General features: G+C 36.7%; 5 protein-coding genes, 1 long non-coding RNA gene and 1 pseudogene across 11 annotated transcripts; 5 read left to right on the forward strand and 2 right to left on the reverse strand.

Moving 5' to 3' along the window:
• Window positions 1–2,376: 2,376 nt before the first annotated feature.
• Window positions 2,377–13,681, reverse strand: LOC106168346 (uncharacterized). Its single transcript, XM_013547375.2, has 4 exons — window positions 13,521–13,681; window positions 8,888–9,001; window positions 8,224–8,437; window positions 2,377–4,532 (listed from the first exon to the last, which is right to left on the reverse strand). Exons 3-4 carry the CDS (start codon window positions 8,396–8,398, stop codon window positions 3,403–3,405), a joined length of 1,305 nt encoding a protein of 434 aa, XP_013402829.2. The 5' UTR covers window positions 8,399–8,437; window positions 8,888–9,001; window positions 13,521–13,681; the 3' UTR covers window positions 2,377–3,402.
• A 158-nt stretch (window positions 13,682–13,839) lies between these two features.
• LOC106168358 (uncharacterized) lies at window positions 13,840–22,576 on the reverse strand. The gene is made up of 11 exons (XM_013547391.3): window positions 22,255–22,576; window positions 21,927–21,996; window positions 19,113–19,215; window positions 18,779–18,854; window positions 18,516–18,563; window positions 18,183–18,351; window positions 17,657–17,863; window positions 17,152–17,355; window positions 15,587–15,658; window positions 15,170–15,307; window positions 13,840–14,855 (listed from the first exon to the last, which is right to left on the reverse strand). Exons 1-11 carry the CDS (start codon window positions 22,462–22,464, stop codon window positions 14,851–14,853), a joined length of 1,302 nt encoding a protein of 433 aa, XP_013402845.2. The 5' UTR covers window positions 22,465–22,576; the 3' UTR covers window positions 13,840–14,850.
• A 3,017-nt stretch (window positions 22,577–25,593) lies between these two features.
• On the forward strand, window positions 25,594–41,492 carry LOC106168320 (RYamide receptor). Of its 5 annotated transcripts, XM_087006127.1 has the most exons (5): window positions 29,484–29,806; window positions 30,104–30,209; window positions 37,401–38,311; window positions 40,681–40,771; window positions 41,037–41,492. In XM_087006127.1, exons 3-5 carry the CDS (start codon window positions 37,514–37,516, stop codon window positions 41,117–41,119), a joined length of 972 nt encoding a protein of 323 aa, XP_086862253.1. In that variant the 5' UTR covers window positions 29,484–29,806; window positions 30,104–30,209; window positions 37,401–37,513; the 3' UTR covers window positions 41,120–41,492. The 5 variants fall into 5 exon arrangements, with proteins under 5 accessions (XP_086862252.1, XP_086862253.1, XP_013402794.1 ...); XM_087006126.1 differs by lacking the exon at window positions 29,484–29,806 and adding an exon at window positions 25,594–25,673 and having other exon boundaries at window positions 40,681–41,492; XM_013547340.2 differs by having other exon boundaries at window positions 29,498–29,806; window positions 40,681–41,492.
• Window positions 41,493–47,532: 6,040 nt separating this feature from the next.
• On the forward strand, window positions 47,533–50,342 carry LOC147763376 (uncharacterized). Its single transcript, XR_015333026.1, has 2 exons — window positions 47,533–47,660; window positions 49,755–50,342. It is a non-coding gene; the product is annotated as an uncharacterized LOC147763376 (long non-coding RNA).
• A 734-nt stretch (window positions 50,343–51,076) lies between these two features.
• On the forward strand, window positions 51,077–54,362 carry LOC106168318 (uncharacterized). The gene is made up of 4 exons (XM_013547338.2): window positions 51,077–51,424; window positions 52,340–52,505; window positions 52,798–53,042; window positions 53,254–54,362. The coding sequence occupies exons 1-4, from the start codon at window positions 51,173–51,175 to the stop codon at window positions 53,413–53,415; spliced, it is 825 nt and encodes a 274-aa protein (XP_013402792.1). The 5' UTR covers window positions 51,077–51,172; the 3' UTR covers window positions 53,416–54,362.
• A 1,782-nt stretch (window positions 54,363–56,144) lies between these two features.
• Window positions 56,145–64,534, forward strand: LOC106168341 (uncharacterized). Of its 2 annotated transcripts, XR_001238996.2 has the most exons (6): window positions 56,145–56,341; window positions 58,079–58,398; window positions 60,903–61,068; window positions 62,051–62,295; window positions 62,833–63,380; window positions 63,650–64,534. XR_001238996.2 is itself a non-coding variant. In XM_013547370.2 (5 exons), the coding sequence occupies exons 2-5, from the start codon at window positions 58,114–58,116 to the stop codon at window positions 62,992–62,994; spliced, it is 858 nt and encodes a 285-aa protein (XP_013402824.2). In that variant the 5' UTR covers window positions 56,145–56,341; window positions 58,079–58,113; the 3' UTR covers window positions 62,995–64,534. The 2 variants fall into 2 exon arrangements, 1 of the variants encoding a protein (XP_013402824.2); XM_013547370.2 differs by having other exon boundaries at window positions 62,833–64,534.
• A 5,395-nt stretch (window positions 64,535–69,929) lies between these two features.
• Window positions 69,930–72,089, forward strand: part of LOC106168325 (RYamide receptor pseudogene) — a 3,709-nt pseudogene continuing 1,549 nt past the window's right edge.

Raw genomic sequence — 72,089 nt, forward strand, 5'->3', positions numbered from 1 at the left:
AATGATGGTAAACTTGTAATCATGTATTGTGTAATAAAGTGTCAAAAATGGAAATAAACTCATATCATTGCAGTTTGTCAGATTCAATCATTCACTTTGTTCAGAATCTCAGAATGGAGGAAAATGGACATTTAACACTGTTCTTTTGATATTTTCCCCATCTCATCAATTTTCTTAGTTGATCATAAAAAAATTGCAGTAAACTGTTTATTTTGTTTTATGTTTAAATAGTGTTAAAAATGGAAATAAACCCATTTCAGAACAGTGCTGTCTTGTTCATTTTTCAGCATATATGCAACACTGTAAACACAATATAAGAAAAACAGATAGGCCAATTGTCATTAAACTCACAGGAGTGGTCAGTCTTACTAAAATGTAGGTTGAGTTCGAAAATCAGCATAATCGGGGCATTATTTTAGAAGTTATGCTGTTTTTTCACATTTCCTCAGATTCAACTCTTAGGCATGTTAACAGTCTCATTATTGAACTAATAAGATATGTAAAAGTGTTTGGTTGACATTTCCTGCATCTTTACAACATTATTAGTTGATTTTGTAAAAATGATGGTAAGCTTGTTATCTTGTATTGTGTAATAAAGTTTCAAAAATGGAAATAAACTCATATCATTGCAGTTTGTCAGATTCAATCATTCACTATGTTCAGAATCTCAGAATGGAGGAAATTGGACATTCAGCACTGTTGTATTGATATTTTTCCCATGTCATCAATTTTCTTAGTTGATCGTATAAAAATGGCAGTAACCTGTTAATTTTGTTTTATGTTAAAAAAAATTGTTAAAAAAAAAAAAAAAAAACCATTTCAGAACAGTGCTGTCTTGTTTACATTTTGGCATTTTCAAGTTGTGACTTTGAAGTTCCATGGGCCTGAAGACCTTTGCTAGTCACATTTTCTGAATATCCATGATACTAATATTTTATTATTAAAAATTGATGGTCATTATGCTGTTAAACATTATGTAATATTGCATCAAAATTTGAAAAAAACCTATTTTGGGCACTGCTCCCATAATGACCATTTAAGAAAAACCATGTCACTTACTGGTCTCAAACAATACAGTAAATATGCACAGATGTGTCTGTACATATTGCCATCACCTGCGTCTGTCGTCGCCGTCACTGTCTCTGTCGCCGACGCCATGCACTTTCATTGTAAACACGATAAGTGGAAGGCAGTTTTACTTTTTGGCTATATATTTACAAAGCTGATGAATATTCATAAAACGCAGGTCATGTTCGAAAATCAGCATGATCGGGGCAACTATTGTAGTAGTTATGCTTTTTTTGTTGTTGTGACTTTGAAGTTCCATGGGCCTGAAGACCTTTGCTAGTCACATTTTCTGAATATCCATAATACTAATATTTTATTATTAAAATTGATGGTCATTATGCTGTTAAACATTATGTAATATTGCATCAAAATTTGAAAAAAACGTGCTGCTGCCATGAGGACCATTATGGGAAAACCATGTTACTTATGATTGCCTTGAGTTTCACGACAACAGGCCTATCGGTTTTCCTTGAAATGTGTTTACAGTGTTGCATATATGTTGAAAAGTGAAAAAACAGCATAACTTCTACAATAATGGCCCGATCATGCTGATTTTCGAACTTGACCTGCGTTTTATGAATATTCATCAGCTCTGTAAATATAAAGCCAAAAAGTAAAACTGCCCTCCACTTATCGTGTTTACAAGGAAAGTGCACGGCATCGGCATCGCCATCGCCATCGCCATCGGCGACGACAGACCCAGGTGATGGCAATATGTACAGACACATCTGTGTCTGTACATAAAAATGAAGACAAATTTAATGTCAGAAATTCCTCCTAAGGTACGCTTTGATTTCCTGCTCATTTTTCAGTTATGTCCATTATCTCATAACAGTCTCATTTTTTATCATTTAGTTAGAATAATTAAGTGATACAACATCAACCTGTTTAAAGTTTGTATGTTTTAAATGATATTATCCGTAAAAATTTTTTGAAATGTTTGTCTCTGTGAAGCAAACATAACTTGTTTTACAACGTGACCTGCATCAATATATTTCCGATGTCATTAAGGATTATTACATGCACAAATTAAACTAGAGTTGAAACACAACACTTTTATATCACTTAATTCAGATTTTTTTAAGTTTTTTAAGTTTCTTAATATTTTGCAACATATATCTATTCAAAAATAATTCTGAGTAATTCTTAATAATTTCAAGACAACAAAAGTTCTTTAGCATGCCTTTGACAACAATACACCTTTCTGTGATAATATATGTGTAAGCTTATATAGACCCATCATACATAAGATGGATCCAAGATACATGCTATGGCTGCTTTTTTTCAAAAACATTTAATTGGTCCTCATTCTCTCCTGATCACTTTATTAGTGAAAAGTCATAAGCAATAACTTAAATACTGAGACAATAATCCTTTTAACTTTTTTAAGCATCAAAACCTTCAGTAGAGATGTATAAGGACCATCTTGTGTTAGCCTTTAGGCCTATACTAATTGCAGGATTTATCATGATCTCGTTCAACTATCTTCAGGCACCCTGTGGGTGAAATACTTATGGATCATTGGCACAATAATAAACTAAGTTAGCATTTGTACCTTCACTAACTTAACTCTCACATTTTAATCTTAAAAGGACATAATAAAACGCTTTCACCTGTGTGTGTTATAAGTAAAATGGAATTGACTTGTTAATAATACTAATTAAATTGCAACAAATAGATGAAATTTTAAAAAATTGCTTAGCACCAAAATGAATCCTCCTTAATTAATTCAAAATCAATTAACTTTATCCAAGGTATGTGAACAATATTATAAACTTTCCATTTAACTCCAGTTTCTACAAATTAATTCCTTCTGAAACCTTTTACAGAAGTAAAATGTCACAGGTATGACACACAAGCTACAGACCCTACAGAGTTACAATACCATGCAATGGTACAGACTCTGAGAGTGATATTTTACCAAATCATTGAGGATAATTTTTAAATTATAAAATTCCCCAAGTTAAGTTTGTTGACTGTTCCAGATACATCCCATACAGCACTCAGAGAAGTGCATTTCCCAGTAAGAGATGTTGTTCAAAATTTCGATTCCTCTGTTGATGAAAATGTTTGTACATTCTAATGGAATTCTGAGCAATACTGACAAATGATCCAGTAACCACTAAACTGGTCAGTACAATTTACAGTAGTGTACAATTTTACAAATCAAAAAATAGTTTTCAATGCTTGTGCAGATAATAATATCTATTTGTAATATATATGACATGGGGCAGGTTAAATTCATTTTTAAACAAATTTCAAAGCATTTGAAATCCAATTATTTTAATTTATTTTCTACTTCTAAGGAAGTCTCCATATGTCCATATATTTGACTCAATACTCTGGATAAAACTGCAAAAACTGAATCAGTCGCTGTGGAAGTGGCAGCTGGAGTACTTCATCTTCTGCAAAACACTGCAAGATCACAGTACGGCACAGGCTCTGAAGGTTTAAGGGCTTTGGCAAGTTATAAACCTGGACATAAGTTATTGCATGTTGATCTGGGATGTTCATTGCCATTGCCATTCTGCTTGCGCACCCCGAGAACACAGGCATGAAATTAGAGGGGCACATATGTTGACTGCATGTGTAGCGATGATACTGAACACAATGAAGCGGATCTGTGGTATTGGCATCAAAAACAAATATACTGCACATAATTGGCTGACAATTGCGAAAACGGGTTCTTTTCAATTCTTGGCAATTGCAAATGGTTTCTGTCATCATTGTAACAATGAGTGAGCCATCTGGTGTGTACAAAAGTTCTCTCAGGTTAGGATAAAGTGAAGGCCTTGTGTCATCTGCTTTGTGATTGGTTGCAATAATCTCCCATGGATTATTGCTGGCGAGATGTACAAGGCTCAGGCTGTTGTCTGTCCCTTGCTCAAAGTTGGTCACTGCAATGCGATTCCAGTGAAACCTGGGATCAAAACTGAAGTAAGAGTCTCTGCACTGTAGCTGTACTTCATATATCATGGGGAACCCATTTCCTTTCAGATTGTATAACCGTAAGACATAGCTAGCTGGCCCCCTGACTGAACTTGGTGGTAGAGGGGTTTTTACCAAGCACTTGGTGCCATCTGGACTAATAGACCCTCGAAGGGATTCGTTTACAAATTCCACAGTGTGTTTACCAAAAACACCAAGAAATTTGTTGGTCTTTAAGTCAATTACACCAAATTGAGTTCCCATATTCCTAACTAGATGTAACACCACAATTCGCCCTTGAAAACACAAGACACTTCTAACGTGGAAATTCTGTATAGAGGACAGCTGAGCTGGGATATGATTGTATTCAAAGTGCTCTGCCATCTTGGTAAATTTGCTCCTTTTTCTGAAACTGAAGATGTGTGAGGATTTGTTGATGTTGATGATACCTTGGCGGTTGATGCAAAAAGCATGGCTACAATCTTTGTGGAGAGCACCTTCACATGCCAAGACCTTCTCCTTGAAGCCTGCTGTATCTAAAACCATAAGAGAACTCATGAGAAAAAGTGAAAACAAACATCTGAAAAAAAAATCCTAACGAAACAAAATAAGAGCTCATCTTTCCTTGCACTAAATACAATTTATTAACTAAAATAATTAAACTGCACTTTTCAAAATCTATGGCTGGAATTGCTATCCCATGTTTCAAAAGCTGATATAGGGCATTCTCCAAATGACTCTGAAGTCTGGATGTCCATTTTTCTAAGACATCATTTCTTAGAAAAAAATAAAATAAAAAAATTTGACAAAAAAAAAACTTATGAAACAGCAGGCTTTTAAGTGATCAAGAAATCTAATTCAGAAGTAGCATTAAAGTCATACAGCCCAAAGTGTGTCAGTCAATTGTGAAAGAATCATACTGCAAATCACCCAACTGTTCACAAACCATTTTCATGTTAAAACTGTTAATAACTTATGTTAGCATGTTTAATGTCAATCAGAATCTTAAAATCTTGGCAAAACATTGACATTACCACTACCAGAGCAATTCCTAGCACTAACATTTATCTGCTCTGGCAGTGGTAAATACTTTTACGGTGTGTTGGTTAATTTGTGGGTTATGTAGTTAATATGGGTGTTAGTACCTAAAGCAGATGTGGGGAAAACTTTGGAGGAACTGAAGGTCCAGAGGACCTGCACTACAAGAAATCTGCAGGTTCTCCTAATTTTTTTTTAAATTGTTATGTACTGTAATTCCAAATAAACCTTGCCGATCCACAGGACCTGTATTCTCAAAAATCTTGCCCGTCCTCTGGCTTTTCAGGCAGACATGACTGGTCAGACTGACAATTTCCCAACATATGACTTAAAGATCTTTGGGTATTGTTAGTAAATGCCTAATCCATTTATAAGGCCTGCCAATGGTTCACTTCATTACATCTCTCTTATAAGAAAAGGTGCATATGGTAATTAAAGAAAAAATAGACCCTTAAAACAGTCTCAGCTGGTTGTTTATAAAACATGGAAAAAAAATAAAGCCCACATGAGATTTTTGACATTTCAGCAGTGCAGATGAATAGATACTCCGTGGTATATATTTACTATTTTAACAGATATCTATTGCTAGCTGTCTAGATCAATGTGTACTTACAAGAGGCCCCTGATATAAGATCTTGGGGTCAACTTGTATGCTTCTCTACAACAGAATGCAGAGCAGAAAAAGCCAACAAAATGGTGAGGTAATGCACAAGACATTAGGTAAAATGTACAAAAAACAAGCTGATATGTGTGCTACCTAGCTTGTGAGTTTGCCAAGTAACTTGCACATGCCTTCTAAATGATGTAGTTGAGTGAGATATGGAGAAAATGAAAAAGAAGTGTTAATTAATATATTAGCATATATGCAGTACAAGTACATGAAAGATGTGCGTGTGTGTGCATGAGAGAGAGAGAGAGAGAGTTAAAAAATCAGTACAGTGAATAATGCATTGTCATCTAATCAATTAAGAACCGTGTCCTTTAAGAAGCAAAGAACCATTTCCCAAGATTCATGAAAATGATCTATTTGTGAAATACAAGTAAGTTGCTGTCTTGCAGTGGATTCACTGAAAATCAGATTAATCTATAATCTAATAGGCAAATTGAACTGAGACTCATTTGCAAAAGAGCAGACAATATCATATCACAAAAATTACCTGTAAGACACAATAAGTCTACATGACTGGAGTGCATACTGTATCATTGTTTTTTTCCCATCAATATTCCTCTTGTAAGTTCATTACTTTAATTCCATGGAACTATTGCATTATCATGTGGTAATTTAACACAAGAATCTCCACATTAAATCTCCATATTGAATCTACAAAATTAATTTTCCACTCCCTTATTTGGCATTAAGCTATCAATAAAATGCCCAGTCTACAGCAAGTAATACTAGGTGGACCATGAAATGAAAAAAATATTAACACACTGATGATCTTTCTGCATGGCTTTTTTTCTTTTAGCAAAGAAGGAAGGCGTTTGGTCTCCCCCCCCCCCCCCTTTCTTTTGAGGTTGTTATTTAAGAAAACATTACATGCAATATAAAGATTATCCACAAAAATAATGCTATAGGCTGCCAAAACAACTTGCTTATTTTTTCAATCATCTTTTATCCTCAAAACAAAAGCGAACTTTTTGCTGCATGTTCAGTCTGCCTTGCCTGCAAAATTAATTTTTCCATTCACATGGTACATCAATTTTCTCTTACTGGATGTCATTTGTTGTGACTTAAGATTATTAGATTTTATAGGGCCATACATCCTTTAAGTCATCATTCACATTTCAAGTCCTCAGAGAATGCCTAATATAAGGACATTTTGCATCTTTTAATGACCTCAGCTACGTTGATGGTTGAAGCGTGTGTGTGTGTGTGTGTGTGTGTGTGTGTGTGTGCGTGCTCCTGTCTGGTTGGGGAAAATTAATTGCTGTTATTTTTGTTTTGTCTTACAATTATAATAAGACACATACACACATGCACACTCACATGCACGCATGCACTCACAATTGCACAGCTTCAATTTAAAGACAGGCAAGCCTCAATTGTGTGTTCATGATTAAAAGTAAATTAGATGGAGAGGAAATTGTGTAAGATGCTGAGCAGCCATATCATCATTAACTCCCATCCTACCCATCAAAACCCAATTTGTAAAACCTACTTGCTGCCAACTCATGCTTTCTGTTTCTCTCTACTTGGCAAAACCATGTTCTTTCACAAATTGCTTGTGCATTTCAATTATTAGTATTTGTTGGTTTATTCAGTATTTGTTGGTTCATTTGTTGGCTTGTAGTAAAACATAACATAATTCTTGGGGGAAAATCTTGTTTTTATAGTATTTTGTTTTGTTTTTTCTTTTATATTGGTTGTCGCGGTTGGTATTTTTTATTTTATATTTATTTGCCAGTTTTGCTTAATTCTTAGATTATGGCAGTGCATTCCCCTTATAGGCAGCATAAGTGTTCTTCATTTCTGTTGGTACATTCCATTTGTCAGTCATTATCCATCTTTTTTTTTTTCCTTCCACTTAGAAACCTGTTTTGCCCTAAATATTTTTCCATCACACACTGCATGGATAACTTAATCATTTGACTGGGTAACCTTAATGTTACAGTGGTGAGGAGAATGATATTAAACCTCCCCCGAGATGAATTTCTTTTCGTGAAGTTTGCAGGTCAATCCATGCATTATTGAAAGAAAATCTGCTTGTCCAATCTTTACAGTCCCAGTAGTATTGTAGCAACATGGCTTCAAACATATACAGGTACATGTAGGTTATAACCAATACTTCATTGTTGTAATTTCTCAGAAAAAATGACACCCTTTCTGCAATTTCTACAATTCTTACATGATGTGATTACTAGTATTTAGCTATTAATTTGTCATCACAAGTACAGTACATTATAACATGCATTCGCATAGAATGTTGATGGTACCTCAGGCATGTGGCCATGTTTACTTTAATATATATTATTTGAATTACAATATCCAATCGTAATGAGTGGTCTAGCCTTTAACTGTCACAGATGTCACATACTTTTACTTATTTTCCTTATTTATCATAGTGATTTTTTAAATATTGATTTATTGTGACTCTCCTCTGCCCAGCACATGCATGTACTTCCACTATAATTTGGCATCATGTAATGGCTGCAGTTGTTGGTTGTAAATGGAGAGGGGGGAATACTTGCCTGCATGTCCACCTTTCCATTCTTGCAAAGTGCACTGATGAAGCAAGGTCCACGGTTTTGTGTCTTCGTGCAAACTGAAATATGACTGGGTAGATGAGCTGCGGCACCTCGAAACACTGCCATGTCCTCCAGCAACATCTGACATTGAAGTCAGTCGACTTTCCTCAGCTCCCATTCTGCTTCGACTGATGTCAAGTCATCTTCAAGCAATTTCCTGCAATAGATAAATCCATAGAAAAGGAGACAGGGACACATTACCTGCCTAGATAAATATGATATGAAATGAGCTTTCTGTAAAATTAGCATTCCAATAAAATCTACCCTTCTTGCAATACTGAAGCCTTGGAACTTAATGGACTGGAACACCATACAAGGGTACAATTCTACATCTCTGGGCAATTATTAATTCTAGGAGCTCTGAGAAATGATCAAATAGCACACGTTTCTTGTCTTACTGAAATGTGTATGGCCTTTAAATGTCAGCAGCAAGCTACATTTTATTCTGATAATATATACAATATACCTACCAGTGAGAATTATATTCCACCACGAAATGAAACTGCAGACCCCTATGTTTATATGAGATGCAAACTGATGAATGTTTTGTAAATGATTACGTGTGTGCCAACTGGTATATACCACAATTTATTTACTTCAGACTTACCTATTGTGGTGCCAGTCATTGGAAAATATCAAAATCTTAAATCTCTTCTAGAGAAGACTAACTCCTTCTGCAGATACTTCTCATACCATTAAACTGCCCATCATTTGCAGATATCTTAAAACAATAAATAAAAAGAATATATAAAAGGGTTGTTTTTGCATGATAATAGGAACATGATAAGCAAGTACAAATACCATTATATATGCAAGTTGTATTGTGAGCTATCTGACATATTTTCACACAAAACATATACTATTGAACAAAAACATGCTTGGGATTTTTTCAAACCAGAAAATAAATTAATAGCTTTATAGGCCAATCAACACTGTTCTCAAACTATGTGTATAACTATTTTTATTGCACTGTGAAAGACAGAATGGTCTACAATAGAATTAGCATCAAACAAGGGAAATGGACTGTAAAAAAGCAGGGACCATAGGTATAAATGCACAGAGTTGCCTGTACCTCTTACCTGAATAGATCATAAGGTTATCTCTAAAACTATTCTTAATACAAGATTGCGACCTTAGCCGCAATCCCATTTATGATGCGAAATAATGAGTAGGGAGTCGCCCTGACGCCATTAAACAGCCACTTGTGCCTCCACCGCACTTGTTTCATCATCTTGATTCTTAATGGGCATTATAAAACTTGGTGCCCCAATGCTCTGACAAAGGCAAAAATACCACTAGTAAACCACTGAATCACTAACAAACCATTTTGCAGCACCTTCTGAAGTGATCGCCTCCATGCAGTAAGATGTGACTCATCACTACAATCTTTCACTGATCAATCTCAAAGTTATAAATAGGTCTGTCTCATTAAGAACAGGAAGGCATGCAGATTAAAAATGGAAAATGTAATGGCTGTGTTTTGTTAACCAGCAATGTAATCTAATAAAATTTCAGTTTAATACTATTTTATTTGGAGCAAATAAGTCTTATTCACCTCTGAAATTTGTAGAAAAATATAAATGGTTTAAGAAAATACATTTTCACTAGTATATAACAAAAATTATTATAATATTAATATACATGCACACAAAAAAATTTATATTGATGATTAAAAAGTTGTCATATGCCAGTACTGAGTTGTCACATACAAAAAAATCCACAGACCAACCAGAGGTAAAATTAAAGGGATAATAACTGCTGGTTTTGGACAAACAAAAAACAGACCTACCCAACTACCAGATTCGGCACATATGGATCCTGAATTAACCGGTATATCGGATCACACAACCCGTTTTCAAGGTGTGTGTCAGATCGCATTTCGGAGTATCATACCCCAGAACAAATTTTGTAGGACGACCGCGGGCTTATCCTGTCAGTGTTCTGACTGATACTCCGAAATGCAATCTGACACACACCTTGAAAACGGGTAGTGTGGTCCGATATACCGGTTAATTCAGGATCCTTATGTGCCAAGTCTGGTAGTTGGGTAGGCCTGAAAAAGGATTTCCCTGGGGTGAAGAGCAGTTTTCCTATACTTGCCCAGGCCCTTAGCCAGCAACTTCCAAGGGGATTGGAGGGGGGGGGCTTTTTTTCTGAAAAAGTGGACCTTATACCATGAAACCTTCATGTACCTTTATTAAATTTTATCCCGAGCAGACCTTTTCCCAGCAAGAAGGGCAGTTTGTTCGAACCCCCTTATATACAGGCCAGTTGCTAATGGTTAATGAATCTATTCCTACATTCAAAGGTCTGAGGCAAGTACAGATTCCAGAATTATTGTGATAACTGCTTTCTTGGTGGTAAAATGGAGTTAATTATATTTCTATGAGTTTTTTTACAATGTTTTTATTGTAACATTTGGATCTTATACGAACAGCTGTCATCCCTTTAAGTTGGGATCTCATTATTTTTAACTAAAAATTGGAGACTCTCAAGCATTCAGGCTTCTTCATCTCTCAACCTTCAAATTTTCTCACTTAATTATAATTGGACCCTCACATCTTGCAGTGGGCTTAATTGAAGTTTACCCAGCCAATCATGAAGAATGTAATCTAGATTTTATGGTTCCAAAGAGGGCCATATGATGTGGTTAATAAACATACATTAAGAATTGATTTTACATATTTGCTCTTCTACATGTAGCATACATGTATGTTACAGAATAACAACTGCTGAACATTGTAACAGTGGATATCATTGGTAATGTAAACTGACATTACAGCAAAATATCTGTACTTTATAATGGGTCAACTGAAGTCTGTACTAATTGCAAGATGCCTGACCAATGCTTTCTCATATCATCATTTCTTCAAGGTATTCATGGGTTTCAAAAAAAACAATTACTCTAATTGCTATCCTTTGGTGGAAACTGAGGGAGCTAAAATCAATTACAACAAAAAACAGCAAGTTGTCTAGCAATCTACTAGCCCTAGACCAAGATCACACCACAGGGACACAAAACTTGATGGCAAATTGAAGTAGAAAGAGTTCTTCGGTCATCATGTCTAAGTCACTGAGTGCAATATTTAGAATTTAGAATAAAGCTTACTGTAACTTAAATTGAGTCTGACCGGAAAATACCTGTACTGAAACAATGTCAAAAGCCTAATTTTCTATCAAAAAGATTTGATTACTTTGTTCATCTTATTTGAAGCTCTTCCATGCACTGGGTTCAAAATTCACTTTAATTACTTATTTTCATTATCCATTGACCAATATTCAAGTTTTTCCTTTTTTAGAAATTTCTGATCGAGCTAAGTTCACATTGATGAGTGTTATGTTATACTATCTGTGTAGTTCTAAGGTACATGTATATCATGGCATGTTCACATTATCCAAACCTCTGTGCAGCTCATTTCTCTTGGAGGAGGGTTATTTTTAAACACTGATTGATCTAAAACCAGCAGGAATGCAAAAACAATGTTGTTCCTTGAAAGGATGCCACAGGAGTAGCAGCAGATAAGAAAAATCTACAGTTACATTCCCTGAGCCCTTTAGAAAACTTAGTTTTATTTCAATAACAGTGTGTGTGTGTGTGTGTGTGTGTGTGTGTGTATGAGAGAGAGAGAAAGAGAAAGAAAGAGAGACTATAACCTGTGAGGGTATGGGAGGTGCTATGTTCAGAGGTCAGTTTAGACCCAATTTTACAATATAACATTAAAACTTCAATCTACCGTTGGCAATAAAACAGCTTCGTTGCAATAACTCTTCTGTAATCCCAAATAAACCAGCCATACCTCCGGAATTGCATTCTCAATATAATCAGACATCTACACTGTACTATATATATATATATATATAGTGATGTTAAAACTAAAATGTCTTTTGTTCAAAAAAATTCACTAGTTGCAATCGGTAGTAGTCTGAATTGCTTGAGGATCTGTTTAAGGTATCCTATTCAAAATTTTCCTGTCAAATCAAATTTTCCTCGAAACTCTTCTGTAATCCCAAATAAACCAGCCATACCTCCGGAATTGCATTCTCAATATAATCAGACATCTACACTGTACTATATATATATATATATATAGTGATGTTAAAACTAAAATGTCTTTTGTTCAAAAAAATTCACTAGTTGCAATCGGTAGTAGTCTGAATTGCTTGAGGATCTGTTTAAGGTATCCTATTCAAAATTTTCCTGTCAAATCAAATTTTCCTCGAAAAAAAAATCAATTTTTTTCCTACTCACAAATCACTGATCCTGACCTTGGAGATAATTTTTAACATATATACCAATTCTAATTAAATCATTTATTTCTGCAGTTGCATTCTCAGCAGTGGAGTAATAATTAGTCTGCAGATCAAATATGGCTGACCCACTTGAATGCTTGGTGCATGATCTCCGCAGGGAACTATTCATGCAGGATTAGTCAGCAAGCTTTTAAGTTGGTCACCATATTGATCAGCAGACTAGTTAGGCCTGCTGTTTTGAATGTGGCCTTAATGACTGTCCAGTCACTTAGCTCATTGTAACTTCCTCCACATTTCAGAAGGAATTCAATATATCAATAAAGGGTAAGTTTATTTGAGGGGATTTATCTTTTTGAAGATATTAATTAATCTGAAAAAACAAGTAGTTTTGCAAGATATGCAGACAAAGAAGTTAATACATTGGGATTTTTTCAAAGAAGATAGTATAACTTCAGTGATAATGATTATAATATGCCATGATGCAGGGTAACGAGGGCAATAACACATATGCAGGGATTGCTGACAACCTAACATGAATAGATAATGTCTATGAGACCAAATGCAATCTGCTCTGCAATTTCAATTTATGACAAGCTCTGATGTTTAATAAGTATGTGTGTGTGTGTATGTGTTTGTGTGTGTGTGAGTGCGTGCGTGCGTGCTCGCCCGAGCGTTTGTCAATCAACACTCCTCATTTGGTTTATCGTGCGCACTGAATTTGTTATAATGCACATAGATTAAATATGTGCGTCATGTTTCCATATGAACTTAACGTTCAAACAACATATCATTAGTGCAGCATGAGAATATCCAGAGTAGCAAACGCTAAAACAAACGCATCTGGTTTTTTTGTGAACAGATTTAAAAAATCGAGCCAGGGTAGGTCTAAGAACGAGACGAGCACTGTCAGAACTTGAGAAGCAACGAGGCAAACTCTGATACAATTAGAGGGTTAATTACAAAGTAAAACATTTGAGGCGTCTCCCTACCTTTAGTCTGTGTGGGTTCTCGTTTGTAGTGCTACTTTTCAAAACTCTAATAACTTGACAAGGACCCAACGCAAAAATTATGCAGATGCAACACGAACTTCAACCTCGACGTTCTATTTTGTTTGGGTTTTGTAATATTGACAATAGATGTCGTGCCAAGACAAGCCACAGCAAAATTGCTGTTCCGCCGGAACACTGCTCGGCGAGTACCGACTAGAAAGTTGCAATTAGCCTATTCCAATTTAAACAAGTTTGTTCTAATTTAGATACAGTGCCAACATAATTACCCCAAAGTAGTTTATTTGAAGAACACACAAGGTATTTTCAAACCATTTTATTGCTTCTGTATCTTAAAATGAGTTCCCTACTTCAGAATAAGGTTAAACATCTTTTATTTGTAAAATTCTATCTGAAAAATGGTTCTTCAAGACAACTCACGATAAAAGAAACATTCTCTTACTGTATAGAACAGAAGCCTTGTGACCTAACAAATGCAAACAAATTTCACAACCGTTGTGGAATTAAAAATCGTAACTTGCTTACAATGGTGCTGGAGAAATTAGGTCTATATTGTGTTGAAATAGTAAATTCAAAAGTATGTTACATGGCTCTTCTGGTAATATCATCGATTTTCATCAAAGAGGTACCTTTTAGGTCAGGAGGAATTTTCTTCAACTGCATGTAATAAAGCCAAAAAAGATAAAAAATACCCAATGTAGAAATCAAAAATTTTGGAATATTATAAATAACTCTACTTTTTCTTATGATAGGCCTTGGTAAATCTATTATATATATATTTTTGAAAATAAATGCAACATGTTACTTTAAATTCATGAGTCAGATCTCAAATTCTTATTCAAAAGCACAAAATGTATGCTATTACTAGGTGGGTACACTTGGCAAGCGATAATAATATTCATAAAACTTTGTAAAAGCAAGCTCTATATGTAAAGTTCAGCATAAAAATTTAAATCACAATTACTCTGCTTTAAATCACAAGCATATCTCAGATATCTACATGAAGTATTACAAATAGTTCTTCGTATGCATCTATTTCTCTAACATACATGACATCTGCACATAAAAAATGTTTTGAACTGCTTGATACATGTAAAAAATCAACATTTACCAAAAAGTGCAAGCTAGGTTTTCATAGACGTCCTTTTAATAATTAAGTACATTCTTGCATAATTGTATCATCATCAGCAATAACAGAGATAGGATGTCATGCTAGAGATCTCTCCTATAATGCTTAATTCACTGTCCTTAATACCCTTATGATTGGAAGCTGTGCTGGTAAAAAGACATCTGATATGGTTCTTCTAAATGCTTAGTCTGAAAAAAAAAATAGGTCATTTCATAAATCTGTTGAATCTTGTACATGATAATATAAGCAATACAAATGGATATGCCTTTTAATGAAAAAAAAACTTTAAGGTACACAAAATATTATCCAATGAAATTATCAACTTGCACATTGCAAAAAGGAAATATTCTCACCCCAAGTGAAAATATTTTCATTCAGTTCATTTCCATGGAAGAAACAGATTCTTATAATTCTTGAACAGTAATTCTTGCCAAGTAGGTTAAACCACAAGATAATATAACTTGGGGTAGTAGCTTAACAGAGAGGGTCCAGTATCACTTACCACATTTGGCCTCTCCCCTCTTGCGAGTGTTCCCTATTTCTCTGCCATGCTGGTCCACACACCAACACTCCCCAGTACTGCCATGACACTGCTGTGCCTTGAAAAACCCATCTTCATCACACTGTGGCAGAAATGCACCTGACAGCATAACAAAGATGGTTATATATCTATCATAAATTAAAGGGAAACTACAATAGACACAGAATCAAATCTGAATTTCTTGTACTGATCTTCAACTTGAGCTTTCTTCAAGTTTGTAAAATATGTTAGGTATAAATGATGCACAAATTAAATATACATACCCCTTGCAATCACATTTTCTTACTCCCCCCCCCCCCCCCCAAACACGCACTGTTACATAATAAATAGAAATTTTCATTACAGAAAATGCTTTGTTTTTAGAGCACAAAATCATACCTGGCATCAACTGTGGTTGTCCTCCTAGAAGAGTGGCCGGAGTTTTCTTCAGTGCTTCAAAACAAGGTGGGACTAAAAGAAAACAATTACAAGAAAATAAGAATATGTTTTCACCTTATAAGTATCAGCTCCAATTCTACATTAACAAAACTTTCTGCAATATCAATAAACAAGGCAGCAAAGCTGTCAAATGTACAGACAAAGAACAGAAAATAAAGATGCAAATAAGTGAAAAATTAAATTTTCACACAAAACTGTTAAATTGCCAGAAAAATTTACCAAACAGACTGCGTTGCCTATTGAAGCTGTATGTTAGACCCATGTTTCTTTCCTGTAAGTTTGAGAACAGTAAGTGACATGATTTCCCTTAAATGGTCATCATAGGAGCAGTGCCCAAAATAGGGGTTTCTTCTAATTTTGATGCAACATTACATAATGTTTAACAGCATAATGACAATCAAATGTTATTAAAAAAATATTAGTAACATGGACATTCAGAAAATGTGACAAGCAAAAGTCTTCAAGATCATGGAACTTTAAAGTCACACCTTGAAAATGCCAATACAATTGGCCAATCCGTTTTTCTTATATTGTGTTATCAGTGTTGCATTTATATTGAAAATAGTGAAAAAACAGCATAAATTCCCTCAAAATAGCCTAATCATGCCGATTATCGAACTTGACCTGCGTATTATGAATATTCATCAGTTCTGTAAGTTTCAAGTCAAAAGGTAAAATGGTTTTCCACTTATCGTGTTATCGGTGCTGCATATATGCTGAAAAAAGTGAAAAAACAGCATAAATTACCTAAAAGTGACCCGATCATGCTGATTTTCGAACTTGACCTGCGTATTATGAATATTCATCAGTTCTGTAAGTTTCAAGTCAAAAGGTAAAATGGTTTTCCACTTATCGTGCTATCGGTGCTGCATATATGCTGAAAAAAGTGAAAAAACAGCATAAATTCCCTAAAAGTGACCCGATCATGCTGATTTTCAGACTTGACCTGCGTATTATGAATATTCATCAGTTCTGTAAGTTTCAAGTCAAAAGGTAAAATGGTTTTCCACTTATCGTGTTATCGGTGCTGCATATATGCTGAAAAAAGTGAAAAAACTGCATAAATTCCCTAAAGGGGCCCGATCATGCTGATTTTCGAACTTGACCTGCGTTTTATGAATATTCATCAGTTCTGCAAGTTTCAAGTCAAAAGGTAAAATGGTTTTCCACTTATCGTGTTATCGGTAAAAGTGCACGGCGACGACGGCAACGACGACGACAGACGCAGATGATGGCTATATGTACAGACACATCTGTGTCTGTACATAAAAACTGACAATGTTTTTTCAATAAAATAACTCATTTCGACTCGAAATCTTGGGGCATTTTTATAAAATGTATAGTCAACACTTGACACTCCTCCAAAGGACAAGGTTGTTAAAAGCATGGCTAAAAACAACAAAAACTGGCTAAAGAAAATTTGTATCATTAATTTGACAGAAAGATTTCCAGACCTTAACTTGATGTTTTAAGTTAGGGTGTGAAAACTAAGGAATTTCACTTACCCACATGAGCAAAACAACAACACCATTCCTTGTCAGATAGTTTAGTGTCCTTGTTGGTGTCACATTTTTCCAGGAATGGCTTCATGCAATGTTCATAGCCATTGTTCTCTACATCATTCAGTTCAGCTGTGGTCAAGTAGGTGTCCTCATCCTTGTCCATCTTCTGGAACACGTACCCCACTGGACCAATGCAAGTGCAATCACCTGTGCAGACATAGTCAAGATCAACTTTATTATTTATAAACACAATTTCAAGATAACATTAAAATACTTTCCATTTTGATGTATTTATTTTACCATATAAACTGTACAAGTGTTTACTATGTATGACTTATTTTTTAATGTCTTTCACTAACATGTTATCTCACTCATTAATATATGAACACTTACGGATTTGCAATATACGAACATAGATAAGAATTGCTACAAATATTACTTGAGACCACTGTCAATAAAAGTTATGATCAAAAAACATCTATAATTTAGCATTTAAACCTCCTCTTACCTTCTTGACCCAATTCCTTCTTGACACTCCTCTTGTGCCTCTTTCCTCCATTCTTGTGTTTCTTTCCACCTTTCTTGTGCTTCTTTTCCTTCTCTTTGTGTTTCTCGCTGTCTGGGTGATGGTCTCTGTAGTCTTGGTCTTGCTGGGCCTTAAACCAGTCCAACATTCTCTTTCCCATCACATCCATCTCCCTAGGGGTGCACTCGCCTTTTTGTCAGAAAAAATCATGGCTCTCAATTATTCTTTTAACTTAATGTAACACTTGTGATGCTTGGTTAATTATTGCAATAATTAAATATTTTTTATATCTAACTTTCACTTTTAAAACAATCTATGATTTCTCAAGCAAAAGATCACAGAAAAGGAGAGGTTATGTAAAGGTGAGTGAAAGTTCTAATCAGTGCCTGACAAGAAGTCAATAACATGGAATGTTGTCATAATAACTATAATGAAGCACAAGCGCTTAAAACAACTTTTGCTACTTATGATATCAAAATGCTGCACTCTTCAAAAATTGTTTAATTACCGAGTAAAACTGGCTTCTCTTTTCCAGCCATCACTTCCTTAATGTGCTTGTGCTTGCCATGTTTGTTATGAGAGAGCTTCAAATGTTCCATGTGGGTTTCAATGTGGACATTGGGTGCATCTTTTGACTTCACAACATCTAATGCCACCTGAACATGGTCCTTCTTGTCCTGAAATAATATATATCATAGAAGTGACACAAAGAAAAATACTAAAACTATTACATGGATGCTATAAATAAAATACATTTTCATGTACTTATATCTACTGTGTAACTGAATACAGTTGTGTTGACTTCAAAATAACATCAGTTTTTGCCTAGTATTCTACCTACCTTAAAAACCTTCCTCATATGTTTTGCCTGCACTTCATTTTCTGGTTTCTGAATTAAAGTGATAATCAAATGTAAATAACCTTTAATGATTTGAGGTGCAACTCGTTAGAAGATATTTTATTTAAGGCAATCATGTCAGTCAATATTTTACAAAAATGGACTCTTTTCAATCAGTAATAAGAATATTATATATATATATACTATCTTTTAAGCTGGCTGTTCAAGCCATTCAAGCAAAAAAAAAAAAAAAAAAAAAAACATACTCTTATGTCTTTAAGAATGTCTTCAATCTTGTTCTCCACCTCCAATTTGGTATGTTGAACAGCTCTCATACGGGAACTAAAATCAGTGAATAAAGAAAGTAAACTGCAATATTATGTAAACAAATGAACCATGTAAATAACTGACCTTTTCTTACATAAAAAAAACACCACTTATTTCAAACATACAAAAAACTTAACTGTTTTAACATTGCACCTAAGTTTTCAAAACCCGTAGTTATCATAGACACAGGCCACTATAAGCATTATGAAAGGTTTTTACACTAAACAAAGTCAACTGATCAGGTGTGTGGTGAAGGGGGTAGTGTTAACTTACATCCTTCGTAAATCCCTCTTTGCCACGCACATGACCTGCTTGGTGTCCTTGTTGAACAGGCATACATGATGCTTCTTGCACTTGAGTCTCTTGCAAGCAGCACCTGTAAAGACGTCATCAGTTTAACTTACTGGCTGATCATTGAGCTAATACTCATCATGAAAAGGAGCAACCGGCATAGTTGAGTGCAACCGTCCTCAGCCAGCCTACAGCTGTGCAATGTTGGCCATTATATTAAAGTTGTGCAACAGCACTCTACCTAAAAAATGATGTACTTAACAATAGCTATTGAGATAACTCCATCTGCTTTACCTTAAGATTACACCTGTCATCCATAACAAGTCGGGTTCATAACACACCATGGTAATGGCTCAATCATTTCAAACAGGAAAATTATGAATTTTAAAGATTCTGTATTTTTAAGTAATAAATTCTTACAATTAGAACATTCCTATTGAGTGGTATGTGGGTCCATGGTTTAAGTGGATAGAATGGCTAAGGGGCTTAGGCAGGTTGGCATGGACCCAACAGTTCTTGCTGATGAATGTGGGATCAAAAAGCAGACTACCTATACCAAAATGCTACATATAAATGTATTAAATTATGTATCTAAAATAGTGATAATTTTTCCTGGTTGAAATGACTGAGCCATTACCATGAGAAGCTTTTGCATGTACATTTCTTCCTGGTAGTAACATACAGGTAGCCATCTCACAAAAATTCCTCTCTCTTTAATTAATGATAACAATATCCGATTGCTTGGTTCAGAGGCACAAATTCTACAGCCAGTTTTAAGTTTGAATGATCTATAGATATGGCCCTGCAGTCAAATCTTGACTGCAAGACACAATTCAAAACGTGCAATTCCTTTTCCCATTAGTTCTTGGTTGTGTCAAAGACCTGAGCAGGAAATACATTTGACCGTCTGGCAGTTACATTCTATACCTATATTCTTCTTGAAAGAAAGGGAAAGGCTACTACTGTTTAAAAGTGAAGGGAAAATATTAAATTCAAATTGAAATACTTTATAGTCAACATCGTTCATATTACATAAAGCAGATACATTAGCCTTAATATGAATCTTGTAGAGCATGACAAACTTCATAGAGTGCTTTTTCCACGAAATGAACAGATAACAAAAGAAACCTCCAAAGTGTAAAAGACCTATACAAAAATGGATGATTGCTGATCTATTGATACTTGTTTGCTGAAAGAAATTTTCCCCAAAGGTATTTAGACTGAATAAACAGTGATAACTCAAATCCATGAGCTTCGATGCTCAGGTAACCACTTTATTTTCTTTTTTCCTTTTCAAACAGCACCAGACAATTTCCACAAAATACAATCATCAAACCATTCTGCACGTTACATACAGTTTGAAAGTGGGTGGGTAAACTCATTTCAGGAGACACATTCATCACAATCCTAGCGCACTCATCACAAAGCCACCAGACTTCTACTGATACTATCTTATAACATTCCTCAGGTGATAATCTTTCTTCTAGAAATGACTTAACTTGGATCTGATGTATTTCAGTTTTTTTTTAATTCATCTCTCTTTATCTGACAACTGAAATATGATAGTTGTTTTAACATCTAGAGACAAACAGTTTTTTTTCACCATCCAGAGCTACAAGATATCACTGTGCACACAGTGTAGGACTGTCATCAAGTAAGTACTGAAATAACTTTGCTGTTATAAAACCATTCTCTATTCTTAAGAAGAATGAAGTTTACAATGACCCAAGACACAGGCTGGTTCCCCCAGCCAAGTGCAGGGGTGAAATAAAAGATAAAAAGGGCACAACAGTTAAGACCAAAGAATTTGTCATACACAAACTTTGTGTGATGCTCCCTTGAAATGGAAAGTATTCTCGTCAGCTATCTCACCTCAAAACCATTATCTGAATGATGCTACACAATGTATACATTCATTCAAATCTTTACCTTTTTTTATTTTCTTTGGCCATTGTCACACCAGTTTAAAATGGCAACATGAAAACCTAATTAATGGCACCTTTCTGAAAATTGGGAACTTTCTTTGTTACACATACACTCTTACTTCTTGTAAATAAAATACATTCTATTTCTGGTAGATTATGTTAACTACAGGTCTGGTGATTTCAGGTGACATTTTACATATAGAAAACAATCCTATTAAAGCTGTATTTTATTAGGTGTTGGTGCATATTTGTTTGAATTAAGCAGTTGCGAACACTCCGATATAAAAAAGTTTTCTGTATTTATTTTGATTCTAGTGCTTAAGCAAAACATGTGCACATAATCTTGTGAATGATCCAGTTGTGACCTTGTTTACCTTTCCACTAACCTCTGGCTCCACGCATAGCATAAAAAGCAACAAATCAAGCTGACAGTTAGATAAGGCAAATCTCTTTACTCAACATGACTACACTGAGATCCCAAACCTGATCAAATTTATTAATAGTACATAGTTTAATGCATGCCACACTCAACATATATCAGAAAACCTTTATGACATCTAACATGTTCAGCAAATGTATAAAAGCACACAAGAGACTGAAGAATTCCCCCAAGCTTTCCAAATTTAACACAAAAGTAAAAAAAAAAATGCAGGCTTATACGGGGAGGGGTGTCATCAAAACATATTACAAAGTATCCTGGCTCTCTTGGCCTTAAAATTAGTCCACTGCCTGATAATTTCAACTGCAGCATGTCTATCAAAGATTTATCAGTATTAAATATTCTTTTTCTCTGATTCTAGTCGACTAACAATATCTATGTGGTCTAAGGGCCTTGGAACACAGAATTCAGTCAACGTTAAGATGTACTTACTGGACCCAGATGTGTCATAGTTAGTCATTTTCTTCCATTCTTCTTTGTAAACGCTGTCCCTGCTCTCCTTCTAAAAAATCAACCCAAACATCATAAAAACATAAAAACTGTCCCAGGAAACATCAAGTCAAAACTGTGATATTACATAATTCAAATCTCTTTACTAAATTTTCTTTAGTGGGTTAAAAATCTGAGCTAGATATTCTTAACGTTAAAGTACCGACGAAGGTTCCACTGCTTATTCCATCACTAAATCAATTGCTAGCTGCTATTTAAACTTTGGTGTATTAATAATTTAAATAAATTCGCAATCAAAGTAAAATAGTACCACTGGCTTGTGTCCATCAAGCCCTCTACCGTGTCCTTTGTGGGGATGCTTATGCTTCTTGCCGTGGTGTCCACGAAAAAGCTCGCCATCTTGTTTCTCGTCGAAGACCACTCGGGATTTGTCCTGCGATTTGTGCTTGTGGTTCTTCGCACTCGCCAGCGACAGTACGAAGAGAAGTCCGAGGACTGCTAAAAAATATGAGGCCCGCATCTGAGAGCCGTCACGGTAGACCTTCGTTGTTTTCTAAAGTTTTAACTGATCGCGTACAAGAAAACAAAAAACTCGGGCTATCTATCGCACTGAACAGTGAGTCAACTATAGACTATGGGTATTCTTAAATCAGAGGGGTGGAAAAGTTATGCTTCACTGAACTATTTTATACTACAACATGCCAACATATATGCACTCAAAACTGTTTTCAATCAGGATACACTTTTAAGAAAACGTCACTTTTTAAAGACATATAATAATATTTGGAGACCAAATTTAATACAAGTTATATTTATTACATCCTGTTTTACCTATTGAAGTAGACTCTTCGTATGGCACATTCATGTGAAACCGAGACCCGTCTCAACTAATGCAATCCAATTTTGACGGGAGGTCAACTTTTTCTTGTTTTTTTTGGGGGGGGGGGGGTGTCAGTGTTGAATGCTCGATTTTTGTAGCTATTTCATATCCATTTTAATACGCTGGTGCATCCATGAATATCAAAAGAGTAAATGTGATATTTACACGGCACGAAAGGGAGACAGAGCAATAAAACACAATGTTGTGCAGTGGCGGATTTAGAGGGGGGGATCAGGGGGTCCTGACCCCCCTTCGGTTTCTGAAAAATATATCACACCAATATTCCCCTCTTGAAATTAGAATTTTAGCTAGCTGAGTCATAGTTCTAAACAATACCAAAACCACCGTTTGCCCTCCAAAACACCAAAAAAATTTTGGGGACCTTTGAGCATGGTCGGCTTCGTATCCGAGGCTTGGCGTTCTGGACCCCCCCCCCCCCCCCCCCCCCCCACACACACACACACACACACACTTCAAATAATCCTCGATCCTCCCTTGTTGTGAATTGTAATATGGGGAAATCGTCTCGGGTTTGGGGAAATTTTTCCAAAAGGAAAACAAGAAACCTGAGCTGTATGCCGATATTCAGATAAATAAAATGGGCAATATATTCTCGTCTTCTTGACAATTTAAAGGGTATGCCAATTATCGGGTTTTTTCCTTAACTGGATTTGGGCAACGTCAAATTTGGCTTCATGTTGGGAACTAAATCACTCAAATTCAACCACAACTGACAATAAAATCTACAATCACCAAAATCTAGAGAATGAAAAAGCCTACAAAATAAAATCAGAGTTTTGGGAGGAGTTCTGCAAAGAGGAAAAATTAAAAAGCACTATGAGCCTAAACCATACTTAAAAATTAATATCCCACTACCCACAAAAAAGCTTTTGGCAAAAATGCGAATCACAGGCCTTCCCAACTACCAGACTCGGCACCTACGGGTCCAGTATAAACCGGTTTATCAGACCACACTACCCGTTTTCAAGGTGTGTGTCAGATCGCATTACAGAGTATCAGCCACCACACCGATTTTGCCTGGTGCGCGATGTGATAGCAATGATCCTAAGCGGGGTTGGAAAGTAGTGCATCTCATCTAGATTCATGCGCTGCTGCAATTTTCTCTGTTTATGCTCAAATCTGACAGTACCGCAATTTTTAACATAAAATTTAGGTTCGGACATAGCCATTGATGTTTTGTAAATAAGAACTTGCAAACTTATATATTAATTTAGAAAAGTATACCTAATTTTGATAGCAGAAGCATATTCTGTCGGGGGTTAAATATTTTTGTGACTACCGGGATGGACGAGATTGAGGGCAGGGGTAATCCTAGAGAGGGGTGAGAAACGTCCATTGTTCTCGTCAGCGAGGCTGTCCTTTTTCAGGGTTTGTACGCACGGACAGAAAACTTAAGTATTGTGGGAACGTTACTAATGAAGCCACTGGTAGTACTAGTAGATATCAGCCTGTAGTCTTGAACAAGCGCCTCGATGACGAGTGAACAGTTGTCAAAAACAAAAGACCCAGGTGTGGTAGTTCAACTACTGTTGATGCGTGCCGCAACGACCAAACCTAATTGCTCCTCAAGGTCACAAAACAATAACCGGTACTGACGGCTAGGCTCGTCTTAATCATATAAGTAGCCCGTTTCCACCCCCTGATTGAGGGAGTCGTCTGTTGTATTCATGTGACTCCTACTTGACAAAAACGAGGCGCGATACCCGGATGACAGGTAGGCTTACAGAATTTGTGATAGGGTATGATACTCTTTTATGCGATCTGACACACACCTTGAAAACGGGTAGTGTGGTCAGATATACCGGTTTATTCTGGACCCGTAGGTGCCGAGTCTGGTAGTTGGGAAGGCCTGAATCAGTAATTACGACCTAGAGATTGAAAGAGGGCGATACACAAATCCCAAGACAAATGTCAGATCGAAAATGTCCCCACTGTTACCGGGTGGAAGATGAGATACATTTTTTCTTGAATGTAACAATCATGATCGAAGTTGAAAGAAAATTACTCTTTGAGTCTATACCAGATGTAAACTTGCAGACACCTTGAGACCATCCTAAATCCACCCTCTGCCCAGGGTACGACTGCCGTGGCGAAATTTATAAGTAGGCCTAATGTAATGATAAAACGCAAATAATAGGAAACAAATAGACAAAGGATCTCACTCATTTTACTCGTATCTCTTTATAATGTAGGCCTATACTGTATAACACTATTTTTAACATTTCATTACTATTATCACACACACACACATGTACACACACACACACACACACACACACACACACACACACATAGGCCTATACAAGATATATATATATATATATATATAATAGTCAGAGAGCCTTTAAATGTAAAATTATTTCTGTGCTCAGTAAAATTATTATTATTATTATTTACTCAAGAATTCCAGCGAATTATTTTTCTACAAACCGAAGACTGCAGACCCATCTGAGAGATTGTTTCCTCTTTGTGGAAATATGACATGCACGAAGACATACATCTAATGCTTTCAACAGAACCAGTGTGGAAGGTATGAAAATGTGGTCCCAGAATAACCTGACAAATAGCTATACGAACTTTTGACCGACAGCAAAAAATTGTAGACAAGCGTCTAAAATTGATTCTCTCGGTTATGTACACTCTGAGGCGTGCTAAGGGGTGTTTTTTGAGTTAGGAGGCTCGTGTGGCACGTGCTTGTGTGTTTTTGTCACGTGCTAATCGAGTTATTAAATTGGCCTCTCCGGTGGCGAAAAAATAGATATTACACAAGAACAAAACCTGCAGTAGGCTCTAAGCTGCCCTAGCGGCCTTTTCTACGATTTTTAAAGGTAGGTAACTCTTTCATCTAGAAGTGATGTGAGTGTCTTATGTAAATTTTTATTTGTTCTTAGAGTTAATAAAAATAAATTTGTTAGATTTCATTTGGACTAGTTATGCCTAAAGAATGTAAATTGCAAGAGTGTGTGACGGAGAAAATAAATACAAGAGGTTAATTGACAGGTGCACCGCTATAAAACGTCAGGGACCTTGACGTCAAATGTTAGATCTTATGCATTATTTAAACAAGCGTGTCTTCGTTCGTACTTTAGTACGTTTTAAACTGTTGTATCAGTGATGGGAAGGAGTCCCTGAGGAGTAGGTCTATTTTATGTCATTCTGTGAATCACAACGACCCTTTTCCAGTTTTCTCCATAGCAGTAAACTATACACCCCAGTGTTTATGCCAGTTATTAAAAAGTGATTTGGTGACTGTGGACTAGGATCTTTTTAAGAAATGCACGATATGTACCTTACCTGTTTTGATAATCAGTAATCCAATCTGTCAGTTATTACATCGCCTCGGTTATGCTTGTCAATAAGCATATATTTCTTGTATGAATCAGATAAGTACTACACCTCTTAAGCTTTAGATGTGGCGGTTGGCGGTAAAATCAGGGTGGTCTTCGAAAGAATATCCTTTAATTGTTTCCTATTTACCTGACCCACCTTTACTGTAAACACACGAGTGCACATTGGATTTCCCTATAAAGCATACGGTATCCACACATGAAACGTTATTAATTTTGAAAGATAAAGCAATGGATGTAATGGTCAGTAAGATCCCATAATCGCCTAAGAAAATGAAGGAAGTGTAACAGAAAAAAATGATTGACGAGTTTCCTTTCCAATTATAAAAATTTGTTTCTTTTATTTTGATAACGTTTTTTTTAAATGGACACAAAATAGTTTTATTGTGCACTTTTGTTCATTTTGGCACTGTTCAAAAGATTATCGCAGATTGTACATGCCAGTGGTATACCAGTCTTGCTCTGTTGTCATTCTAAAGCGATTGTGCGCAAATACATGAACCCCATTCTGGTGACTTTAAACAAAAAGACATTGCTATTAAAATCTTTTCCCCAAAACAAACGTGAAGTTTCATTAAATGAGTTTCTACCTCAGACGAAAAACTTGTGTTAAACATTTTTCATTTCGAAACGGGCGGAACTTTCTTCTGCAAAATGCTCAAAGGCAGTCTCAAATTACTATGTAAAAACTTTCTGGCACTATTTTCAACACAGAATCCTGTCACTGCCTTAATACCCTACAAGCTTATTTTGTCTTATGTTGTGAATCTACAAGTACTATGGGCGTGTTAACTCGAAAAGAGCCATAGGTAAAATGTGAGCACTTCAGCACTGGGCCTCCACATGTAAGTGTAATAGCCTGTTTGTTTTAAAAAACTTAACACATTACGCAGAGTCAAGTCATGTGCGTGAATCAGACGGTTTTTCTTTAACTGAATGCTGACGCTAGTCGTGTAAGAGAGCAGGTTTCGTTGCTCCTGTTATTCAGTGTTAAACAACTCTTTCACCTGTGCTGCCACTCTACCCTTTGTCAGTGATGGTTTTTTTAAAACTAACTCAGTGTTCCGAACGTTGACAGGAGTGAACATGGACTAACCATCTACTGAAAACTTCACCAGAAGGGTTGTTTCGGTCCATTAAGTTCACATGGAACTTTAATCCAATCAGTTAAAAAGAAAAAGGGAAAGAACGCTTCTAGGTTCAAATTTGCTGAAAGGCGGAGGCTTTTTAGAGGGAAAGCAAAGAAAAAAAGTAAACCGAAGCCTAATTACATAAAGGCAACATGGTAAAACAACAATTGTAATTTTAACACGAGTCAAATCGTTTATTCGTCGCCTAAAGTCTACAGACAAAGAAAGGTCTTTAATTCGGTCCATACTTTTTTCAATTACTTTCTCTTTTCATTGTCTTGTTTGAAATTTTTCATGAAGTCTTTAATACGACGACCATAATTTCATAGAATAGCGACTAGACAGGTCATTTAAATTTTGAAAGAAAAAGCAGTCAAAGTTTTTGACCTAAAAGGGAGTGACATAACATCACAAGAGTAACAAAATGTGTGTGTATGAGAGAGAGAGAGAGAAACTTAATAATCTACCTACCATTTGCAAATAAATAAGGGTTACTCACAACACGTTTTTGTGTTTTATGTTTTGAATGGTTTGAACTAATTATTCTCACTTTTTATGTAGGAACACAGTACCTGATGAACCAGGAAAAGCGATTTTTTAACCCAAGGGAAGTAGAATGCCCTTGAGAAGGCATATCTTCTAATGTTTTAAGTTAAATCAGCGTGATACCCTGGTTTTGTTTTCATGAAAAGACTATCATTGCGATACGCCTTTTTTTTTTTTAGGTCCAAGGTCTTATGAACACTCTATTTCACTAGTTAATTTCTGTGGTAAACTGGCCCATTCTGTACAAAATTTATCACAGAAGAAATATTTTCACTAATTATCAGGACTATGTCCACTGAAAAGGTCATTTACCATTTTGGCATTTCGGTACCTGAAGATCAAAATGAACATGGAACCGTTGTCTGGCATTCCCCAATGAACTTAAAACACGGAAAAGCCCCAGATTAACTCATTTGATAACCCAAGCGTATTATAGTCAAGGTGCCTAACTGCATAACACATTTTGAAACAAATTTTGGAACGGCGCAAGGAGTGAGGAGTGGTTGCTCAAGCTTTAAGTAATGGATTGATGGGAGAGTGAATGGGCGGATGGGTGGATAGATAGATAAGTAGATAGTTGAACTGAATGACAGACACATGCTTGTAAATAAGCTGACAGAGATGGGGTGTTTAACCAAGGAATTACATATCTATTTCTTTGGTTTAACGTACCGAATATATATTTGCAATAATTTAAAAACTCTGTGATTAGCTTTGAAACCTATTTTACGAGGAGAAAAAATATATAGATAGATTGGATAAATGAATGAATGAATCAATGGATGGATATTTAAGGGTATATGGACGGAAAGTCTGTAAACAGACTGAGAAAAGATACACCAAAACACAATGGCGCTAATTCATATAAAATTATAATAAGAACTGCAAGATTAAGAAAGGTGAATTTTTCTGCTTAATAACTCAGCTATGCCCTCCTTTGTTTCTAGATGTCAAAAATTGAATGTCAACAACAAATTTTGCATGACTGCTCACAGTTTTTTGTGCTTACCGTATCCATGTAAAATACCCTTTTCATTTACATTTCCTTGGTTATTCAAGGAATGACAAAATGCCGATTTCTTGTTGCTTTAAAGATTTCTTTAAATCTAAATCCAAGATTTTTGGAAAGAATTCGATGACGTCAATTCCAGCGACGGTGTTTATGTTACCGATCAAGTCCATCTAACAGATTGCTCCTTGTTTAAGATTGTCAGTTGGCGTCAGTGCAAGCTGTGACACGGTGCCATCTGCTGCCTTCTTAGAATACATTATGTTCAGACTCGTTGAACCCTTCAAGGAAATAATCTGAATAACCACATGTTTCCGAGTAACTCATGAAAACATTATCTAACCTGATCGGTACAGCATATTTTTTTCATTAGATATGTTATTCGGGGTTACTAGTGCAACTCGTTGCATTCCAGGTTTAAACAGTGACAGGGTTTATTAAGGTTCCTCCGAACACGTACGATGACACGGGAGTTGCACTGCATGGCGTACATGTTGTACCCTTATATCTACCAATTTAGTAGTGATAAAGTAATAAGAACGACGTAAAAGCGTTCAGTTAAGAGCTGAAAAATTCATATGTATGCGAATGTGCGCGCGGACGTACATTTCATCATGACAAATATAAAGCAAACGACGTGTAAATGCACACCTTTCCATCGCATCTGGCTAGTGCGTGCTTTTTTTTCCATATCCATGTCAAAAACGGGTACGTATCCACACGCACTTCCGGACAAGCGGACGAGTGCGTACACTTGTACGCAGCGTGTCAAGATGTGTCGTGTTACCGACATATGAACAGCTTACTAACTTGTTTACGCGATCAACGGCTTGCATAGGCATTACTTTGAAACGTGCGGCATCCAAAGAACGTAAAATTATCTGCATGTTTCTACCATAAAGTTATGCATACCAGTAGTTTGGAGAGAGGTAAGAAGTGATGCAAAAACGAATATACAGTATAATACGACGACAGATTACCACAAGATGTTGCTTAACATGTCGTACATGTCTATCAGCGAAGCCCAAAAATGATCCCAATAAGAGGGTTTTAATATTTTGTATTGACAGGTAGGATTTAGTTTCAGGTGGGTTTTTTCTGCCTTTGTGTGTTTATACAGAGTTTCATTATTCAATATTTCTAAAGTTATGGGAACTTAAAGCAGATTGTTGCTTATAGGATTTTTTTGGGAAAAGCCGTTTGTAACGCATTACAATTATTTTCAGTGATGAAAAAATCGGGCCTGCATGGGGAAATAAGAATGAACCATGTCTTTCATTACACACGATGGACCTATAGTGAATCTTGGAAAGACCAAAACAAATAGTTCTGGTAAGTATTCACGAATCAGACTCTCTCTCTCTCTCTTTCGTAACGCTGAGAATCCAGCCGCTGGGTCAGGCAAAATGCATTAACTGAAGAGTAAAAAACGTCATTTCGTTATGCGATATAGGTACTTACTTAGCGGACATATGTTAGGCGTGTTTGACGTTTAGTGGGCTTTTTGAAAAGGCCAAAACAACCAGATGTTTAATATGTTTTGGAAATTATTCAAGAGTCGTTCTTTCTCTCTTTCACACACACACACACACACACGCACACGCTCGCGCGCGCGAGGATGTAACTACATGTATATTATATATATTGGCAGCAGCCCGTTCACGCATCCAATTAAACAGGCCATACTTTCGAAAAAAAAGGCAAAAGAAAATGCAGAAAGGTGAGAAGATCAGCAGGCAACATTCGAATGGTCAAAGAAAATGAGATTTTCCCACCTGCGCTGACATAAAGGTCCCGAAATAGCGGGATATGAATCAAAGCTTGGCATGACCGTGTGTTGGTCTAAAAGAATCTTATTTCATTTGATAGGGAACAGTGATTTACATTTTGACCCATTAAAGAGTATGATCTTTTTCTTTGCCCGGTACTGGCAGGGGTAATTGCCCAGGCCGTAATCGTGTTTCTCAGCTAAATAAGATTATATATTGGGCGAACAGTGAATTGGGTCCAGCTGTAATGAGTAAGTATAGCATGGCATTGGTTTGTTTACTTGTTATTTTTTGTACCATCATGTTATGTTGGATTAAATGAAAGAATGCATGTAAATAATTTTTCAAACACGGAGGCTTTCCTACAAAAGAACCATGTATCAAAATTGCTGTATAGTGAACAATTGCTTCAAACCGATACGGCATTATAGCATGTAATAACTCAGAATTGAAATGTTTATATGGCTTGGGGTACCAGTTCCCACATAAACATAAGCAAACGTTTACATTCGTCAGAATGCCAGTAACAACCATTAGGAATTTCTGATGTCTTAACAATGGATAGCCTCACATTAGTTCAAGGTTCTAAATTACGGCGCCAAGTGGCTTACATTCTCCTGACACGGTTGTGAGATACCTGAGACTACTTAGCCTGATAACCCAACTCTATGTAATTGGGAGCGTAAAACATTTGTTTAGCTTTGTTTGAATGAGAAGGATATTGGATCCAGAAATTTGGTGCGAGTTTTTACTGGCCACAAAAAGAGAAAACTCGCTCTTTCTCACCCGGAGAGAAATACTGTGTAACCTTTGTCTGATACAATTTACACGCATCCGTTTTGAAGCAGTTTTTTCAGACATTCGAGTACAAAATGTAAGCATAATTAAATTGAAAAGGGGCATGCCAATCGCTAATGTCAATTGTAAAGGCTAAGCACTGAACACAATCACATTATTGTAACTAGCAAAGCAAATAAGCTTTCTTGTACTGAGATAACAACTGTTTTTAGAGAGGAGTACCGCAATGCATTATTTCTTTTAGCGAGCTCAACTCCCCGTGGAGCATTTTTTACACGGTTAATGTACCTGTCTACACTGTGGTAGAATTCCTTAAAGAACGCGGGCGCTTGTTACATGTCTACATGGTGCCCTTAATGTACTTCCCAGTCATAGCCTGTAGTTACGTGCAGTTACTCCACGTAGGGCCATTCACACTACATAACATTGCACCGTTCGTGAATCGGTCTAAAATGTTTACAAAGTTAGGGTTGCTCATCGTTTTGTGTTTTGTAACACTTTAAATCCACGGTATTGTATGACCAAAAGACTGAAAAATGTGAGATTGGAAAAAAAAAAACAGAGCAAGAACAATCAAACTGTAATCACATTCTAAGATCATTCAATCGGTTCTCTCAGGAAACAATGGAGTGAATACTGTTATAGTTCAGTGATAGTTTGGTCAATTATTTTCTGTAAAAGAACCAATTGGCGCCCAGAAAGTGGCGTAAGTGGCTAAGTATTACACGAGCCAATAAACCGCAAGTACCGGCCTCATCCGGTTCTTTTTTTTTTTTTTAATCTTTTTGGATCAACTGAGATCCCCAAAATTGCATGCATGTTAACTTCACGGAGCGGATGATAAGACAGAAACAAATATTTTCTATACGCGTAACAGGTATGCAAACCTATCATTCACTACATCTGACATATTGGACTTGTTCATGAATGAAAGGTAAACCGTTATGTCAATTTCAATATGGGGATATAGCATGTGATCTCCTTTAAATTGTCATTAAAAGAGATTGAGTGGGACATTCATCATTATCTTGAAAAGCCCTCACCTGACCACTCCCTTATCTCCGCCAGCACCTGTGCTCGTCTCCTGCCTATGATAAACGAGAACGCTAGCTGTTTTTGCTACTTACTCCACTGGCACTAGAAAGGTGATTCGAGGTAATTTTGCTGAAACGTATTTTGCAACGCTTTTAACCTCTGATTCCTTTTTCATTTTGGATAACTGTGTTGAAATGTTGTTTAATAGCTTTTAACTCGAGCTGTCAATGCTTCTTCTGTACATTCCAGGAGAAATACGATTCTTTCCAATTTCGCTAAAAAGTAATTAGCGATTTTTTTCGTTTATGTACTTTTTGCTTTCTCCTTTGTTCATTTAGGTAATTTTGTTGAAATTCGTTTCAAATGATAGCATTTTTGTCTAGTTATTGGTGGCAGTGGCAAATTAAACAGTTCTTATATTTTGCCTTGTGTGTTTGCTATATGTATTCTGCTGCGATGTTTTGCAGAAATGTTTAGGTAGATTTCTACCTGAACTCTTGCTGTTTTTCTTGTTAACTCCACTAGAAAGAGTTTTGAGTCAATTTTATCAGAATGTAATTTTTTAACCGGTGGGAAAGAGATTAGATAAAGGCAGGCCCCTTGTTGCTATTTCTTGTTATGTGTGATTTATGTTTACTTTGATTCCATCCTACTGTGCAGAAAAAAACCTGTTGGTAATTAAAGAACATTTTCTTATTTAACGCGACGCTGATCTTACATTTAATGGAGGTCGAGGATTTTGATTTGTAACTATCTAAAATAATCTTGACAGCGTTGGAATGCAGGCTGTTGATTATTTCTCGGAAACTCTATGAATGAATTATTAAAAATGCCTTTCTTCTTACACTCTTAATCTGCCTAATTTTAGTTTTCTCTTTTCTTTCTTTTTTTTTTCTTATAGTCATTGAATTAATTTTTCTTCCTTTCTTCCTCTCTCTCTCTCTTTTTGTCCCTACAGTGTTTCTGTCTATCAATCCATCTATCTATCTTTCTATATCTATCTATCTATCTATCTGTCTGTCTTTCTGTTCTTCAGTCTGTCTGGATCACTTTTTAAAACTTCATTTCATTTCATCTTTATCTATGTATTTTCGATATTTATGTTTTCTTTTTTTTTCTATTTTGGCTATTTTTTTTCGGACCACATTCCTAGCCCATGTCATACAAGCTGCAGATTAACACGCTACACAGACCTGAAAATTTCTCTCATTTGAAGTTGATACAATCTGGTAGATTCACTTTCACCGTACATGCCCTAAAACATCCAGTTAGAGTAAACAGTATTAAGGGTATCTGTTCAAACATCTGTAAAATTTGGCAAAAGTTCAGTTGTATTTGACCTTATCCGAGCAGCCCCCTCTTGAGTCTTTGACAAGTTGCATTAGCGACATTGTAAACCAATATATACCATACGGCGACCTTGCGAACTGTGTCAGGAACGGTTTGTTTCGCCACAAAAATGAGAGGTCTTGTTTAAACCCGCTCTTTCTCCAAGGTTCACGCTTCGTTCTCTTTAAAGCCAAGGCAAGGATGTTTCTCAGCATTTGTTCATGTTACATCAGTTGGAACAAGTGATTGGAGGTAAAGTACAAGCGGTTAGTTAGTTTGGTTTCGACTGTGGTATAACAACAAGTCATGTAGATTGTGGAATCACGAAATCCTTTGGGCCGTTTAGAAATAGGATGATTGATTCATGAATTTATTTGTCGATTTTGCTACAGAAAGGGCTTTTAGTTATTCATTAATAGTTTTCATTGTGTAATAAGAGTTATCCTTTTACACAAAAGTAATTTTATTTTGTAAAGGAGTTTGGATGTATACTCACGTTCCATCTCACACACATAATCAAGTAGCTCTGGTTGACAGGTAGAATACTCAAACAGGACAGATACAGTGTAACCTGTATTTCAGCACAGTGTCGGGCACTCTACCCACCAACACGTTACCTATTGAAACAACATGCCTATGAAAATATTTTAAAGGTAAGTTTCCGATGAAAAAGCTGAGAGCCAGGATGAGAAACGTGTTAACAGGAGTGGACATAAAACCTAAATAGCACCAGAAACTTTTTTATTCGTAGTTTTTTTTCTGTCAAGTTTGTCATAACAGGCAGGTTCTCTGTCTAAAACACTAATGTGATAAAAAGATGCAACATTTGCTGATATTTTATAGATAAATAAAGGGTCAAGATGTAATAAGTTATATTATTTATTATTCTTCTCTCTTGATTTCAGATACAAAATTATGTTATTATGTATGAATATTGAATAATTCTTGATATTTTAAATTTCGGTAAAGCTGAAAGGCATCAAACATGGTATCATTGTTGCCTTCCCAACTTCATTGCAGATACCCCGTAATAATATCAAAAGACATGTTGTATCCCTTTGTTTCAACGAAATTAATACCCAGTCAAATGTGTAACCATAACTGCTGACTCGGTATATGTCAGTTGCAAAAAGAAATTGTATTAATAACGTGTTTAAAGGGCATATGTAACTTAAGAAGAATATAGTACAATGGTCCGTGTCATAGTGGCATAGTGGTTCCTGAAGATTATTGAGTAAAGGTCTTGGCCGAGCATTAATGCCGTATACGACACCTTTAATCCGCATACTATCATCAAATAAAGCACTCATAGGAAGCCTCAAAAAACGATAAGAAATAAACGTCTGCATTTAACTGCAACCCCAGGGAGAGAGAGAGAGAGAGAGAGAGAGAGAGAGAGGAGGTTAAAGGTATTCCATGCGGAATTTTTGCGGATGAATCATTTACGGCGTCATTTACCTCACACTTAGTTTTACGTTTTATACAATCTCCAACTAAATTATTCACTTTTACACGTTAGACCAGCATATTTTCAAAATATTAACATCAGGAACTTGAGTTTTTTTTTTCTGATTGGGAAGCATAAGTAGCTTTGCGGGGTATTCACACACACACACACACACACACACAAATTAATAAATGGGAACTTTTCGCAAAGTATACCTTTAAGGTTGGAGGCAACCTGTATTGTCCATATTTTCTTCTCAGTTGGGAATGAAAAAAAGGCAAAAACACAGTTTAGTTTTCAATAATGTGATTTGTCCAGCCATGACTGAGAGCTCCGAAAAAATAAGAAAGCTGGCAAACCACTTGCCTGTAACTTCTTTCTTAATGTCTTGTCATCAATGGTATGAACTAAACTGGTGTTAAACTCCATTTATATGTTTGCTAACACAAATATTTATATCCATTTGACGTTATATGTTTATACCTGTTGAATGTTTAAAAAAACATTACGAGTTAAGTCAGACCTAAAAAGGAATTAAACATCCTCCGCCTATGGTTTCAATTCACCATAGATCTTTGTGAGATCTAGTTAATGCCAAATTTTAATGCCACGAAAGGTATCGAATTGCGTAAATATCTTTGTTGTAAAATAGTTTTTATCAAAACACCTTATCTATCATATTGGATCGAGCACTGTGTCTCCCTAATTTAATGTTTTGAAAAACCAGAAGCACAAAAAGAAACATTGAAGCAGTTATTGCTTCCAAATTGCCGATGGAATACAAAAAGGAATCTGTATAAAGGAAGGAAAATAATAGATCGTTTTCCTTTAGGCAAGTTTTTTCTTTAAAGTATTTACTCAAAATAGAATACACTAAGTAAAAAGATCTATTTAATGAACACAGTTTGCTAACGGCGGTTTTTCTTACATGCTCCCATTTTGCCAAGGATTTGCTGCAATAGGCATATCTAAATAAGATTGTCGTTGTTTTTTCTGTTACAAAATTGAAAACTTCTAGACTTTACGTGTTTCTTCATAAGAACTTTTAGGGAATCATTTATTGATCATGGGTTGTAAATGATCCAAGTGCCTCTTTGCTTCTGCGTAGTCATATTGTTGTAAGTATTCACCTAGCTGTTGAGTCTAGTTTCAGAAGTTCTAAAACCCTCGTTACACTGGACGGCGTCCTTTCTGCGTCCCGTAGTACGGCCCCGTTTGGGAATAAAAAATAATTCTTTACGTGCCGTCAACTTGCCGATCATTGAGCATTCATTCTGCAACCAAATCGATACTTGTGTCTCCTATCTACGATAGTTTCATGGCCGCACAAAGGATGCAGAAAGGACGCCGTCCAGTGTAAAGGGGGTTTAAGGTCTACACAAGTTACTTTTCCCGAGGCGTGTTTCCTATAAATGGATATCAATAACCTTACAAGTGAGATTTGAAAGGTAAACGGTGTTTTTCTGTCATGGTTATATATCAAGTTGGCAGCGACGGAAAATTTTCTGAAGCCAAATGTGCGCTTAGCACGACATATTTATAAAGATGACGAATGGCAATGTTTTTGACACACCTTTCTTATGCTGTTTCTTAGAAATGCCTGATGGCCACAGTAATCATGTCTGATTTTTACATTTCATCAGTAAAACTTCATCAGCAACATAGGCAGGCTTCGCCATTTCATACACATTTGTTCCAGAGCAGTGCTTATAAGGATTTCCTGTGAAATATGGTTTCATCGTTCATAAGACACGACGACATCTTATAAGTGTTGAAAATCAACGACTTGATGTTGGATTTTAAAAAAATGCGAGTGCATGGATTTAGACACCTTCCAGAACGGCTTAACCAGGTGTACTGTTAGCAAACCTTTCACGGTGTCAAAACACGTTCGATGAAATGTACAAAAAGCATGCAAACAAATAACTTATACATGTACTTTGCTTGCTGCAGAAAACATTTCAAAGGTGCAACAATATAGGAGGAGTTGAGGTAAATTAGAATAGTCTGTCCGGCCTCAGTACACATGTTTGTATACTTTCACATGTGATTGCTCGTAGCATTTCGTTCAAGAAATGTTTTCACAAGCATAGCTCTTGCTGAGATGCGAATAATACCACTTAGAGCGATTGTTTCTTTTTGCAGATGTCTGGACAAATTCAGTAATGACCTAAAAAGAGGGTTCACATGCTGAAGATCAAGCCACTATCCAAGGGACTTCAGCCGTAGTGACTGGAACCAAGTTCCACGGAGTCAGAATGGTTCCTGCGACGGCTGTGTTTGTGAACATTACAAATCACATAACACGCGAAGAACCCAACACTGTTGATGGATTGGAAACAATAGGGATGGATACCACCACTTTGTCAGGAAATGCCTCAAATAATGTGACAGAAATACCATATTTTATAGTACCTGGATATGTAACGGGTATATTGATTGTCTTGTACTCGGCCATCACTGTATTGGCAATAGGTGGGAACTCTCTAGTATGCTATGTCGTATTGGCGTATCAAAGGATGCGAACTGTCACAAACTATTTTATCGTCAACCTGGCAGTGAGTGACATTTTGATGGCAGTTTTGTGTATTCCGTTGACTTTTGTCGCAAATATCTTACTGAACTACTGGCCATTTGGCGCATTGCTCTGTCCTATTGTCTTATACGTACAGGCTGTGTCAGTATTTCTGAGCGCCTTTACTTTAGTGGCGATAAGCGTAGACAGATATGTTGCCATTATTTATCCTCTTCGGAAGCGTATGACAAGCAAAATGGCCGTCATCGTCATTGCAAATATCTGGTTTCTGTCCCTGGTTGTCCCTTTACCAACAGCAATATTGTCAAAAGTAGATGAAGATAACAAATGCTACGAACATTGGCATGACTGGACACAGAGGTTCCAGTATACGGCAGCAATCATGGTCTTACAATACGTTCTGCCTCTCTGCGTCTTAAGTTTTACCTATCTAAGAATTGGTGTTGTAATTTGGGTGCAAAAGATTCCTGGGGAGGCCCTCAATAACAGGGATCAAAGAATGGCAGCTTCGAAGAGAAAGGTAAGCAACGTGAACATTGTGCATGCTAATCCTAAGAGACAATAGATTCTTTTGACAAAATGCTTGGTTTATCCAATCATTATAAATTCGGCTAGCGTTTCTTGTTTTAATTATATGATTCCAAGACAAGACAAGACAAGACCACCTCTATTAGAAATTGTATCATCTAGGGAATTTTTTCCTAAAAACGCTTATTCTCAGTTCCGAGTCACAAATGTGATTTTCCAGTGCGCGTCTGCAAGTGTTTTATCACCAGTTGCGCAACAGGTGTGGATAGTTATTGCAACCTAAACAAACGTTGGAAGCTTTTTAAAGGAATAACAAGTCAAATTATATGACACCCCTAAGAAGGGGGGGTACCTGTTTAATTTTACGTAAATTATGTAATTGTAATCAAAGAGGATAATTTAACAAGATCAGTCGGGATCTACCGGTAGAATATATTATTATGTAAGTACGTAAATGGCCGAAGGCCAAAGGTTGCGCAGTGCATATAAGATGAAACTTTTACATTTGTTTAATTTATTTTTAGTTAAAATTCTCCAAACTAAATGAAATAGTATGTAGTTTTTATTTCAGTTGTCTTCTAAACGTAACAGGGCGCTGGATTAATGTGATTAATTTGATAGCGACCACTGTTTCTGCCTGACGCTAGCTATAGGGCCTAACCATCCATGTGCTATGGCAAGTTGCGGTCATCTTGTTTTCTTTTTTCAAAATAAGCAGATTTCACGCTGTTACACACTTCTTAACAACCAGATATATATCATAGGGGTAATAAGTATGTGGAAAACACTGAGAAGCAAACTTTATCTGATAACGAACATTATATTTATGGCCATTTTATATAGTTAAAACCCAGGAATTTTCATGGAAAATGGAGGCCATCTTGGGTTTTCTCAAAATGCCAAAGAACGCACACTTTTTACCGACCATTAACATATATTATAGGGATATTGAAGCTGTGGAAAACACCGAGAAACAAACATAATTTGATATTGGGCACTCTTTTTCCTAGTAGTAGTAGTTGATACCCATGTACGTGTACTCGCAGGACATCGGCGACCAAGGATACGTGCTTGTTACCACCAGATATGTATTGTTGAATTTGTTGGGATTAAAAGGGTGAGGAATCCACTGAGAAAAAATTCATCCGCCTGGCTATTAGCTGAGCTTACTGGAATAAGTATATCCAAACGTTCCATTTTACGATATTTATCTAGTATAATCATCACACCCGTGTGTTCAAAATCGTCGCAGTCAATGTCTTAAATGTAATTCATTTATTGAAATTCTAATGCACTTTGACGGTTGGCGTACCTTATCAGCTACGTTAAAGGTTTTAAATGCACAGAACATCTGAACCATTTGGAAACAGTAAAAACTGATAGACACCCATCCCAAGGATTGGCCATGTTTAATCTGTTAGGTTAACTTGAACCACACGCCTCTACCTGCGTGCTGACGCATGCGTTAAATAGTAGCAAGTTTTTACTTTGCTCAAAGACCAAAGTGTAGAGGGAATAAAATTACAGTGATAGTTATTGTTTTCCAGTGTGTTTCTATGCATATTTTAAAATTAAGAGCAGTGTAACCAATTTGTTACCTACATGGCCCTTTCTCCTGCAACCTAAACTGCTATATTTGCACAAGCATGGTTCTTTTATTGTTTGCATACATTCAAAATGCATTGCATTCTATGAATAAAAAGGTATTCTCAGCGTTAACTGTTCGATGAATATGCCCATCCCACATGATATAGACATTCTTCGGATTGGGTCTCACTTTTCAAATGCAGCTTCTCTGAAGTGTTAGCCATGTTTTCGTGTTAGAAACCAGGCGCAATATTTCATGTAAAGGGACAAGCATATGATTTTAAAGACGCGTTTTTACTTCAATCACTTCTTATTGAACAAGGAAAAATACTTTTCCATCTTTTTTAACAAATATATACCATGATTTAACGTCGCCAAAATCAATCTAATTCATCACTCTCCTGACGAGCCTGGCCACCAGTTTGGCAACGTTTGGAATCACGGTCAGTGCTCGAAGTGATGACGGAGTTTGAAAATCCCATGCTTTAAGCATGGGTAAATGATTTTTTTAATTATCTTAGATCTTATGTTATGGCAAGTGCTAGGAAAGGAGGATCAAAGATTGGCTTAGTCAGAGAAAAATACTGTTTACTCCAGGAAAATTCGTAAAGCATGATTTTTTGGCGGAGAAACCTATGCTGCACAGTATTGGTTGGACTACCAGTCTACCACTAATTTTACGTGGGTCTAAGTAGACTAAAATTTTTGTCTGAAAGATAAGATCAAATTTCTTTTTCTGAAAAAGACCCTTGATCATATCTTTTTTTCTTTCAGATGGTGAAAATGATGATAACGGTTGTCTCCCTGTACGCCATATGCTGGCTCCCTCTCCACGCTATAACCTTGATCGGCGATCGTCATCCAGGTATCTATTTTTATAAATACATTAATCTCATCTGGATTTCCATACACTGGCTGGCAATGAGCAACTCCTGCATCAACCCGATCGTGTATTGCTGGATGAATTCAAAGTTTCGTAATGGATTTCGTTTTGCGTTGCGGTGGTGTCCGTGTTTTAGAATTGATCTGCGAAGGGCAATGTCGGATCGACTAAAGAGTGCCCAAAATGGAGGTTCAAGACGCACAAGTGTAAGAAACTCTGTGGCTTTAACGCTGTCGAATTTCTCAAGTTACAGGAAGCATTCAGAGGATTCTCCCGTGCATTTGGCCAATGGAGATAGGCGGCAAGCTAACAGAGAAGAACGTAAATTAGGATGTTTAAAAGAGTATATGACGCGTCGGCCCAGTCTTGAGAGTCCAGGACGCAGTTGTAGTATTGCTGACAGTGACAGTCGATAATGTTATATGATAATGTTATATATGAGTTAAATTGTTAGATGAACAAGACATTATTGAAATATTATAATGCTTTATATTATTAGTATATCACGTAAGTTGACAACCACTGACTGTTGTGGATATCCCTATATGCCCTTTGTAATTTTCAATGTTTATAGACATTTAGCCTACAGTTAGAAGCAAAATATGCCTATTTTATTTATTAACTAACATAGTCTGTTCGATTATGCGTTGATGTGTACATTTGTCAGCGAATAAAAAAATTAATTTCATAATAGTGAGCATTACCTGCTTGTTGCCTTTTGTTTATATACCGGCAGCAGTACTGGTAGTTGCTAATGGTGACACCAACATTAATTGCTATGAAAAAAGTAATGGGCTAGTGAAATGAGAAACTGTTGCCTTCCCCTGCGCCATTTGATACACAAATATAAGCTTTAAATAATTAATTTTTTTTATTTTAAAATCTGGTTCTTAATGGTTTTATGATAGGCCCTATAAATATCTCTCCATTAAACCACAGTAGCTGATTTCATTGCTGTCAAAACAAATATTCATTTTAAATAAAATAATTTAACTGGTATAAAAGAACCATGTAAGATATTAAAACATTTTTGTTGAAGCAAACCAACTTTTTTAAAATACTTTTTTTGAGAACAATTAAGAACAATTAGTCAGTTCTTATGCGAAATTGCTGTTAAGAAAGATACAGAATTTTTTGGTTTTGAGCAAGAGGTCGAGTAAGTAGGCCTAAAAACATACATGTATAACCGAATGGTGGCAACGTTTGTTTTTAAAACAATTCCCGATTGTATACTAAAACGTAAAGGATACAACGGGTTTTCTGCACCCAGTAAAACTCTTTATACATAGGCCCGACAGGCTACCGGAACAAAAGTAGGACATGCTTGATCTGTGATTCTTCAAGCGACTATGCCATCATCTATAACAAAACATGAAAGGCGCCAATACGTTCCAAAGGTCTTAAGGCATACCGGTGTTTTAAGTAATTACTCTACAGCGTTATTCATGGAATCTGTTACCATGAAATCACCCAAGCTATATCCAATTTACGCTCCTGGAAACCTCAGTGAAATTGTTCCATACCGTGTCTTTGGCCGGATACGCAGCAGTACTCTTGCCTCAACTTTGATACGTATGCATAACTCGTCCGAAACCAGCAGGAATACACGCCGGTTGATCTATTCTTTTTCACGAAACGATATGACCCCCCGTTACATTGATGGTGGTTCTGCTCGGTTAACGGGGAATGGTTTTTTCCACTCTTCAGGTCTGATTTATTGTCCAAAAATGCCACCGATTAGAGGTTTCTAGACATAACAATTTCGGAGCAATTTAACAAGGGGGCGATTCTTGAAGTCCTTCTCAGTACTGAACGAGTTCACAAACTAAGACGTTTTGACTGGTCGATGTTTTGTTTCTTTTATAAGTATCTATTCAAATAAGATTTTATATCATTTTTTTCATTTAATATCACTGTGACGTCATTAGAGACCAGAAAACGTACGAATATCCACGTGAGGTGGGGTTAACTGTGCAGAGATTACTTAAGCTTGCACATTGTAAGGTAAGATGTCAAATATCTTTTGTAAAAGCCTTCAAACAAAACAATCAAACAAATATATGTCTGACAATCTCGAGTCAACTCTATGTCCTTCAATGAAAAAATTCTTAATATTGCGATAGAGAAGACTTACTACTGGAATGTGAGATGTATCTGCTCTTTTTTTTTCCTATTGAAAAGTTCACCGTGAACTTCTCGACTCCAAAAGGACAAGGTTAAGGCAGATTGACAAGCTTGACTGCACTGATGTTTCACTACATGGTCTAATAAAAATGAAGATTATGTCCATGTGTATTTTTTCAACTTTATTTTTATTTTATTTTCACAATGACACAGTTACTACAATCACAAAAATAAAGTATGATTCCGCAAAGACATTATGAAGTTCAAAATGAACCAAACATCGCCATTTACAGTGTGAAGTCCAAGTCATAAATCTACTACTAAAAACTACCCGTCTCAAAGCCTAGAGGGACTGCAATATTCAGCATTGAAGATAACCATCTGATTGTGGTGACCTGACCAGTGTCCCATCGATTCAGATGGACACAAACAGTCCAGTAGCCAGATGTTGACAAGTGACGAAGAAAACCACCCAGTGTTGAGGGTGTTGGAGGGTGTGGAGGGGATCCTTGTCAACCATTTCAGTAAAAATGAATCTGGGGATATTCGCGACCAGACTAGTGCCTCCTCTGCTTCTCCCTTTGTGGATTCAAGGATTACTTATTGAACCAACAACGAGAGTTATTTATTTATAAAATCTCAACTCTGGCTATGGGGATATATTCTCACGCTTGATTTCACAGAGCATGTCAAGTTGTATCGCTGCCAGATACAATTTTACTAACTCCATGCCTGAAAACCCTGTGTGGCCTGGCCATGATCCTGCCACCGAAAAAATACACCTAGGGATATTTTTTCAAATAAAACTATCACTGGGAGCCGGTTTCACAAAAGAAACTTACACCGACTTTAAGACAAACGTTTTAGACTACTGTGACCTGAATTTAATCAATTTGGTAATCCACTTACATGCAATTAATTGAAATGTTGTGCCTGTTTAAAAATAGAAAGAAGTGGCCAATGTTTGATACCAAATGTTAGGCCTACTTTATTTTAGCGAACCACCAAAGACATATCCAGAATTGTACTAGATCAACAATCCGGTCTTAAAATTAAGTTACAATTACGGTCTGAAATAAAGTTATTTTATCAAACCGACCCAGAGGTTACCTATCCATACTATTCATAAACTAGATCAAAAGTTTATAATGGCGGGCTCCTTCAGTATCTTCAAATGCAACTTGACGAACATACTGTGGGTCATTTCAAGGTGAAAGTCGGGAAAATCGGAGTTTAAATGAGAAAATAATTTATTGAATCTGCAAATAGGTAAACTTAAAATATTCATGATGTTTAGAATCTTACTTATTTGAAATCCTGCTGACAGTTTCGTGTAGATCTCATCTAGACCTACAAATGAAAGCTGTCAGTGATTTTTATTCACTCTACACACCATAGAACACCAGAGAGTGAGTAAAAATCACCAATAGTTTTCAGTTGTGAGCAGGTCTAGTTAAACTCTCAGTGTGGTTTTCTCGCAGTTGCAGTAGGACTTTGGAGTAGTCCTCAGCACCTTTACAGCAACTTTGTCATTACTAATTAGGGCTTTGCATGTCATCGGCGACCTCAACCATTACAGCACAATCTCTCCTAAGTGCAAAGCAGGATGCTCCATTCTCATAAGCCGATTGACAAAAGCAATGGCGATGGAGAAAGCATTCAAGATCGAAGCGGACATTGTTGTTTGAGGCATCGAGATCGTGAACCAAAATCCAAAATCTTGTCAGCCACTCTTCGAGCACGGGAGGTTCAGTATTGAAAATTCTGAAATTCTGGCGAGAGGGTGTATTATTTGACATAGGTCCCCCTACGTACCAGCCTCATAACAAGACACAACGCTTATTGAATGGCTAGATAGTAGCAATGACAATACATCAATAAATTACAAATGATATTGTTTTTTTATACTTAATTGGCGTCAAACACTTAAAATATCGGCAGTTGTAATTCTCATATTTTTATGAATTAAAATCACCTCTTAACTAGCTTCATAAATAAAAATTACTTCTTCACTTTATGCTCTTCATTCCAACTTTTCTAGAGTTTGAGGCTACATGTAGGGGAGACCGGGGCTAGTTGGACCCCGGGGTAAGTTGGCCCCCCGTCAATTTATGAAAAAGTAACTACGAGGTAAAAAAAATTGGCCACATACTCTTGCAAAGTGACCGTAGCCTACAATGCTAAGGAAGTGTCGGACGTTAAAAAGTTTTACTTAAGCGGTGAGTCGAAATAAACGATTTTTGCACCTAAAAGTAATTTTGTTTAAGAGATTTAAAAATCTATTTTCATAGGCTTTTGATCGAATTTAAGATATGTATAGAGCATCAAACTGAAGCTCATTGTTTCAAGTTTCACAGAGATGTATCATCGTTGCTCTTTCTAGCACCATAAATGGCTACCATCCTTTAAAATAAATAATGTGCACCCGGGGCTAGTTGGCCCCCTTGACTCGGGGCAAGTTGGACCCTCATATTACCCACAAACCTTTGCGCGCAACGCTGTTTGAAATAAACAAGTTGGTGAAATTGACAAAGCTTGCCGGTGTCTATTACCGTCTGATTGATTTTTTTAAATTTTCTCTCTGGTGTCGTTTTGAAAATTTATATTAGAAATATTCTGTTGATTGTAAGTATTAAAAAGCAAAACCATTGGACTTTCCGTAGAAAAAACATTTATTTTGCCTTAATTCATTGTAAGGGGATTCCCTTTGTATTTATTGTGTTATATGTGGCCCCAAGGGGATTTTCCACCACTCCCTAGCTAGAGACCATTGTTGAAACAAACTCAATGGTTTAAAACTGAATTTGATACTTTCTTTTAAAAAGAAAATTTATTATTCGTTTTCATTCATTAAAAACCTTCTTTATACCATTATTTATTTATTCTTAATTAAAACAAAACACATTTTATTGATAGATATTTTGGTTCTTGCAACACATCCCCCCCCCCCCCCCCCCCAACAACGTGACGTACGGAAACCTCAATAAATCTGCCTAATTGAACTGTTTATTCATCAAAGACTCTCAAAAATCAATTAAATAAATTAAAATTTTATAAAAATGTATTTCAAAGCGTTTACATGGGATATATACTTCATTTTCGTATATGGGGGCCAACTTGCCCCAACCCTGGGGCCAACTTGCCCCATGGCGGGGCAAGTTGGCCCCCCTGACGTCAACTGCGTTTTTTGTCAAATTGTGAGCCACCTGGCATTATATTTGAAAAACAATGACGTTGCATACGTAGCTTAGTTCATGGGGCTTAGTTTGAAACCGGTTTTGTTACTCTAACCCACTCCTAGTTGGCTCTACAAGGCCAAAAGTGTCTAACTGGGCCAACTAGTCCCCGTCTCCCCTACTTCTGTCTGCACAAATTTTGCGTAGGCATCGACAAAAGCAGGGAGAAAGTGTCGCCATGGCAAGAGTTCTAAAAGTCTTCATCGCCTGTTCAATTCTTCTTTCGAAATTACTGCGTGAGTTTCGCCTCCCTGAGCCTTGTGGATTGTGGCATTTAAAGATGTGATAGTGGCGATTGGGCGGCCGCTTGCGTTCGGTGCGCTTGCTGTGTTGTTGTCGAATGATGCTGATTGATAATTGTTCGATAACGAAACGAAAGTACGTCGGTTTCATTGGTAACCCTGTCATTTTGTCTCGTTTACACTTGAAATAATATGTGAACAGTGTAACCACACAGCTCAGATGGGCCTGGCTGGACCTTGGCCATATTTAATGCAAGCCATAAAATAGCTGGCGCAGTTAGCGGGGGAATTAACTTTGAACCGAAAGTAGAATGCGCCGTAAGGGACAGGGCCCATACTCGGTTTGTAAAGTGCAGACAACTGGGCGAAGACTTTAATATTTTAAATAGGGCCTACTCTACCATCCGATAGTAGGCCTACGAACATTGACAAATTAGGGGAGACCAGGACTAGTTAGACCCCGGGGTAAGTTGGCCCCCCACGAAGTCTCTTTAATAAAGTTACTTTAAGATGCTAGATTATTTCATTTGGACTCACTGCCGACGCTTTCTTAGCACTATTGGATACGGTCACTTAACAAAATGATGTGATCAATTCTTTTACCCCATAGTTAGGCCTACTTTGTCATAAATTGATGGGGGTCCAACTTACCCCGGGGTCCAACTAGCCCCGGTCTCCCCTACATGTTTATACACTTAGGACATGTTTAAACTAAAAAAAAGTATTAATTTTTTTATTTATGAAGATCGAACATAGGCCTATCTAAAGAACACTCGGGGCACAGTGCCGGAAGTTTTAACAAGAAAGAAATCCCCAATGACCCGGGGATATAAAGACTTTTAACAATGCCCTTACGAGAATGGTGTAATGATTATGTGTAGATACCCCCATCCCCCACCCTCTGGCTGTTTAATTCCCCGCCCTGTCGCGGGTTTCCGGGCGGGGTTTCAATAGGTGCATTAGGCCTATTGCCAAGATATCTTCGAGTAGGCTACAGTCTAAAAAATGTCACAATTGCAGCTTGACAAAATCGTAGAGGATACGGAGTCTGTGAATCCTTACAATTTTGTACGACTACCGCCTAGCGGCCTCTGCATGAATGCCGCAGAGAAAAGTGACATGCCCACACGGGCAGTTTTATGTCGGATCAGCCCGGGAGCCACCGGCTCATATGACGGTTATTTTGGAGAATATTAGATTGGGCCTCGTTTTCAAAACTTGAAGCGGCGGCCATATCCAATTTGGCGGGAGGAGCAGGCATAGAGACAGGTAAGATGAACAGACGTTTACACGCTGATATGTTGATAATTTTACTAATGCACTTGACAGAACGATAAAGTATGTTCTCAAGCTATATTTTTTATACCAAAGTAGTGTTCAAGTATCGGTTTCACTGAATCTTTTATCAAGTTACTGTCGTGTTCCAAAATGGCGGCACACAGAACCGAAATGTAAACACGTTCTTTTGAATTGTGCCAAATGCAGATGAAGGTGATTTTTCTTTGTCTGTTCAGTTTTTTTTATAGTGTGACATTTGTTTTTGAATATGTTAAAATTTTAGGAAGGAACCTAACCTGCAACTTATCGATTTTCTACATGTACGACAGGCAGTATATTTTGCAATGTTCCAAGTAACTACAGCAGCAGTCTCGTGTTACATCTTGAATGAATGTCGAAGTTTAATAATGAATTCTTGTCTTTTTATGCATTTCTTGTTGTTTTGGAGTTAACTAGATTAAATTTACTTCATGAAATGACAGTGTGTGTGGTTGTAGTGCTCACAGTAAAGTGACTATGGGGAATGTACTGCCTATGTCTTGTATGAATGTCACAGTAAGATATTGAGAATTTGCCTTCTTCTGATATTTTTTTGTGTTTTGGTGTTTATTAGATGAAATGGCTTGTGAAATGACATGCAGTATACTTGATTCTGCATAGATAGATATATTATGAGAGGGAGATAGATCACTTTTGAGGATATGAAAGTCATTGTTTAGATATTCTGCAAATCCCTTTTCATGCTATTTCTTTGCATTTTGATTTAAGTAAGATGAAAAAAATACAGAAAATGTAATATTATCCATGAAAAGGAGTTAAACTTATACAGGAATGTCCAATAAATAATAGGTTTATCTACCTTTTTTTTTTACTTTCCATGACCTTGATCATTGACAGTACAAAGGCTTATATTAAGCTATCATAATAAGGTATCAGTATTACACAGCTGAAGATATATATATATATATATATATATATATATATATATATATATATATATATATATACTGCCAAATATAGTGAAGCTTTTCATAAGTCTGTTGTAATGAAGCTTTTCATAAGTCTGTTGTAATATATCTTGAACATATTTTTTATTTTATCATAAATTGAATAATATATCATGCCCAACAAAAACCTTAGAGAGGATATTTACTATGGGAAAGTCAATTTAAGGTACTGGCATGTCAGTGAAGAGCATTGTTATCAGCCCCACGTGTGTGCATGGGGTGAGTGTAGGGGTACACATGCTTGTAAATTACCCAATGAAACTATTTTCACACTTGTAACTTTTATATTTGTGAAAGATACAAAATTGAAAAACAATCACAAGCATCTTTTCAAATATATGAATAACAAATTTTAACTTTTCACATGTTTACTTCTTTGTCAGGAGACAAATGTATGATATCAACATGAGTGAAATTTTTTTTCTCTAAAATGAGTTTTATTTCTTACATTACATATTGCAACCTTCATTGGTTGACCATTTTCAATAGATAAACACTTTGCATAATAAAATGCCAGTATTACATTGTGTGTTTTCAAAATGCAAATTTTTGTTATAAGGAAAAGTTTATTTTTGTTAAAAATCTCCCCTGCACAAACCTGCAAAAACATGGGTTATAAGTTTGTGAAGGAAAATTGTTTCATGAAAAAAGAACATTATATTTGCAAAATTCCTCCTTTGTTTTAATTTATAAATTTGTGTATTTTATGAAACAAAATGTACCAGTACAATAATTAGTGTATGGTAGTTGTGAACACTAGTTTGTACTTCCTAAACTCTTCAGGGCTTCATCTAAATGGGATCTTAATTGATTTAAAGATACGCATGTTTGCCACAGTTCAGCTCCTGATCGTGAGCTTTGTTTATCTATACTGATACACTTTAAGAGTAAAAAGTGCTATTTAAGATAATTCAATTGTTACCAGCTTCCCTAATAAATTACCAAAATTGTGATTTATTACTTATATTGATTTTAGTGTGTATTGTTGTTGTTGTTTTGTGTGTGTGTAAAAAGATATATGCAATTACAAAAGTTTTCCTGTAAAACTTTTTAATATTTAATCATATATTTTTTCTAGGCTTGAAGAACATGAATGGGACCAGGACAAATTCTTTTTCCAATTCCTTGGCCTGCAGTTTTTATGACAGAATCACCTATCATTTCCAAATACTGTATGGCAGTGAGCACCATCACAACCTCTGACATTCTTTTAAAGACTGAAAAATATTTTTGTGCTGTGCTAGCTGTTGCTAATAATAATATTTATTGATCATCAGTATTACTACATTTGTCATATATTTTACCAGTATATGTGAACCATGCACCATAGGTAAGGTATGCTAAGTTTAGCTTTTGCATACATGACATGCCTTGTAGACAGAAATTTACACTTATAAAAATAAATTCAAATGCAAGTATGGATTGGTGTACAGGACTAACTGGGTATCGGTGAAAAAACTGCTGACCCAAGGTAAATTTATAAAATAATATTATTATTAATATTGATCCTGTTTTTAAAAGGAGTGGTGTGTTTGTTGGTTAACTGTATGTACTGATTAATAAGTGTAAAATAATCGCCATATTGATGTGTTGCTAAAATAAAAAAAAAATTTTGCCACAAATAAACGTGTATTACATGTATGAAAATAAAATATAGCAAATTGAATTAATGTATCTTTTGTTTTGTTTTTTCATTTTTTCATAAAAAAGGAACTCTTATTGGTTGGCCTCATATAATAAATAAATGCTTATTTATAAAGAAAAAATATGAAATGTTTATTTTCCTCCATTCTTCCTGTGCCAGCTTCATTTGACTATATAGACAATAATGAGCGGCGGAAAAACCAAAACGAGGTCAGAATACCAACAGAATGTACTGAGTCAAAACGAGGCTGGTACACGGTTGTTGCAAGGAAGACATTTTTTGCATACACGGGTGTGAATTGATTTGTGCCATTCCTGGATGAAGGTAAAGTTCCTTACATGCTTACATTTACAGAAAGCTGAATAAATTTGCCACAGCTTACTGGTAATTTGAAATTGGAACCTGTTCTCTAAGAATGCAAGCATTAGAGTCAAAGTTGAACTTCCGCTGTAGCTTAAGTAAAATATTTGGTTTCAAACTCGTTTTTCTCCACAAAATAGGGTTTAAATCAACTCGAGGAGCATCTGACATGATTTGCAATTTACTTTTAAAAATGATAATATACATAACAAAACTTTTATATCCTGAAAGGCCGAGATATTCCACCGTTTCTGACACCCTACAAATCTCAAAAAATTTCACCAAATTCAAATTCTTGAACTTCCGGTTTGGTTAAAAGCCACCTAGCGGCAGACCGGTGGCTCCCAGGCTGGATAGGGCCATTTCGCCTAGCATTTTACGTGCACGTGCAACCACAAACGTGCCTCCAACAACTAAAGAGTAGACTCATGACGATAAGATGATACGCACTGCACTGACCTTAAAATGCGGTCATTTGTGAACATTTGAACATGAAAAAGTCGGTACACATGATTGTACCTGATGCTCAGTGTGGAGGCTCGGAACCTTCGACTCACAATGACCTGCTCAATGCACAGGCCGCGAACCGGCGGGCAAGAGTGGCTCTGGCTGGAGCATACCGTGGCCTTGACAAGCTAGGTTTAAATGAAGGGATCGATAATCACCTTAGTGTGAGGGCGCCTGCCGCAAATGGAGAGGGCGAAGTTCTGTTGCTTATTCCCTACGGGCTTCATTGGTCTGAGGTATTGTAAGATGATCATCCTTGATGCTTGGACCTCCTTTCTTAGGGACCGATTATTCTTTAAGTTAGTGGGTGGGGTGGGGTGGGGTGAAGGGGAAAATGGTGGGCCCTGGAAATTTTAAAGGAAAAATTTGGGGGAGGGGGTGTCTTGAAATTTGAAAACGACAGTCTTGAGAAAAGTTAGTTTGGCTCCTCTCTCTCTCTCTCTGACCTACTTTAATTCTGCTAAGAATGCAAGGTTTTGGATGATAAATAGGCCCTCTAGCAAGTTACGTGCACACTACCCTTCTTTACCTTTATAAGGTTTCGTGGTTATTGCCGCTGTTTTGGAATAATGAAAAAAAATTATTGTGAAGAGTGGAAATATGAATCTTTTTGCGTCTTTTAGCAAGAAATAGGCCTGTATGTCAGTGTGTTTCTTGTCTGTTTTAATGATTAAAAACAGTACTGATAATCCTATAACCGGCGTGACACAGATAAATGGGCCATTCATATTTTTTGAAAGTGGTTAGTATCATGTTTTAACAGTAAAGTAAAGTAAAGTACAATTGTTTGGTGAATTGCACATGGTTAACTATGCCCTTCAACTGCTTTCATTTTAAAAGTAAAATATATTTTAAAAAATTGATGCGTGACCAAGTTTCCAAATTTGGCAGCGACAACATTTTGGCATTCATTTGATATTCTTTTATTTTAACTTAATTAAACTTATATCTTGAAAGGCTTTTAAGGTACTTTCGTTTTTTAAAGAATAATTGGCCTGAAACCGTCAGTCTTAAAAAATAGGTATACAACATAAGTCATTTTTAACCACATGTAAAAACACATGTTTTAGTATAAAAGGCTATTATTTCATTATTGGTATACCTTTCTTTTAAGGGAACTACAAAACGTTGTAGTGTCTTAAATTTTTTAGGTTACGGCTTCTTCACTAGTGGGTCTAAACGAGAAGGATGAAGTGGTTGAAGGAGAAGGACACGCCGATATAGCCGCAGCTTCCATACACCGAGGCATTCACAACGCTAGAAGTGAAGACGTCTCATGTGTGATGCACACCCACATGCCTTACGCCACAGCACTGGGTAGGTTTAAATGAAGAATAAAATTGGCATGCGATACTGTCTTCAGACAAGCCACACTTTTTTTAAGCATATACAAACACAATACAGCACATTACAAAGAAGACAAACATACAAGGACATGAAATACATCATAGAATCAGAAAACACATTACATTACAAATACAAAAAGATACGCTACATCAGTACAGTTTTATAACTAATACTACACAATACACAGTACACAGACAAGCCACACTTGGTTGTGTCAAGTATAGGGAATGTGGTTTTAAATCTCAGTCTCGTGTCATTTCAGCGGTTTTACAGGACCCCACTCTTCGCATGTGTCACCAAAATTCTCTCAGATTCTACGACAATGTTGCCTATGACAAGGAATACCAAGGCTTTGTTGAAAATGTCTGCGAGGGAGACCGCATAGCAAAGGCACTGGGCAAAAACGACGCCATGATCATGAGGAGTCACGGGGCCCTGGCTGTAGGTCCAACTATTGCCAGAGCCTTTGACACAATGTACTACTTGGAGAGGGCCTGTCAAATACAGGTAACTTCTCCCATAGTAAACTTATGAATCATAAATAACAGCTCTCTCTCCCCCTCTCTCTCTCTCTCTCTCTCTCTCTCTCTCCGCATCAACTTTTTTGCCTGTTAATGCTGAAAAAGACAGATTGAGAGTATGTAAATCCGTCCGCTAAGCGTGGCTTACATATCTGTAAACTATTTTGACGGTGTTTATAATGTTTTTTATTGTTAAGGTCATGGCAATGTGGACAGGGCAACCACTGGTTGAAATAGACGAAGAAACATGTAAGAAATCGAAGACAATCGTCGACCGGACGGGAGACGAATATGCAAGCGCTTTCTTTGAAAGTGTACTGCGAAGATTACGAAAGGAGTGTCCAGATTTTGAAAATTGAAGTCAAAGCTTCTCATTTAATTTGTCAACGAAAATAATCGTGATTTGAAAAATAACGCAGCCTCACACTTGATTAAAACAATGGGCTGTATAAAGATCTATGATTAAACCAAAGCTGTCTGTAACTTGTAAAGACTGAGTCAAGTGCGGGCTGTCTTGTCAACTGGCGCTGTTGTTTTCTAAAGTTGCTGTCATTTTTCCCATAAGGTTCAGGAGTTGCTCTATTTCAAGAAATACAACTGTTGTGAACCGTCTAAAACGACTTTAATTCATAACTGTACTGAATTTCAGTGTATCAATTTCCATTAACGAATTAACTAATCTATGGGCTCCAACATGACTCCAGATTCGACTCAGTCTTTCACTTTACGTGCACAGGGAAGCATAACAGAACAACCTTACATAGAATTGAACAAGATGTGAGGACAGCGAGAGCTATGGAAGAGGTTGGGAGCGACGGAGCACGGAGACGCAGTTTACACCCCATTTCCATAGATTAGATCGACCTACTTTAGATCGACCTAACTCCCTGGGGGTTCACGCTAAATAGCTGTCAGCCGGGCGGACACGAAGGTTAATTACCCCCTTGCAGCTTGTAGTAGGCGGGACGGACATTTAAGTCGGATTATCTGAAAGTAATCTAGTGAGACTCCCCGCGGGGATAGATCGATCTAAAATCTATGGGAATAGGGCCTTAGAGCAAGGGGTTGGAGACTTCACGTAGAATATGTAACTACCGAGCGTCAACCCTAATTACTTTTAATTGTAAAGTTAGTTTCTTTACTACGGCGTATACAAAGAGGCCGCCGCATTACTCAAGAGCTATTGGACTATAACACATTACGTCATATGACTTCAAAAGATATCTATGTCGGCCACGACACAACGTTGCAATGTTCAATGATGAAAGATTTTCAAAATAAAATGTGCAGCATTCTAAAACTAGCAGAGATACGCTCATATAGTTACTATTGAACTATTGAATGGGAGTCATATTGGCAATCTTAATGTGGCCTTGGATTTGGGATTTGGCCTGCTGGAACTTTCCACCGTGAACTGTACTTTGCTAAATTTCCCTGTCTTTGTTTTCTCAAAACTGGCAGAGACACATCCATAGTCACTTTTGAACTTAAATAGAAAAACATGCTGGCAATCTTAATGTGACCTTGAATTTGACCCTTGACCTGCTTTTCGCCATGAACTGAACTTTGAAAAAATTCTAGCCCTTATGTCCCCAATACTACCCTAGGTTCTAGATTCCGGTATTGTCAGCTCGATCTTGATTTCATATATAACCCAAAAAAAAAAGCGACTCCACCACGAGGTATATTTAGCAAGCTAGCTTTTACGTTTCTCTGACACTCAGGGTACCCAATACTGGCTGAGATACACATATAGTTACTATTAAACTTGAATAGGAAATCAAGTATTGGGTACACTGTATATAAATGTGGCGCTGAATTTGATCTTTGACCTATTTTTCTCGCCATGAAGTGCAGTTTGCAAATTTTTTGGCCCTTATGTATCTCCAAAACTAGCAAAGATACACTCATAGTTTCTATTAACTTGAATAAAAAATGATATAATGGACATTTAGATGTGATGGTGATTTTGATCTTTGGCTTACATGTTTACTTCTCACCATGAAATACATGTTTCAAATTACCTAGCCTTTATATCTCAAATAATACCAGAAATACAACCATGGTTGCTCTTGACCTCGAACAGAAAATCATATATTGAGCATTTTAATGTAACCGTGTTCACATTTCGAGATTTCCAGGGTAGGTATGTATTTGAACTTTAGTAGGCTACATGTACGTACCTGTTGTGTTGATTTTTTCTGTTAAGCATATTGTAAAATTGCATCAAAATGGACAATAAACTTTTTTGGTGCATCGTTATTTGCTTTAATGTCTGTACATTTAACAGCTTTGCTACTTGCTCTGTTTATCTTTTTCATTTCTTATATGACTATGAATAAATGTAGCGCCAACTAATTGAGCGACACCTGTTGATGTTCTGCATACATTCCCCAGGTTTTTTTTAGCCGATTCCCCCTATAAAACGCCCGTTGACATCCAGGCACTGGTTACACAGGAACAACCACAATTTGGTCCCTTCATTCATTGGTCTATTGGTCCTACTTCCAACAATTGAGGTCACATTTATGCTGACAAGAGAGTACGCTAAGCCTCCTTAACATGAGTAAATGTAGGATTCAGCTCCCCCCTCCCCCCCCCCCCCACCCCCCACACACACACACACACACAAAGAAAAGAAAACCTAATCAGGTAAATTGCAAAAGTCTTTAAAAAACCTAATTCTCTTTCAGCAAAAAGCGAGGGGGGTCTTTTTTCCTTTCTGTATAGCCAGATTCCACCAGTGCCTTTGCACATTTAGAAGCAGATAAAACCAGAGGTGTTACATAAAATATAAAGGATATATGTGTTATATTATTCTATGAAGGCCTATATTTATCGACAGTTAATGTTAAATATAACTTAACCTTAAGAAACACATTTAATGAAATTTAACTCGGCCATGTTTTAATAACTAACAGCTTGGCCACCTTTTACCGGCATACGATCGATGAACTCGTTTATGGTTGTTGGAACATTATGGCCGTGATAAAGTAGAATGTCATTTTGCCAAATTGTGCTTTATCTTTTGCACTTTTCTAAAATGATTGATGTGTCGACTGGACAAAAACAATCACAGTGAAATGTTCTCATTCCGATTTGAGTAATTTTTAGGTTACAGTGTGTTGGGCATTTAACTGTTTTTGTCTTTCTACATGCGTCACAAACAAAATGCAATAGAAAAAATATGGCGTATGTGGTATGCGAGTAATCTACCAATCTAAACTTTGAATGTTGTGATAATACGCAGGAACGCAGGGTGGATTTATGAAAAAAATCAGTATGGTATGTCACGTAGGCCCTACATGTACGAATGTAATGGAAGTACGACTTTGCTTTGATAGTATGGGAACGTTAAAAAAACTCAGACGACATTCGCATCCGTTTATTTAGTTATTTATACCAACCGTTTGGTGTACGTGGGGTTGGGTAGATAGCACGTAACGGCCGGTGTGAAAGGAATGCATGTCCCCCAGGAACGGAGGTCCTCCGGACCTCCGTTCCTGGGAAAACATGTCCTATGGACGTGCGTTCCCTAGGATGTACTGTCCTACCCGGACCTAGATTCCCAGCTTTATTTATACGCAGGTAGGACATGTATTCCTGTCGGACAGAGTTTCCTTTCACATATACACAGAAACGCATGTCCTACATAATTAATGTCCGCACAATAATTATAAACACGGGGCCATAAGTATCGGTAATTTTCGGTCGGCTGGCAGCAGCTTCCACACAGGCTCATCAGTAAGACGGCTGGATGAATTACCAACAGCGTAGAGAAACGTAAGTGAGTTCGAATCCTAGGCAGCGATGTTATTCTATATGCAAATGTTATCCTAATTTACTCTCCATTTCAACGAAATAAACGCACTACATGTTGATTTTTAACTGTTTGATAAAATATCATCATTTTTAATTTTTAACGTTGTGCTATTTTAGAATTCCTTTAGTAACTCGAGGGTGATTATACGAGGCCGTGGGTAAATTTTATTGGATAATTGTACGCAAAAGAGCATATACTTTCTAATTTCACCGAAAAACACAAAGAATTAAAATGGGAAGTTCGGGATCCATATTCAAGGAAAAATTGCGCTCAAAAGAATTTTAATACTAATAGTAAAAATGCACGTATAAACAATAACAGACACATTCAATTTATTTATCATACACTTATACACGTTTCATTTACAGTCTCAAACTGCATATCATGTCTCTCTAACTACAAATATTCCCAATGAAAATCGAGGCACTAAGTATAAATTAATTAACTTTCACCCAAACGATATGTATATCAGTACCTGAACAGCTCGAACGTCATCGAGAAGTGTTCTACACGCACTTGTGAGTATATCACGAGAGGGTGGCTGTGTATTATTTCACACACTCGTATGTTACCTAAAAACACCCCGTAAAACGTAAAATGTAATGTGATGCGTCTAAGGACAAACACATATTAGTTAGAAATGGGCACGAGCCAAAATCCAAAGCTGTGTACCCCAGACATACAGTTGTATTTTATCATATTAATCGGAATATATATATATATATATATATATATATATATATATATATCAATTTGTAGTCATTTTTTTCGTTTACGTAAAATATCTTATGTTAGCCGAATAAAGTGTGTATAGAGGTACATGTATACAAATAATTCTAATAAGCGTAATAACATTCTTAAACATCGCGTTTAAAACTTCTAAAATTAACACATCATTCATATGAAAATGTCGGAAGACATCTATTACTAGTCTAGCTGGGAAAATACGTCCGACTAGGACATCGATACCTGTTTGCAGGACTTAGAATACTAAGTAATGGATGTCCACTGGACGTTAAATCCCAGGAAATTATGTCCTAGGACATGCGTTCCTAGGAATGGAAGAGCCAGGACATGCATTCCCAGGACTTAGTGTCCGCAGGACATTAATGCCTAGGAATACATGTCCCACGGACATGCATTACGGCGGACATCCATTCCCTTCACACCGGCCTCAATATTTTAACCGATCTTTCTAGGTAAACACTGACAACTCACGTTGCGAACGCAGACCATGTTTCTTCAAAAAATGAGCCCGATACTTCTGAAAACTTCCCCGGTCAGTTGGAATTTCGGAAAAAGGTGTCTTCAAAGTTCTACGACTCTGTCACCGGCTTACGTAGCCAGCGCACAGGCCGCGAACCGGCGGGCAAGAGTGGCCCTGGCTGCTGCATACCGTGGCCTTGACAAGCTAGGTTTGAACGAAGGGGTTTGTAATCACCTAACCTTGAGGGCGCCCGCCGCCAATGGAGAGGGCGAAGTACTGTTGCTTATTCCATATGGACTTCACTGGTCTGAGGTATTGTATTATATTCTCGAGGCTGTAAAGATCTGTATTTTTACCCTTTCTCTTTCCTAAGTCCTGCACAGTTTTCAGCTTTAGCTTACATTACAAGGTAGCAGTATTGAGTAAGAGGACTTGTCTAAGCACCTACTTAATTACGCAGGGTAATACGGCTTTCATTAGGTAAGAGTAATCCATGCTTAGACCTTCACAAGTAATAAATATCTAAAACATTTCTAAAACATTTCCCCTTTAGCGGGTATATTTCTTTCCAGTGAATTTAAACTTTCTTGGCTGAGGTTTCCATTGGACTACAATCTAAGAACTGAATAGGTGTTGATCACCGAGCTTTGTACTAAAATTGGCTTATGAAGGTCTAGGTGCTTAATTCTTTATCTATAATAATAATAATAATAATAATAATAATGATAATAATAAACTTTATTTAAAGAGGGTAAAACATGTTAAATGCACACACTTATCTTACACATGGCCCTCTATTCTTATAAAAGACAACAACAAATGGAAACCCAGGACATATGAATGCTTCAGTCCTGATTAAAGCAAGTATACGTAACTAATGTATCTAACAATTCTACAGTTAGTGTTATGGAGGGGTAGCAGAAAGTTGGCCAAATTGTTCAGTATTTTCATATGTAAGGCGTTAAGAAGGCGTACGAGTTTGAACGTGCTTGAGTGATTAAAAGAAAAGGGTTCAATATGTTACCTATTAAGAGCACTGTAGAACAGGCGCTGAAAAATGAAATGGTCTCCTACCTTGCCTATTGCCCTTCTTTATTCTTTTATTTGAATTTGGAGCGGTTTTGACAAATAAGGTTGAACTGCATAATAAGAAAGTCAAAATATTTGAATAGCATACATTTACTAGAGAGTTCACTGCGACCCAAGTCGTCCTGTATAAATATTGATGTACAGTATGACGATGATCAGGGAAAAAACATCGAAGTCTATGTTGTCTTGAAACACCCAGTGGTAACCAAGTCCAATACGGTGTAGTTAAACTTTTACAAGTTAAACCCAGTTCAGTTTTGGCCAGTCTTCTGTGTGGAAAGTTACGCAATATACAACTTTCTCAGTTTGCAAAAAGTTTGCCCCAGTATTTCATGACCCTAAACGCCACGTGATTTATCACAGATTAGTCATTTTATCAAGCTGAAATGGTGAAAGTTATGTAAACATGTTTTAAAGGAGAAATATTGGGAACACTACATGTATGGGGCCTTATCTAAATACAACATTGGTCAAAAAGGTTGTCCCACCTCCAGTATCACTTGCTTTTATTTATAAATGATCACATCACAGGTGAAATTGTTATAAATAGCGATTTTCATTCCAGACACCACAACTAACATGATTAGTGGTACAGAAAATACAAACTAGCACGAAGATTTCAATATTTGATACCATTTATTCACATTTATTATATGTACCCCCTCAAATCTGACGTTTCACTGTGATTTTCTCAGAGGTAAAGAAATGTCCATAAAATTGAAAATACAACGACCAAATGTCACCAAATTTGCACACATTTAGCATTAGGATGTGTTCGTTAAAGGTCACGTGTCTAATAGCGTTTGTGTCTACCGCGTACTGTAATTATCTCCTGTAGGCGGTGCGGCCTGCCTTCAACACGGGTACGTCACCATTCTGTTTTTGGGGATATTGTCACATTCTTCCTAAAGAGCTTGGAACGCCATACAGAGCAAGTACATCTACTGTACATCTACCTGGAGCCACTACTGAAAATACACTCTTCGCTGCACACTATATACAACGGGGGCGGCTCGATAGTCCGAAGGTTCATTGGTCCGAAAAATGGTAACATTTTCACCGTTTTTTTTTTAATCAAGGGTTCATTGGTCCGAAGGTTCTATAGCGAACTTTCGGACCAATGGACCTTCGGACTGTTGAAGCTTCGGACTATTGCTACGGCCCCTATACAATTATAGCTGACTGCTAACGGTAACTGGCCCTCAGCTAACACTGCTATTACTGGCTCTCAAGTACGCTTACTCTACATACACTGTTTTGTTGTGTTCTGTGAACCTGCCTCCCATTTATACATCCTCAAAAGTGGACAACCAATACCTAATCGCCCTTTAATAATAGGCAGGGAAAGTGGACGACCTTGAATGGGTCACTGCAAACCCATCTGTTACGTGAAATGTATAGCCCTACAGGCCATTCCAATTGAAAGTCAAGAGTTCAGCTGCTAATAATACACCAGATGGATACAAACAATAGGCTTGTAATTTTAACCAGGAATTTAAAACTGTAAAATCGTTACAGCAAGCATACAAGGTATATCAGTTACAAAAAATTCTCGTATCTCACACTTAATTATATGATACACTATTTTCCATATTATTAAAAATAATTAAGGAAACAGTTTTTTATACCATGTTTGACAATTCTTTTTAGATCAATTAAAGTAATTATGTTTCGATAAAATGTTATCTCTTGAAATCTTTGAAAAATTCACGTTCTTCAATTGGTAGGTGACAGCTTCTTCACTGCTGGGTCTAAACGAGAAGAATAAAGTGGTTGAAGGGGATGGACCAGCCGAGATATCCGCGGCTTCCATACACCGAGGCATTCACAACGCTAGAAGTAAAGACATCTCATGTGTGATGCACACTCATATGCCTTACGCCACAGCGCTGGGTAAGTTCATTGAAATAAGAAATAAGATGCATCCGTCCTGCTGTATTCAGACACGTTACATCTTGTTGTGGCTGGTATGAAAATGTCATTTGTGCTTTCAGGCACGTGACATATCTGTGACGACCCGATATGTCCGACAGGCCAGATATGTCCTACGACCAGAGAAGGCCAGATATGTTGTCGGACATATCTGGCCTGTCGTACACATCTGGCTCTTTTTTGTCGGACATATCTGGCCTGTCGGACACATCTGGCTCTTTTTTGTTGGACATATCTGGCCTGTCGGACACATCTGGCTCTTTTTTGTCGGACAGAGCCGGCATTCTCTGGTCGTAGGACATATCTGGTCTGTCGGACATATCGGGTCGTCTCACACATCGAATGCACTGAACAAGAGACTTTGGTAACATCGCATGCAATAACAGGTTATCAGATTTACTTATGTACATATAGGTCATAAAGATGGTGCAACGATAGTGAAATGATATATACATACTATCGCCTTATGCTGTACTGAAGAGTATGAATTCCAGCTCGAAAAGAACTTACCTGAAGTTGATGAGTGGATGGATATTGATACCTTTCACGCATTTCACAAATGTTTTCTGCCACGAGCAGTGTTCCCAACAGTGTTTGACATTTTGTGCACATCTTTGACATAAAACTGTAGCTAGTCCATACGTAAAAGCATCCATGAAACAAACATTTTTGTAATGTATAGATATTCAAAACACATTCTTAACTTTCGTTCCTTGGTTTAGATCTAAAGCAGTTTTTACAGCTAATCGATTTACATATTTGAAAGCAAAATTCATGAACCGTTTTCCATCTAAAAGGCCAAAATACATGCATTGTTTTCGAATTGTATCTTACACATGCAATTAGCACTGCAGGAACACTATAGGAACACCCATTATCTGTAACCATTATCTTTTACCCCTAGTCGCCAACTATAGTAATTGTATTTCCTGTGTCATTTCAGCGGTTTTACAGGACCCCACTCTTCGCATGTGTCACCAGAATTGTCTCCGATTCTACGATAATATTGCTTATGACACGGACTACCAAGGTCTTGCTGAGGATGTCTGCGAGGGAGACCGCATGGCAAGGGCACTGGGCAAAAACGACGCCATGATCATGAGGAGTCACGGGGTCATGGTTGTAGGTCCAACTGTCGCGAGAGCCTTTGACACAATGTACTACTTGGAGAGGGCCTGTCAAATACAGGTAACTCCTACCACCCGCCGTGGTTTACTTAACAGGGTTTACTTGGAAGGGTTTAAAAGAGGATCTCGAACTTTTGCCTGTTTTGTTTCGATTTACACATAGAAAGTTTCAGAATCTGCTGAAAAATCTACTTTGATGCATTCTAAGCATGTGTGCCCCATGTCCCGGAGACATTTGCTAGATCAAGGACCGGCGGGGGAAAGATACCGTCAGTAAACTTTGAAACTCGGGATGTCTTATCTCTTTGCCTCCCTTTCACTCAATATCACAAAACGATTCCTTTTTCGCTATAATTTTGCAATCAAATCACCATTTCCCCTTTATTGAAAGCCTTCATTTCATGTTTTCCAAGTTTCCGAAGATCCGTTTTAACTTGACGTCCTAATAAAGACCACATTATATTTACGTAATCGTCTGCTGCTCTATTTTATCATAATATATTTATTTCACTATGGCATTTATATAACGAGTAAGCGTAAATGCGCCCACTGTCACTTCCAAAAAGTAATACAGTATTGATCTGTTTTTAATTTTCAGGTTATGGCAATGTGGACGGGCAAGCCACTGGTTGAAATAGAAAAAGAAATGTGCAAGAAATCGAAGGCAGTCATGGACCGTTTAAACGACGAGTATGCAAGGGCATTCTTTGACAGCCTCCTGCGACGATTGCGAAAGGAATGTCCAGATTTTGAAAACTAAACCTGCTCCTTTTGCTTGTTAACTGAAGCTGTCGTGGCTTTGAAAAGCAATACACGCGCGTGGATATGGTGACAAATTTGAGTAAATCTATGTTATTTGCTACACAATTTGTAATAATCAGTCCCTTAGCTTCTGATTCCGATGCGGACTGTCTTGCAACTGACAACGTTGCTGTCTGCATCAAGGCAGACTGACATTTGATACATGATTTGCCATCTGCGATGAATCAGAAGTTTATTGTTATTGGTACTGCCTTGAACTTCTATAGCGATGACAGAACAGTACAGGCCATTGAAAACAACATACGTATTCGACATAGCTTCAACTAATTAAGTGAAGCCTTGTCCGCAGTTTTAGAGAGCAAGTTACTTTTTTATGGCGATAAGGTAATACTGTTAGTTATGACAGTCGCTTGCTAGTACAACCATCGTCTCTCAGACATTCGTTTATTAATTATTCTCTAAGAAAAAGGAATAAAGAAAGCACTGCAAAACCATACAGTTTAACAACAGTGCATATTTCTTACTATAACAAGGTATTGCGTTAGAGAAAAAACACGTGGTGGTGTAAAAATCAAGTATATAAGAAATGGTTTAAATGGTCTTTTTGCACATGTTTCTTTGCGGCAAATTCTGTGATTTCAAATATTTTTCAGGTTTTATCTCCCGATGGGAAATATGGCAGAGCAACAGCGCGTTAAGTTCGTATTTACATTAACATATCAGTGAAGCCAACAGCATTGGTATTTCAGTAGAAATCAATCTATATTACCGTCAAACGAACCGTTCAGTGACATGTGAAATTACTTACAGTATTTTGAACATATTTGTATTGTGGGAAAAATGTGTTAATGCTCAGTCTCGAGTTAAGGGGAGGATGACAAATTTGTGGGGGTCGTTTGACCATTGTTTGAACTTATAGTACATTAGACAAGCGTTACATCGTGATGATTTTTTTTACAATATCTAGTAGTTCAGCGACATGCCTTGAGCAATGTATATACGCCAAGTGGAGGAGACCCAAGTGAAGGCAGAAGCCGATGGCTTCGCTACATCGCCTTTTACTCGGGATATTACTTGTATGACAAGCGTCTGTTGCTGTGAAGATAGTGTCACCGTCAGTTCTTAAACACTCGTTGGGTTAAAGGGATTTCTTCACACTGTATGCGTACATATTTCTGACAAGAAAACATCCTTCCGTCGGTCACCGTTATCAATACTGCAAAAACAACATTTGGGAAATTAAACAACAGCAAGATTATTCTGACGAATGATGTTTGAAAAACATACCATGTTTATTGATTAAACATGTATGTACAATCATAGTTCATTCCGTTTTTTTTTTTTCAGCTCTATCCAATTATTCCAACATACTTTACTGATGTCTCAAGGGCTTATTAACCAGCATTCAAGCAAAGACAGTACTAATTCTACTCAATTTTGAATTTTTTTATGAAGTGAAAGTGCATTGGATGTACATTGTTATGTTAGCGTTAATATCTGGGCCTAAGCTCAGCTAATAAATATTCATATAAAGATAATTAATGCAGTGTTTTTGAGATGTAAGTCAATGTGTGGGATAATTGTTGAGAAATGGGAAAAGATGATGGCCTGAAAGAAATACATAGGGGTTATGAGGGAGAACTGTGATCAGAGACGTTATGCTGAAGCTTGTGCGTGTCCTTAAAGTCACCTGTCTCAAATGGAATGAGGGATCTGTGACAATGCCACAGTTAATGTGTGACAACCTTTTTTATCATAAGTAAAAAAACAAACTTAAATGCCGTAACGTAAAATAAAAAAATGCACCCTCATAGCGTGTATACCGTAAATACGAAAATAATCGCTGTGTCTGTAAATGTCGTCAATATCATTAATCCTGTAAAATACTTTGAATGCTGCTGAATTCTACTGTTAACTGTGAAATAATGTCAACAATGATATGAATACTGAACACTTTGGATACGTAAAAACTGGAGTACGTGAATACATAAAAGTTTTTAGCCTTCCACAGGCTGACCAAATCGTGAACGCCACACACGCCCTAATGGTGGTCTCACATTAGCAAATGATTAGTTCTCTCATATGACCATAATAACATGTACTCAGGCAGTAACACCAAAGCAATTAAAACACTACAGATACTACGATTAGCTGATCATTAACGTTTTTCACGTAATTAAAAAAATTCCACGCGGTCTATTCCTTGGTGTGCATAAATATGAATTCAAGCATTTTACACGATAATTTTTTGAGTTTACATCTATGATCAAGTTGAAAGTGCTGCTCGCTTGTTTTATCAAACTACATGCGCATGGCGTGAATGGTCTCTATTCAAGCCTTTCAAAACTCGCAGGTAATAAATGATTGTATTGTTCCTCTCGGAAAATCCTGTGAATTGCTCAGTGAAAATCTTAAAATTTTCGAGTACATATCAAAGCAATCCCTTTAAAATCTGACCCCCTTGAGAGCCTTTTTGTTGCTTCGCCATTCCATCTTCGCTTTTAATATTGCTTACATGATTAATATCCCGCCGTTTGCTTTGAAGAAGTGACACTGATTGCAAGCGAATAATTGATTGGCGTTACTTGATGATAGGGCTAGTCATACCTCATTATCAAAAAAGGGGAAAAAAACAGATTTTGGTTTCCCACAGAAATTGGCACCCACAAGGGTTCATTTGATGAAATGGTGACATGATTCATAACTTCGGAAAAGAAAATCGGAGAGCAAGTTTGTTGTAAACGTATTCACATGGGTTGAATGTAGAGAGAAAATGAGAACATTTCTGTAAGTCATTCTTGATACTGATTTGATTGTCATTTAGTGATTTAGTTTCATTCCCAATAGTTTTAAAAGAATTTAGTACAATAAAAAATAATGTATTTAACGATATTTATAAGAGGCAAATTTTGCAGGGTTGGAATGAAAAAATTGATATATAGATGGGGATAAACAAGTGAGGGACCGTAAAACAAGAGATGGTTAAAGCCTCTTACAAAAATAAAAAAAAGATCACTTAAATATCCTTGTGGTTATGTTGCATGATCTTAAATCTTATTTTTTACTTTTATTACCACTTTTATCCATGTTCAGGATATAGGATGGCAAATGTGCCTCGCAATCCAACATTTAGATAAAGTTAATTTGACATGCTCGCCTTCATGGTTTGTATGTGTTATGTGTTCCTGTAAATATAATTATAGTTCAAAATATCGATATGAGGTCTCTGTACACATGTAACCTTATACTGAAAAAATGAATTAATTATTTGCCTCATGTGGAGTGACTGTTTCTGCTCACCGTAATTCTCCACAAACCATTGCCCATTTCCAATGCTTGGAATTCTGTATGTTTATCGTGGCGTTTCTGCAGTCATAAGGTTAACTACAGCAGACAAGTGTTGCGACCAGACAGACAGCAAGAATGTCTGAATAGTGTCCATTCGAATGTTCAGATAAAACTCCGATGTGATCAATTGATGCAGCAATATTGAATGACATCGCAAACGGAAATGCCGCAAAACAGTCGCAGATTTTTTTCTTTAGCTTTTAATCAAATCTATTGTGTGTGTTTCTTTTTTGCTCAAATTTCGGATGTTATGAATGAGCTTTTGACAAAACTTTGTTGAAAATTGTCTGAAGATTTCACATACACTGCAGGTATTATAAAATGTGTTATTTGCTTCTTCGTTAAAGGAACCAAGATTCTTTTATTGAAAACTTTAATAATCTTACATATTATGAAATGGTGGTGTGGTGTTAGTGCACAGGGTTTCATGGTGCTGTAGTCTAACTGTAGAGTAGTTATCTGCTGCAGCCGCTGGCTAACCATTTTGGTGAAAAGGAGGCCAAGAACAATCTAAGGTATGCAGATGATACAGTGCTCATTGCAGACTCTGAGAAACAACTCCAAAGGATCCTCAATACACTATCAATGGAAAGCGAAAAATGGGAACTGGAACTGAATACAAAAAAATAATAATAATAAAAAACTGAATGCATGGAAAATCGAAGGAAGACAAAGTAGAGGTAGACAAAGAACATCGTACACTGATAGCCTTAATGCCTTCGCAACAAATCAACAACTGTACAATTACGAGCTAATGATTGTCGATGCCTGCACCAGGCCTGGCGCATGATGATGATGATGATTATGAAATGTTCATCATAAACTTGCTTACGGTAGGTTTCTGAAACGGAGGAATAAAGTAATTGCGAAGAAGATTTTAACTATGTTTTGGCCTCATTCTTTTCCAGTTTTCTTTCTTTTATTATTATTATTATTATTATTATTATTATTATTATTATTATCTGTATCTGTGAAGCCCCCACTGGGACAGAGAGACAGGACATGCTGAATTACTTTTATGCAGGGAAACGTACAGTAGCGGATTTTATTGCCAACGGAATCATCTCAGCGCCACTCTTCACTTTGGCAGCTTGAAACATCGTGTTTTACATGTAAAAAAACATTTAGAAATGTTATTTTTGCTGAAATAAACACAGCATGTGGATATTTCTGCCCTTGGGAAGCCACTAAAAATGCTTGCTTGGACCGCTTTGATTATGATCTTATTGATCAAGAAAACTTGTTAACATGTAAATGTAATGGTTAATTTACGTAAGTTTACCTACTAGTATGTGGCGACCTTATGATTCTCTTCTCCTCAGAGATCAAATGTATGTATGTTATGAATACAGAATGAATGTAACACGCACATGAGACAGAGATGGTCTTTGTAGCTAGTTGATATACAAAAGAATTAAGTCTTTGGGGGTATACAAATGAGCTACTGAAGGTCTTCCATTAATCAAAACTATCACTTGGAGCCATTGTTGAATGTCTTAAAAAATTGCCTTTAAAATCTTTATGTGACACGATGTTTCATTTTTCACTTACAACTTCGTTAACGTCTTGGTCCATTAGGTAATGTATTGCAAGAGACGCACGTTATTTATCATAAAACCTAGAGCTGCTGCGTTCACGTTTACCATATCAGTTAAGCACTATAATCAGTACGATGGGAATGTGATTGTGTGTGTGTGTGTGTGTGTGTGTGTGTGTGTGTGGAGGGGGTACACGCAATAAATCTGTTTTATTCATGATATCATGACCATTCAGATTCCCCATATTTTCCTATATAAATCATCAACATCAACATCCTCAACCATTGCTTGAAACCATGCGCTGTGCTGTTGAAGTGGAAGCTTTTCTTGCATGGAAATCCATTCAAGAGGAATGAATAAGGAGGCATACAGCACCTTGTTTTACATCTAAGAGGAGCCCCCAGGCGTTGGTCGTTTAATTGCAATATTCAAAGCTTCTTTGTTTTGCTTGAGAATCTATGTTTTTCTTTGATTATCTATGGGAATGCAAAAACAAATAAATGTCAGCTTCTTGAAATTGGTTAAAAACGATTTTATCTAAAAATGTGCTGTTGCAGCAAATGTAGTTTTCAATTTCAATTCGCGTGCACCACTCTACTGTCAACGGAGGAAGAACTTGGGCTGTATTGGATTTAAGTGATACTGCTAGTACGACAGACAACTAATTTGTTACCGAAGTAATGTCAGTCCTGAGATCTACTGCATAGTACCTATATACAGATGTATTGATTGTCTGGAAGCCCTGATAATTGATGTGTCAGTCTTACTTGTTTTAGGATAATGTACGTCAAAACAGAGAAGACCTGTTGCGGTTTTAAAGAAAACTAAAAGGTGAAGCACAGCTTTTTTCTTTTTTCTTAGTGTGTTTGTGTGTGTGTGGGGGGGGGGGGGATAAGGATAAAATTAGGAAACAATGCTAATATGGCGAGGCATACTTTGCGGTGACAACTTCCATATCACTTTACCTACATGTACTTATTTACGACATAGTTTCCCGAACTTCGCTTTTTCTTACGTTGGTATTTCTTAGCTTCGTATGCCTAAAATATATCCATTTGTGGTTAACTTATTTTGTCATTCCCTTGTTATTTGGGTTTAAACTCATCTCCTTTTTTTACAGTATAAAATGGGACTGGTCTCATTACCGTTCCGTTGATTAATGTCTATGTGTTTCCGTGTAATCGATTTCACATATTACAGGCTTACGATTGAGTCAAGAAGATCAGTTGATCGTGTGCCCTTTTAAGATTTTGGGTTAACAGTGATGCGTTAAACTCCTAGCGGAATGAGATACGGCTAAAATTCATAATCTTAGATTATATTGGAATTGCATTCTAAGTCCGTGGAATCATTTTGGATGTTGGGTCTCATGACATACTGAATGCCACTTCTTGTAATCAAACACGTCTCAATCAAATGACATGTACGGCTGCATGCTTCCGCAAACGTCACAGGATTATTTGACATTCGATTGGCTGTAAATGTAATTCTGCTGTTTAATCTGAACATCAGTTTTGACTTTTCTAAAGTCAACGCCCTTCAATGTCTCGCAGAGATTTGATTAAACGCGTCAACCAATAAACCCACAGCCGACGTGTCCCAAATCAGTTTTAATGCCCGAACCTCTTTACGTGTCTTGAATTGGTGAAAAGATGACCGTCTGTGATGTGAGCGCAGGTTGTTTCTAGAGAATTCAGATCATCGGTCGACAAAACACTTTTATTTAGGTATTGGAGCACTATACCTACTGATATTACCTCGAACCTTTTCGGAATTAAGGTATAGTTATTAACAGTGACAATGATATGCTTAACTGCAATATTCGACAACTGAGTAATTGTGTCCACAAACTACTCTTAAAAATTTGAAAATGTAGAAACAGATTCTCGGGGAATGTGTCTTTTTGCATATTGTAGTTAACGAAAATAACATTTCAAAACATTTATTTTTATAAATTTTCATTTTTAGTTTGCTTTGTTTTTATTTTCCACCATTTTTCGGTTTTCTATTTGTGTGTCTTTTCTCAAATTGCTTGTGTTCCAGGAATCCAGGAATACTTCACATATAGAGGTCACAGAACTAACTTACGTGAACGACACCTTGGCGTTATATTAAATGTGCTATTATGAATTGGAGAGAACTCTTGACATTGAGAAAGGCCACTTTCTTCGCTTTCCACAAATTTATGCCAAATTCTTTATCCAACAGGAGGGCAAATGATAAGATTGAAGCAAAATGATATCCTTTTTTAAAGTGATGTAAAGTAAAGTCAATACAAATGTGAAAAAAGCAATTTATCTCTCGTGCGATTGAATCAGATCAACTTCAGTGGCAGACAAGATGGCCGTCCACATACATGGGTATTCACAGAACTTCTCGAGAAATGAAAGTGGATTTGCGTTCGTAGAAAACCCTCGGCTCCAACCCGGAATACAAGCTCTTTTAATCATTCTTTATGGACTCATTACACTGTTTGGAGTTGGGGGTAACCTCACCGTTTGTTATATAGTTGTAAGTAACAAGAGAATGCGAACTGTAACAAATTATTTCATTGTAAACTTGGCAATCAGTGATATTATTATGGCATTGTTGTGTATACCAATGACGTTTGTCGCTAGCGTGCTCCTACAAAGCTGGCCGTTTGGGGATGACCTTTGCCGATTTGTAACCTACATCCAAACCGTGGCAGTATTCCTGAGTGCATTCACGTTGGTTGCCATAAGTCTAGACAGATATGTGGCCATTCTTTATCCACTTCGACCGAAACCAACCAAACGGGCAGCAATGTTTGCCATTGCAGTGGTATGGGCACTGGCCTTCATCACCCCCTTGCCCACCGCGATTCTATCGAAAGTTGACGAGTATCTTAGTTGTCGGGAAATGTGGAAGACTGACCAACAGAGATTTCACTATTCGGTTGCCATTATGGTCCTGCAGTACTTTCTCCCTTTGCTGGCTCTCGTGATCACATATGCTAGGATAGCCATTGCCATTTGGGTGAAAAGGCCACCGGGTGAAGCGGAGAACAAACGAGATCAAAGATTAGCTGCCTCAAAAAGAAAGGTAACACAAACCACAATCTACACATTTGTAAATGTAACATTCTTTTCTCATTTAAAAAGTAATTGTTTAGAATCCAAACGGTCATTTTTCATTGCCCCTTTCCATGTGCTTCCCATTTATCTGGATATTTTTAAATATTTAGATAAGTACAGCAAAATAATTGTGGTTAACATTTGTTCTTTATAATTTTTCGCGTTTTTTTAAATTGATTTCATTAGCCTCAGACAATATCTGTTTCGCTGAAAATTGCCATGCTCATTTCCAACACTGAATTCTCTATGCTGTTTTGACTAATACTTTTGTAGCAGATTTTGCTGTTGAGCTTTTAGTATAACAATGAAAATAAATTAATGATAAGATAATAGTAAATATAATAATAATTTTTTTTAATTTTTTTTTATTATAAACTTTCTTTAAAGAACCCCAGACATTTTAGGTATACCTCAAAATTTTAAAATACCTCAAATTATTTGTAATGTCATAGTTAAACATGTTACATGTGTATCTTGTAGTTTCCTTCTGTCGCGACGTAATCTGTAAACCTAATCTGTAAGTTCAAAGTGATCCAATTCCATTTCACATTGGTTGCTAAGAAAGACACAAAAATTTACATAATATGCTTTCATGGGTAATCTCTAACTATTTTTGTAGTATTTTGCATATATCTCTATTTGAAATATACAGGACGTCAAATACTGTAGAATGCAAGCCAAGTTTGGACAATTGGAAAAAGTAATTAAGTGTTATTTTCAAAATAAAAAATAAAAAAATAAATTAATTAATTAATTAATTAATTAATTAATTAATTAAAAACTGACACAATGCTCTCTCTCTCTATCATCTCTGTGATGTTTATAGTATACAAAGGTTACGGACCATTTATATCCTGCACAGAACCATTAATACAATCATTCATATAGATATAAAATATCACCTGAAATATCTAACTCATTGGATGGGTGAAGCATAAGAGACTGACCGTTGTTCTGATAAGCGTCAGTAGGCAGTTGATAAACATTTTTAGTTTAAAAAGTGTGAAGATGCAACGACACACATTGATGATTAGCCAGAAAACCATTGCATTTAATAACAAATCCGGTCACATTTTCAAGCCAATTTTAAAGGTGGAATATTCAGCAAAATC

The sequence above is a fragment of the Lingula anatina genome, chromosome 2 (genome assembly GCF_051362555.1).
Source record: "Lingula anatina isolate TDL-2025a chromosome 2, LinAna3.0, whole genome shotgun sequence".
Lineage (NCBI taxonomy): Eukaryota > Metazoa > Brachiopoda > Lingulata > Lingulida > Lingulidae > Lingula > Lingula anatina.

Bases quoted from the DNA above. Each gene is read 5' to 3' on its own strand.
- LOC106168346 (XM_013547375.2), bottom strand. From the start codon at position 8,398: ATGGGAGCTGAGGAAAGTCGACTGACTTCAATGTCAGATGTTGCTGGA. The intron at 4,533-8,223 runs GCAAGTATTCCC...TTATGGTTTTAG, and splicing joins ATGGAAAGGTGGACATGCAG to ATACAGCAGGCTTCAAGGAG.
- LOC106168358 (XM_013547391.3), bottom strand. From the start codon at position 22,464: ATGCGGGCCTCATATTTTTTAGCAGTCCTCGGACTTCTCTTCGTACTG. The intron at 18,564-18,778 runs GTATGTTTTTTT...ACTTTAATTCAG, and splicing joins ACATTCTTAAAGACATAAGA to AAACCAGAAAATGAAGTGCA. The intron at 15,308-15,586 runs GTATGATTTTGT...TTATGCTGTCAG, and splicing joins ACAACCACAGTTGATGCCAG to GTGCATTTCTGCCACAGTGT.
- LOC106168320 (XM_087006126.1), top strand. From the start codon at position 37,514: ATGGTTCCTGCGACGGCTGTGTTTGTGAACATTACAAATCACATAACA. The intron at 38,312-40,680 runs GTAAGCAACGTG...TTTTTCTTTCAG, and splicing joins TGGCAGCTTCGAAGAGAAAG to ATGGTGAAAATGATGATAAC.
- LOC106168318 (XM_013547338.2), top strand. From the start codon at position 51,173: ATGAAAAAGTCGGTACACATGATTGTACCTGATGCTCAGTGTGGAGGC. The intron at 52,506-52,797 runs GTAGGTTTAAAT...GTGTCATTTCAG, and splicing joins GCCTTACGCCACAGCACTGG to CGGTTTTACAGGACCCCACT. The intron at 53,043-53,253 runs GTAACTTCTCCC...TTTATTGTTAAG, and splicing joins AGAGGGCCTGTCAAATACAG to GTCATGGCAATGTGGACAGG.
- LOC106168341 (XM_013547370.2), top strand. From the start codon at position 58,114: ATGTTTCTTCAAAAAATGAGCCCGATACTTCTGAAAACTTCCCCGGTC. The intron at 58,399-60,902 runs GTATTGTATTAT...TTCAATTGGTAG, and splicing joins ATGGACTTCACTGGTCTGAG to GTGACAGCTTCTTCACTGCT. The intron at 61,069-62,050 runs GTAAGTTCATTG...GTGTCATTTCAG, and splicing joins GCCTTACGCCACAGCGCTGG to CGGTTTTACAGGACCCCACT.